At 36.9% G+C, this 72,089-nt stretch overlaps 3 protein-coding genes across 3 annotated transcripts in view; 2 read left to right on the plus strand and 1 right to left on the minus strand.

The window, feature by feature from the left end:
- Window positions 1–31,460: 31,460 nt before the first annotated feature.
- LOC131012184 (2-oxoglutarate-dependent dioxygenase DAO-like) lies at window positions 31,461–32,878 on the plus strand. The gene is made up of 3 exons (XM_057940095.1): window positions 31,461–32,012; window positions 32,080–32,398; window positions 32,468–32,878. The coding sequence occupies exons 1-3, from the start codon at window positions 31,681–31,683 to the stop codon at window positions 32,717–32,719; spliced, it is 903 nt and encodes a 300-aa protein (XP_057796078.1). The 5' UTR covers window positions 31,461–31,680; the 3' UTR covers window positions 32,720–32,878.
- A 24,231-nt stretch (window positions 32,879–57,109) lies between these two features.
- LOC131008375 (uncharacterized) lies at window positions 57,110–59,011 on the plus strand. The gene has a single exon (XM_057935259.1). The coding sequence runs from the start codon at window positions 57,110–57,112 to the stop codon at window positions 59,009–59,011; it is 1,902 nt and encodes a 633-aa protein (XP_057791242.1).
- Window positions 59,012–70,521: 11,510 nt separating this feature from the next.
- LOC131012185 (2-oxoglutarate-dependent dioxygenase DAO-like) overlaps window positions 70,522–72,089 on the minus strand; it is a 1,671-nt gene continuing 103 nt past the window's right edge. The window contains 4 exon segments of the mRNA XM_057940096.1: window positions 70,522–70,893; window positions 70,964–71,113; window positions 71,115–71,283; window positions 71,639–72,089. The exon segment at window positions 71,639–72,089 is cut by the window's right edge and continues 103 nt beyond it. Coding sequence (XP_057796079.1) covers window positions 70,639–70,893; window positions 70,964–71,113; window positions 71,115–71,283; window positions 71,639–71,973 — 909 coding nt within the window. The 5' untranslated portion in view covers window positions 71,974–72,089 and the 3' untranslated portion in view covers window positions 70,522–70,638.

Raw genomic sequence — 72,089 nt, forward strand, 5'->3', positions numbered from 1 at the left:
ATTGTTGACTTAATTAAAGCAAACTTTTGCCATTTTTAGAAAGCAGCCACTTATAGTGGGACAGACGAAAAAGGAAATGTGGCCACTTATTATGGGACGGAGGGAGTATATATTACTCCCTCCGTCCACCAAAAAATCTCCCATTTGGGGTTCGGCACGGAGACTAAGAAAGCTGAAAAAGGTGGTATAAAGGTGGTGTAAAAGACTAAAAGGGTAGTGTTTATGTATTGTGATTACTTTTACTAATCTTTCACTAGCTATTTAATAATAATAATAATAATAATAATAATAATAATAATAATAATAATAATAACGATAATAATAATAATAATAATAATAATAATAATAATAATAATAATAATAATAATAATAATAATAATAATAATAATATAATAAGGATAATGATAATAATAACAATAATAATAATAATAACAATAATAACAATAACAATAACAATAATAATAATAATAATAATAATAATAATAATAATAATAATAACAACAACAATAACAATAATAATAATAATAATAATAATAATAATAATAATAATAATAATAATAATAATAATAATAATAATAATAATAATAATAATAATAATAATAATAATAAGAAGAAGAAGAAGAAGAAGAAGAGTGAATTTTTAAAATGGCCACTTTCATATTGTAAAATTAAAAATTGTCCACTAAGATAAAAATATTAAAAAATGGCCACTGTTACCAAAATACCCTTCCACATTAAAAATTAAAAAAATGACCACTTTACATCACCCCTTTAAAAAATCCCGCAATTCACAACCAGTGTGAATTCACAACCAAAATTTTTTGGTTGTGAATTCACAACTAGTCGAATTCACAGCCAAAATTTAATTCACAACCAGTCGAATTCACAACCAAAAATTAATTCACAACTAGAATTTTTTGGTTGTGAATTCACAACAAATGAATTCACAACCAAAATTTAATTCACAACCAGATTTATGTTGGTTGTGAATTCACAATCAGTCGAATTCACAACCTGAATTTAATTCACAACTAGAATTTATTTTGGTTGTTAATTCAAGTAGTTGTGAATTTGAGTTTTTAAAGTTTGAATTCACAATTAAAATTGTAATTTATTTTGATTGTGAATTTATAGATTTGGTTGTAAATTCAATAATATTAAGTTGTGAATTCATAAATCTACTCGTGAAATCAAGAACATTAGGTTGTGAATTCAAGAACATTCATCATTTTTTTATTTTTTTATTTCTCCATGTTATACTGATTACACAATTTATTATTCTTTCCAGGTAGGTAGTAATCTCGGTTATGGCTGATCAAATAATAAAAATGGACATCTTAACTAAACAAATTGTGAGAGCAGCGTGGGTTCACACACACACACAGAGAAATTGAACACATCAATTCAGATTGCGAATCAACAAAAAAATTCATAGAGCTTGCTCCTGTCCATCACCACGCCAACGATATGCCGTGAACCGCCCGGGGGATCACCGCCGGAGCGGCCGCCATCACCGTCAACTGCGCCTGCATCATCGGTGGCGGAATCATCACCACTGCCATGCTGAATCCTAATTTTATTCGAGAATTACGATGTAGGAATCACATACATTCAAATCCTGTACACATAGTGGTGAAGCACGAAATCACCAACACCTAAACTAGAAACTAGAAAGCAATAAACGACACATGGGTTTACGTGGTTCGGCCATCAAGACCTACATCCACGGGAGTTCTTCGTTGGTTTCACTATATTGAGAGTGTTTACATGTTACAAGTGTGTTGCTTGAATGAGTTGATTCCCCCTATGCTAATGCTAAAGCTCCTATTTATAACTGTGAGAATGAACCCTAAAGGCCTTAGGCCCACGAACTCTAATAATTGGATTTAGGCCCAAAACATAATACAATGATCTTAGTCCCCAAGCTGAACCATCATACGTGGCTGCGTGGAGAGGCACTTTGACTTCTTCGGCTGGTTTGGGTAATGAAAATAGAACTCCCTCGTTGCCCGTGCTGAGTGGTTCCCTTGAACTGCGCTGGCGAGTCTGTGCCGCCAAGTAGTTTGTTGCGCTGCTCTGTTCCGCGCTGTTCTACTCTGGCTGCGCAGCGCTATTGCGCTGCTCTGGTCTCCGTTTCTATGCCTTGGCTGCGCAGCGCTACTGCGCTGCTCTGGTCCGCGCTGCTCTGCACTTTGGTCAAGGCTGATTGGCTCTTCATATTCGTCTGTTAGCAAGTCTTTTAGTTAAACCTGCGCTGGTTAGTTTAAATAATAATAACAATAATCATAACAAGGTAAAATAGGCTTGGATTACTAAGCACGTCGATGGAGATGAAGGCCGGCGGCGTCGATACAGATGAAGGCGATGGAGATAGACGGGGGTGGAGATAGACGGCATCGTCGATGGAGATGAAGGCGGCGACGTCGATGGAGATTAAGGCGGTGGAGATAGACGGCGGCATTTCTCGTCGGCCACCGCAGGAGCGAGAGAGAGAGAGGATGCGTGAGAGAGGATGGAGAGAATGACGCGTGAGAGAGGGAGGGAGGGTTGGTGGCCATTTTTTTATTTTTTATGTTAAGGGTAAAATTGTACTTTTACATAAAATCTGGCCAAATTTTAAAGTTTTTATATATGTGGACAAATTTTAATTCTACAATATGAAAGTGGACACTTTTATATATTAACTCTAATAATAATAATAATAATAATAATAATAATAATAATAACAATAACAATAATAAGGATAATAATAACAATAATAACAATAATAATAATAATAATAATAACAATAATAATAACAATAACAATAATAACAATAATAATAATAATAATAATAAGGATAATAATAATAATAATAATAATAATAATAACAATAACAATAATAATAAGAATAATAATAATAATAATAATAATAATAATAATAATAACAATAACAATAATAATAATAATAATAATAATAATAATAATATAATAATAATAATAATAATAATATATAATAATAAGGATAATAATAATAATAATAATAATAATAATAATAATAATAATAATAACAATAATAATAATAATAATAATAATAAGAATAACAATAATAATAATAATCATAATAATAATAATAACAATAACAATAATAATAACAATAACGATAATAATAACAATAACAATAATAATAATAATAATAATAATAATAATAATAATAATAATATAAGGATAATAATAATAATAATAATAATAATAATAATATAATAAGGACAATAATAATAATAATAATAACAATAATAATAATAATAACAATAATAACATAAGTAATGATAGAGTAAAGTGGGGCCAATAGGTAAAGGTGTACTAATTTTAAAAGCAAGGGAGGGTATAATTGTCCAAAAAGTAGAGTAGGAGTTTTTTTGGTGGACAAATATTTAAGGGCAAGCAAGAATTTTTTTGGTGGACGGAGGGAGTAATTAATTGCAGAGAGGTGCTGGAAAAGTACACGTCGAAAGATGATGGAGGGGTTGGGGATGGAAGGGGATATATCTATGATTGGACTTTTATCTCATTTTTTTATCTATCTTCTACTTTAGTACTTCAATTTTGAATACACATTTAAAGAGCATTTACTTTTCATAATCATAATAGATATAGTATTTTTAATTGAGTATTTTTATTTTTGTTATTCTCAATTCTGTCCTTTTAAATTAATGGCATACGAATCATGAAAAGTTGCTATAATTATAGATATTTTGATATATTCCAAAATTCAATTCATTTTAATAAATAAATTAACCTATAACCTTTTCATTTATATAGGAGGGGTTGGGCTTGATGGATGTGAAGATTGATAAGGTTGATAGATAGGATTGGAAGAATGATTAATTAAATAATCCACTTAACTTTGGGGTGATAAATAATTATTTAGGGTGCGTTTACTTTGATGGATAAATTTATCATAATAAAATGAGGGATAACAAAAAATTATGCTTCTAAATGCCACCTTTCTTTTCCCACATTTTATACAAAGGAGAAATTCATAATTTTTCCTTCCTTATTTCCACTTCAATAAGGGATAATATTATCCTCTCATTTTTGGAGTGATAATATTATCCCTCCTTGAAGTGAAAATAAGGAAGGAAAAATTATGAACTTCTCTTTTGTATAAAATGTGAGAAAACAAAAGGAGGCATTTAAAGGCATAAGTTTTTGTTATCTCTCATTTTCTCATGATAAACTTATCCATCAAAGTAAACGCACCTTTATTTAAATTATTAGATACGGATCGAGTTATCAATTATGGGCCGAATCATACAAACCAAACACTATTAAGGTGGATTATGAAATCAATCATGTCTTTATCACTTAAACCAAACGCCTCCTTAGACTAATCATGGCATTGCCCCCTTACATCGAGTGCAATGCCATGTGTCAATAGTTCGTAGATCCATCGGTTATTTTGCAATGGCTCCGAGAGATGAGAAAGTGGAAACGCCGCCAGAGATGGTGGATTCCGACCACCCTTGCCGCTACACTCCATTCGACTTCGAAGAGTACAGATTGGTCCGAGAATCAACACGTTCAGCTTTTGGAGAAGGCCTTTAGCATTTTCTCACTAAGAGTTCATGAAAGTTTATGTATTTTGTAGTTGTTGCGATCGTTTGCTTGCCTACTTAGTATATGGATCTGCATATATGCCGATGTTGTTTGTCTTTTCAGTTTGATTTTGTGTTGTAATAGACATTTTTAATTGTTTGTTGTGGGAATCCATGTTTGGCACCATAATATTCGACGATTATATATCATGTGCTTCAATTTTGTTTGTACTTTATAAATGAAGTTATCACATAATATTAATTTGCACCTAATCATTAGAGGTATTTTTTTTAGAATGGAGAGAAAACTTGCTATTTAAAGAACTTCTGGATTTCTTAAGATACTTTCGCGTCTGAATAACGGTGGATTACATGAGGTATTTATAGAATTACATTAGGGCGAAGGGTAAATCAGACTTTATAGATCACTCACGTACTCCACATGCGGTGTACGACCGTGAGTCACTATCTACCAGAAGCCTTTTCTAACTAATTTGCAGCTTTATGGTGAACGTGCGGTCATTCCATCAGCGCTGATTTCTTTCACCCTTCGTCTGCGCTGACTTCGTCTAAGTGAGCCTTCGTCTTTTCACCTTGGTCTTCTATTTGACGTAATCGAACTCTTCGTCTGTGCCGCCGTCTGGTCTCGTTTGCGCAGCCGCCTTTCTAGTTCTTGCTTCGACTAGGGATGCTTCCTTTCCTGAGTTTTCTTTGGGCGTTATCTCAAGGCCGAGCCGCCCTTTGGCCTTGCTGTTTCTGATTCTATGTGAATTTTTAGTCTGCGCCGACCTTCGTCTGCGCCGCTGGCTCCTCCACTTCTGATTATTTGGTAGCACATCTACGCTCTTTAAACCAGGTGTGACTTAAGCAGACGTCGGCGCTGCTGACTCTCGCTTCCATGTCCCTGTTATAGCCCTATATTGTCATGGTCAGTAGTTTTTTGATAATTAAGTTAATAAATTCCCACTTTTTTAGAATAGTGACGCTGACGAGATCCTTACTCCTCATCAGTGGGAATATCTGAGCTAGGGCGTGAGTTTTAGGAATGTATCTGGGTGTTCTTATGCATGCTCTTGCTAGATCTGTTTGTTCAAGCATAAATCTGGGTGGGAATAGGAGTTCTACTGTTAAATCTGCGTTCATGTTTATATTTGACCGTTTCTGAATGTTACGTGCAAGAAAGGATGAAATAATTATATGATCTGCGCATAAATGCTTAGCGTAGCTCATATTGTGCTTTTGATCGATGAGATATACATGTTGTTCTGTTTCGTTAATCGACCTATCCGGATTTTTGAGATCTGGTTGGCTTCGGCCACCTTGCATGAACAAGGGATAAATAACAGGGGAGTGAGAAGATTTTTGAAATGTTTTCGGGAATTGTGCCATTTTGAATTTTTGGGAATTCTATGTCCATGTTGTTCATTGATTTTGTCCGCCTGAATTTGACGTGTTTTCGATGTGAGCCAATTGAGGTAAATTTCATTCCCTATTTTCGATAACTCGCTATTTATCATGACTAACTTTTGTGCTTTTCCGAGAATGTACTCTGCCGGAGAATACTTTTTATTATGAGAATATCCTTTATCTAAATATAAGCGGCGGGAACTCCGTTTGCTTTTCTGGGTTTATTTCCCAGAAAAGTAGGATGTTCATCTCAGATGAGCTTCAAAGAGGATTTCTATAAATTTCTTTCTATCTACGGGTTTCCGTACATTTGATCTGGAATCATTCTATGGGCCGGAGTTCGTGGGTCTTTCGGGGTTTATCTCTATTATTGGGATGTTTATGGGTCCGCTTATCATGGAAATGGATCTGCATGCAAAAACAAGAGAAGTCAGCGCAGCTTGTCTGCACCGTTACATTTTCGTTCTTAGCTTATCATTTTTCTTACGACTACACAGTGAACAGGTACTACGCAATGGCAACCAATGAGCACCGCAAAGATCTGAATAAGGATTTCGAAGCAGCTGCGAGGAACATGGGTATTAAACCAACTGGTGACACATCGACCAGAGGAGTTGATTTGGTTGGGCTCACTCCGCCAGGTTTTACTACGGTCAACAACGTGGTCCCGGGCTCCGCGCAGTCTAATATGGGAACAATTACGCCCGCTACTGCTACCACTGCTCCTACGTCAGGATCGATCAATGTCCCTATCACTGAACAACTGCTAGCCATGCTCAATTACGCAACCATGCGCTCACTAATGGGCATCACCCAACCCATCACCACACTAGAGGGAATTCTAACTACTCAAAGGACAACTCCCACGACTGCGCAGGCCAAAGAAGGAGGGGAGGCGGCGGCTGCGCAGACAGGGGAACGCAGAACAGGGGAGAACAAGGTGGAAGATAGGGGGAGAAACAAGCGGAAGTTCATCACGAATAGCGTCCAGATTGAGGATGTAACTGATTCAACTAGTGGGACTACTCCGCAGCGCAGTCTGGGAGTGAACAAAGGCAATGACAAACTTAAGGAGAAGGTATCATTCCTTCGAAGCGAGCTAAAGAGTTTGGAAACAGAGCTTAAAGAATACGATCGTAACACGGAGGTGAATGAGTTTCCTGATCAATACGAGCCGAGGTTTGAAGAGCCCAGGAGGGAGCTCCCCAAAAGAAGTCGGCGCAGACCTACTGAGACCATAATTACGAAAGAGAGGAAAGGGCGCAAAATCGGCACTCCTATCTCAGATAAAATACTGCTGGAGCCTTTACCGGCAAACTACCATCCCATCTCACTAGACTACAATGGTACGACCCAGAGGTACATATGGCCCGATTTGAGGGCCTAGCTGCGCTGCACCAGTATGGGGAGGGAATCAAATGCAGGATCTTCGCCATAACTCTATCTGGAATGGCTTAGCGATGGTTTCATAACTTGAGGAGTAACTCTATTCAATCCTATGATGATCTTTATCTCATGTTCATGAGACAATTTGCCAGTTCAAAGAGGGTCGGGAGAACGGCCATTTCATTAATGGATATCAAGCAGGAACCGCAAGAAACGCTTCGAGAGTACGTGGCTAGATTTAATATAACAGCGCTGGACATACCAGAGGCGGAATCCCAGATCAAGTGGTACGCTTTTGCTAGGGGACTAAGGCAAGGTCCGCTCTTCGAAGCACTTCAAATCAAACCGCTGACCAGCTTCAAAGACATTATGGCAATAATACTGGGGTATCTTCAGTTAGAAGATGCGAAAATGGCAAGAAAGGCGGAGGCAGAAAAACTCAAGCTTAAGAAGCAAGACAGCGCAGACGCTGGGGACAAGTACATCACGAGAAACCCATATAGGGGATTACCCCCTAGAGTACCAACCATGGCAGTAGAGATTGGAGCTGCTCCATTAATGGCGGCGCAGCCAGAAAGGAGAGAGGAACGCGGTAATTATCAAGATGATCTATAGAACCGGACCCAGTGGAATCGTCACGCCGACGAGATCTTTCATCGGATTAAGGGGGAGAATTATTTCAGAGCTCCAAGAGACTACCACCCGGGAATGCTAAGGCCAGGGAAGAATCATCTATTATGTGAGTATCACAATTCTTATGGCCATTCCACCCGAGACTGTGGACACTTGAAACACCAACTGAAAATATTAATGAGGAAGGGATTTCTGGATCAATACATAGAGAGGCCCCGGAGGGCATCTAGGGAGCGCCGTTATGATGAACACAAAGGAGCTAGGGACGACGAGTGGCGCGGATGAGATGACATTCGCCGTGATCATGACGGTAAGGACAGAAGGGACAAACATGAAGAGAGGAGGGAAATGAGGGATCATAGATGAAATAGTCAGGATAGACACAATCCGGCGAATCATGCTCAATATGATAGAGAAGTACATATGATTACGGGGGAAAATAATATACCAACATCTACCAGAGCCAAAAAAATAAATTGCCCGCGCCGTCAAGTCCGGATACTACGATCAGTCAGTCATGGCAGTTAGCACTCCATTAGATGAGCCCATAATATCTTTCGGGCCAAGGGATGCTAGGCCTTTATTTTATCCTCATGACGACGCCTTGGTGTTTTGTGCAAATGTGGCGAACGTGTTGGTGCACCGCATCTTTGTCGACTCAGGCAGCGCCGTCAACATATTATACTTAGAATGCTGGTGAGCGTTGGGATTGGAGGCTAAAATGGAATCCACGGTGGCTCCTCTTTACAGTTTCTCGGGGGAATCCGTAATACCAGTGGAAACAATCGAGTTGCCGGTGACAATAGGGCAAACAGGTGAAAAAAAGGCTCGCATGGTCAGATTCCTAGTTATCGATGCACGAAAACCTTCCTACAACATAATCTTTGGGAGACCAGCATTGAATTCTTTCAAAGCAGTAATTTCCACCCTTTATCTAAAGATGAAATTCCCCTTGGAAGGAGGGAAAATTGGAGAGGTATGGGAAGACCAGGCTGTGTCGAAAAAATGTCATGTGCAAGCGTTAACTCAACACTCGGGGCAGAAAAGGGAGAGATCGGCGCAGCAAGCAGAGATAATCAAAAAAGGAAAAACCGGAATGGTTACGACTTCAGAGCCCGAACGTAAAGAAATGGCAGAGTTATGGGGGGATGATAAGATCCCTCTCATCACCACCAGTGACATGTGCATGGTTGTCGAACTTTTCGCGGATAAGGAGGGATTCACTACCAAAATCGGGGCACACATGGAACCAGAATTACAAAAGAAAGTGATTGCTTGTCTGCGCAGAAATGCGGATGTCTTTGCATTCACCACGGCGGACTTAAAAGGGATCGACAGGGAACTGGCTGAGCATCGATTGAATGTAGACCCCACAGTTAAGCCTGTGAAATAAAAGACGAGGCACTTCGGCGCTGAGAAAGATGCCGCTATTCGGGAGCAGGTGCAAGCATTACTAGAAGCTGGGCACATTGTGGAAGTCCAGTATCCAGAGTGGGTCTCCAACGTAGTCATGGTAGAAAAGAAAGTTAAGGTGTGGAGGATGTGTGTAGACTATCGTGACCTCAATGCAGCTTACCCGAAAGATTGCTACCCGTTACCGCGAATTGACCAATTAGTGGATGCCAGTTCGGGGTGTGAACTTCTATCAATGATGGACGCTTATCAAGGGTACCATCAAGTCAAGATGCATCGGGACGATGTTATTAAGACAGCATTTGCAGTCTGCGCAGGGATCTTCGCATATTCGAGCATGCCATTTGGGCTCAAAAATGCGGGAGCCACGTATCAAAGGATGATGGACAAAAAATTTCGGGACCAGCTAAAGAGGAACGTATAGGTCTATGTAGACGATATGTTGGTGCATAGTGCCGAAGCACATACACATGCTAACGACTTGGAGAAAATCTTCTCGGTAGTGCGGAAGCACAAACTCATGCTTAATCCGGCCAAATGCACTTTCGGAGTTCAGTCGGGAAAATTTCTGGGATACAAAGTCACACCTGAGAGGATAGAGGTGAATGCAGATAAAGTTCAAGCTATTCTGGACATGACGGCGCCGCGGAACATCAAAGAGATACAAACATTGAATGGAAGGACAACTGCGCTGAGCCGGTTCATATCAAGGTCAACAGAGAGAAGCTTGCCTTTCTTCAAAATTCTAAGAAAAGGGAGCCGGTTCGAGTGGACCAACGAATGTCAACGAGCCTTCGAAGACCTCAAGAGCTACCTTACGGAGCTGCCTATTCTAACCAAGCCGGCGCTGGGAGAGCCACTGTATCTATACTCTTCAATGGGGGTAGAATCACTAAGTACTGTGCTAGTAAGGGAGGAAAAGGGGACCCAGAAGCCAATATACTTTGTGAGCAAAATCATTCAGGGGGCCGAGCTTAGATATACCGCAGCAGAAAAGAAAGCCTATGCTATCATGATCACGGTAAGAAGATTGCGTCCCTACTTCTTATCACACAAAGTGATTGTTAGAATAGCGCTGTCTTTCCAAGAGATTCTGGGAAAACCAGACCTCGCAAGGAGAATGGTAAAATGGGCTATTGAACTGGGAGAGTATGATGTGGTATTTGAACCCCGCACAGCCATCAAGGTGCAAGCCTTAGCCAATTTCATTCAGGAAACCACAAGGTGGCCACTGCGAGGGCCGTGGACAGCGCAGGTCGACGGTTCCGTCACCAAGGAAGGGTGTGGAGCCGAAATTTATATTGAATCACCGGAAGATGGGATCTACCAGTTCGCGATCAGATTTGAGGATAAATTATCAAATAATGAGACAGAATATGAAGCAGTGATCAGGGCTGCCCACATCTTGAAAGAGGTCAGAGCAGATAGAGCCATTATCAAGACCAATTCTCAGTTGGTAGCGCAGCAATTAAGGGGTGAGTGTGAAGTCAGAGATGACAGGATGAGAGCTTACTATGATCAGATGCAGGAAATCAAGAAAAAATTTGAGGATTGGAAATAGTACAAGTACCCCGGGAGGAAAAGCAAAAGCCAGATTTATTAGCGAGAGTTGCCAGCGCAGTCGAACAAATATGGAGCGATGAGATCACACTCGTATTTGAGCCAAAAAGGGGTTCAGCAGCGCAGACCTGCGCAGTTGAAATTGGAAATGATTGGAGAACTCCAATTATCCATTTTTTGCGAACAGAAGAAAGAATGGAGGGGGACGCCTCAAAATATGCTAAATATGATTATTATTGCCTGATCAGCGATCAACTCTACAAAAGGTCTTTCACGCATCCGTTCCTTAAATGTTTATCACCAGAAGAGGCACAGTTCGCATTAAAAGAGGTTCATCAGGGCTGCTGTGGAAATCATGCGGGGTACAAAGATCTAACCAGGAAGATCATCAGAGCTGGGTTTTATTGGCCTGGCATTGACAAAGAGGCCAAGGCTTACGTGAAGACATGTGAATCTTGCCAGAGACATGCTCCAAGGATTAATCTCCCAGGGGAGGAAATGGGGATAATGTACTCAGCACACCCTTTCGACAAGTGGGAAATTGATATTGTAGGTAAATTGCCGACAGCACCGGGAGGAAAGTGCGTCCTAATAGTAGCGGTGGATTATTTCTCGAAGTGGGTGGAGGCAGAGGCCGTAACAAAAGTAGATGACGCCACCATCGAAAAATTTATCTGGAAGAATATCTGTTGTAGGTATGGGGTGCCTAGAGTTTTAGTATCAGACAATGGAGCTCAATTCACTAGCCAAATAATCGAGGATTTTTGTTCAAGGATGGATATCAGGCAAAGATTTGTCTCAGTGGCTAATCCCCAAGCCAATGGACAAGTGGAAGTGGCTAATCGTACTATCTGTGAGGGTATCAAGAAAAGGTTGGAAAGGAGCAGGAGACGTTGGGCAGAGGATCTAGATACGATTTTGTAGGCACTACGTACCAGCCCAAAAACAACAACGGAGGAAGCTCCGTTCACTTTTGTTTACGGTTCAAATGCGGTCATACCCGCGGAAGTAAGGTTAGAATCCCATTGGATTTTGTGCCTATGACCCAGCGCAGAACGAAGAGCTGCGCCGGCTCGAGCTAGATTTGATAGACTTAAAAAGGGAAGAGGCCCAAATTAGAGCAGCCAAATACAAGAGTATTATCAAAGCAGTATACGACAAGAGGGTCAAGCAACGCCGACTCCAAAAAGGGGACTTGGTGCTCAAGCGCGCAGATACTTTGAAACCCACCGGGAAATTCCAAGCTAATAGGGAGGGACCTTACATCATTACCGAAGTTTTAGGGGGCGGGGCTTATCACCTGTCCGATCAAGAAGGCAGATCTCTCACAAGGCCGTGGAATATTAATCATCTCAAGAAATTCTACGTGTAAATTATAAATATGTTCTCTCGCTATGTAGACCAGATACTCTTTTTCCCCACAGAGGTTTTAACGAGGTCTGGGACCTGGGACCATGGTCATCATCAATAAAGATCTATGGTTTTAGGGAACATCTGTCTCTTTCATATTATCACTTCGACAAGCATAATCTTTAATATTGGCCTCCATGGCTGCGCAAACATAGAAGCGGTACTGACACTGCAAAAATGAAGGCATTAATTGCACGACGAAGGCATAAATTGCAAAAAATAAGGCATTAATTGCACGACGAAGGCATAAATTACACAACTCATGCATTAATTGCACGACGCATGCATAAATTACAAAAACTAAGGCATTAATTGCATGACGAAGGCATTAATTGCACAACTCAGGCATTAATTGCACGACGAAGACATAAATTGCAAAAACTAAGGCATTAATTGCACGAGGAAGGCATAAATTGCACAACTCAGGCATTAATTGCACGACGAAGGCATAAATTGCACAACTCAGGCATTAATTGCACGACGAAGGCATAAATTGCACAACTCAGGTATTAATTGCACAACTCAGGCATAAATTGCACGACGAAGGCATAAATTGCACAACTCAGGTATTAATTGCACAACTCAGGCATAAATTGCACGACGAAGGCATAAATTGCACAACTCAGGTATTAATTGCACGACGAAGGCATAAATTACAAAAACTAAGGCATTAATTGCACGACGAAGGCATAAATTGCACAACTCAGGCATTAATTGCACAACGAAGGCATAAATTGCACGATGAAGGCATAAATTGCAGAACTCAGGCCTAAATTACAGAACCTAAGGCAATAATTGCACGACGAAGAACTAAATTGCACAACTCATGCATTAATTGCACGACGAAGGCATAAATTGCAAAAACTAAGACATTAATTGCACGACGAAGGCATAAATTGCACAACTCAGGCATTAATTGCACGACGAAGGCATAAATTGCACAACTCAGGCATTAATTGCACAACGAACACATAAAGTGCAAGACGGAGGCATAAATTGCACAACTCAGGCATTAATTGCACAACGAATGCATAAATTGCACAACTCAGGCATTAATTGCACAAGGAAGGCATAAATTGCAAAAACTAAGGCATTAATTGCACGACGAAGGCATAAATTGCACAACTCAGGCATTAATTGCACAACGAAGGCATAAATTGCACGACGAAGGCATAAATTGCACAACGAAGGCCTAAATTGCACGACGAAGGCACAAATTGCACAACTCAGGCATTAATTGCACAACGAAGGCATAAATTGCACAAATCAGGCATAAATTGCACGATGAAGGCATAAATTGCACAACGAAGGCATGAATTGCATAACGAAGGCATGAATTGCATAAACTAAGGCATTAACTGCACAAAACCATACATGAATTGACCAAACTCGGGTATCGATTGTATAAACTCAGGCCTGCATGGCATATTACATAAAGGGAAATTCCTACAGCGCAGACTTCAGTCGGCACAGACCTAAACTAGTAAGATCAAAGTAGCTTCACTACACGAATTTCCACACAAACTGGAATCACCATCGTAAAATTTTGAACCACAAAGATTCAAGCCTCTAGGCAGCGCAGACCGTTATTTCAAGCCTGTGCAGACAAGCGTAGCGTATAAGATCATCAGTCGAAGTTCTGTTACTAAATTATCGGTTTAAAGATTCAAATTTGCACAGATTAGCGGAGCATTAATCAAAGACGTGGACCATTATTATCATCTAAGTATAGTTCAACCTTGCCACTCCTCTTACATCAAAAGTAGAAGGATTTTGAATAATAAACAGCATTTACGGATACGCAGCGCAAAAATAACGAATAACTTGCAAAACAAGAAAAGGTAAAGGGCATCACAAAGGAAAGATATAAGAAGAAGCCATCTATTAAGATAGAAGGTACATCATCCCAGTTCGCCGTCAAAAAAGAGTTTACATCACCATAATATAACATTCAAGTTTTTTCTACAACAAATATTGAAACATGTAAAATCTAGGGGTTGGAAGTCGGGTTTGGAGGGTCCTCCATGTGCAGAGACTCGTCCGCACTGCTGCTGCTGTGGCCGCCAGAGGGATTGGGCTGCGCAGACCTGTGAGCTGGAGATGCCGGCGCCGCTTCGATTGGCTCGACCCTTTGAACTATAGGGGCGGGCTCGTAGAACACCCCGCCACCAGGGAAGTTACCCCGCATCGACCGAATTCGGGAGCGAATGGCGTCGAGGTAGGGTGTCCTCACGAAGGGCTCTTTGGGCAGTGGATCAGCACCGCGTCCCGTCACAAACAGGCGAATAGCCTTGTCTACGACCGGGAACCACCACTTCGGCGATCTCGGCGCATCCGAGTTGATACCCAGAATTCCTCCAAGGTCGCTTGAGTCAACGGCATTCAGCACCGCGTCATTCTCGCACAAGGCCCGCTGTTCAAGAGAGGCCTGCGTCAAGTTCAGGGTGACACAGGCAGATTTCCTGACGAGTCATTGCAGGGCCGGGGCCATGACATTTAGCAACTCGGGGGTGTGGAGGAACTCGTTGATGGTTTCCATCAGGATGATGCGCAGAAATTCATGACCCACCGTGGAGAGGAAGTAGCGCAGTCGATATTAGTCGATTCCCCGCTTGAAAGCTTGGTTCTCCTTGGTCACGATTTGCTTTTCAAGGGCAAACATCTTCTGCGAGCAGTCCTGAGTAATCGCCGCGATTTCCTTCCCCTTTTTGCGGTTCACGCGCGCCAACTTATCCTGAACCCGGTCCAGCTCCGCGTCGACAGATAGCCTCTCGGCCTTCAGTCTCTCATTCTCCTCTCGCAGGTGGCGAGACTCTTCTTCGATGCTGGTACATCTAGCCAGCGCCGCCAAAAATTCTTTGTCATTTTCTTGGATCTCGCCCTCCGCGCGGAGAAGGCTCTAGGAGTAGGCTAGGCACTCGACCCTAGCCTGCAAAGACAACGTGTAAGAGAAATTAAGGGGCCAGTAATAAAATTCGGTATAAGGGGGAATGAATAATGTAACATTACCGCTTCAATCATCAATACGATGTTCTCGGCCATCTGCCGACGCTCCAAAGACTCCCGAGCCTGAAGATCGGAGGGAGCGATTTGGGCAATCATCTGAGACCGGCATTCCTCGCCGGTCAAGTCCTCAAGGGCACGGGGGAAAATGCCCGCCCCAGAGGTCATCCCGCCCTCGAGAGAGCAGGGGGAAGAAGCGAGGATCCTGGCAGAAGAGGTGGCATCCTGAGTCTAGTTGCACCGGCATTGGCTGAGCAGCCGGCACCGTCTTCTTCTTCTTCTTCTTCTTCTGCTGGGGCTGTTTTTTGGGTGGAGGCCCCTTTCGTTTTCTTTGTACGAGGGGAATGTTATCCCCCGTATCTTCATCATCCTGCTCCTCATCACGAAGATGAGGGGGATTGTGGGAGGGTTGAACGGGCCGAGGTTGACGACGCGCCGAAGAACCCGCTGCAATGGCTTGGGCAGCGCTGCCAACTGTCTTCGCAGCCCGAGCAGCATGGCCAACTCCCGTTTGAACGAAGCTTAATCGGGAGATGGCGCCGTGTTCGGCTATCTTCCACGCATCCATACCTAGCACAAATTAACCAATATGAAAAACACATCATAAGTATATCTCAGGAAACGGCACAGACATCAGTAAGATAAACAGTGCAGATATGGGCATAGAACAAAACAGATATCAATATGAAATACAAATAACACATATAATACCCGCAGCGGTCAAAGGATAGCGGGAGAATAAGCCTGCACCGGCTAAAACGGAGGATTTAACTACTAATTCCTTCACTTTCAGAACATTCGCACTGCGGGCCTCAGCTAATGCCTTTAGGAGGCTATCCTCAATGTCGGTAACGCGTTCGGAGTTAGAAGGGGCGAGATGCTTCGTGCGGTGCCACTAGACTTGGGTGTCGGCGCCGAGAATGTCTGGCCAGGAGCCATGACGGGTTTGGATTAAAAAATATTTGTCAGCGAAATTTTTGTCTAAGGAGGTCAGCTTATTCATAAAAGCCATATGCCCCCCGGGTTTGGAAGTAAAATTATAATGGGATCCAGTCCTCTTCAGGACATGGGTCTTATGGAAGAGAGCGGCGCTGTATGGATAATTATTAGCGGCGCAGACTATATGTAATAAATGGGCCTGGCGAATAGAGGAAAGAGAGAGTTGGAAAAAAGGGATTTCGTAGCGGTTACATACATCAAGCAAAAAAGGGGGAAGGGGGGATTCGTAACCCTGCATCAATCTGATGCACCCAAATCGGAATAGTGTCAGGATTAATACCTCGACGGGTGTTTGGCATATCAGAGTCGGGGTCAGCCGAATTTTGGATCCAAACCTTAAAGTCCGGATCAGCAATTTCAATGCAGAGGGTTTCCCTCACTACTTTCATGGCCCGGCTGTCAAGGGTAGACTGAGGAAGTTGGAATCCCGCGGTGGCCATGGATTACACAGAACTTCGAAGAAGGATAAAAATAAAATGGAAAAGGGAGATAACGAAAAGGTCGTCGGAAATAGATCCAAGTACTACGAACCAGGAGAAGGAAGAGAAAATGGGTACCTGGAATAAGCTTAGCGGCGGGGAAAGCAGGAAGAGGAATGGGGGCAGCCGGTGAGAAAGAGAGAGAGGTCAAGGAGGGAGGAATCACTAGAAAGTATAAGGGAAGGAGAAGTGGGAAAGACGAAGAGGACATTAGGTATTTATAGGGACGAAAGAGAGGGAAATCATTAGGGTTGATATTTGTGCAGAAAAAGAAGGGCTCAGATTACGCTGTGAAGTGGCGATTAAAAACGAAGGGCTTAGATTAAGCCGGGAACTGCAAAAAGGTATGCACGGGGAACAGTGAACATGTCAGTCATTAAATGAGGGGACGTCACTAAAAGAAAAGTCCTGCGCCGATGGGATCACGTCGAAAGCCTTGTGGAGCTACGAAAATTCAAAAAAGACTTCTTTTCGTAGACTAGGGGATGGGAACTGCGAAAAGGTATGTACGGAGAACAGTGAACATGTCAGTCATTAAATGAGGGGACGTCACTAAAAAAAAAGTCCTGCGCCGATGGGATCACGTCGAAAGCCTTGTGGAGCTACGAAAATTCAAAAAAAGACTTCTTTTCGTAGAATAGGGGGGAGTAGCTGATGAGGAGTAAGGATCTCGTCTGCGTCACTATTCTAAAAAAGTGGGAATTTATTAACTTAATTATCAAAAAACTAGTGACCATGACAAATATAGGGCTATAACAGGGACATGGAAGCGAGAGTCAGCAGCACCGACTTCTGCTTAAGTTACACCTGGAGGGGCCAGGTGTACTACCAAATAATCAGAAGTGGAGGGGCCAGCGGCGCAGACTAAAATTCACATAGAATCAGCAAGGCCAAAGGGCTGCTCGGCCTTGAGATAACGCCCGAAGAATACTCAGGAAATGAAGCATCCCTAGTTGAAGCAAGAACTAGAAAGACGACTGCGCAAACGAGACTAGACGGCGGCGCAGACGAAGAGTTCGATTACGTCAAATAGAAGACCAAGGTGAAAAGACGAAGGCTCACTTAGACGAAGTCAGCGCAGACGAAGGGTGAAAGAAATCAGCGCTGATGGAATGACCGCACGTTCACCATAAAGCTGCAAATTAGTTAGAAAAGGCTTCTGGTAGATAGTGACTCACGGTCGTACACCGCATGTGGAGTACGTGAGTGATCTATAAAGTCTGATTTACCCATCGCCCTAATGTAATTCTATAAATACCTCATGTAATCCACCATTATTCACACGCGAAAGTATCTTAAGAAATCCAGAAGTTCTTCATCTGCAAGTTTTCTCTCCATTTTCGACTACACAGGTTAATCCAAACGCCTTTTTTACTCGTCTAGATTTAGGTATGAATGTTAGACATCAGCATACGCCAAATCCAAACTCATAAGAATATTCTTGTATATTCCATCTCCAATTATTTTTTATATTTTTTCAGTCATGACCATATATTTTTTTCTAAATTATACATCCATCCTCAAAAATTTCAATAATTAATTTCTTATAAAATTAAATATTATACCAAAATTTGATTATTCATATAAATATAAATGTATTTGGTGAAGGTGTTTTTTACCAACTCTAATTAATCTTTTTAATTTACATATTCTAACCAGATCTCGATGAAATACTTGCTACTCGTAAGTTTCTTTACTCCAAGGCTGCGCTCCTCTTATGTGCGTGATGTTCTCCCTACGTGTGTGATGCTATTCTCGTCTTTCCTTTTTCCTTTTTCTACTCTTAACAGTCATGTTTTTTTGAATGTGGGTGCTATCAAAGGATTGAACCTTGAATGGGGTAAAAATTCAAAAACCAAGTGCCTTGTAAAACTGATAGTCGTGCTATGTGACGCCCCGGGGACGAAGTGCGGAGTGATCGCCGGTGCAAAGAGAGGTACGAACAAGGAGCGGCTCCGATTAAGACTTCCAATCAGAGGGGCACATGGATGAATCGAAACACACCCAAACGAGAGGGATTATGAAAATATGCAGGTATGTGACTGCATATTCGAGGAGAGCTTAAATGATTTGATAGGTGCTACTCATATCAACAAGATGCATCTTCTTTTTCTGGTGCCCATGTGGAAGAAACTCCAAGGTTAAGCGGGCTTAGCTTGTAGCAATTCCAGGATGGGTAATCCCCCTGTGAAGTTTTTCGGGGAGCGTGCAAGTGAGGACAAAACATGCTAGAAAAGACTTGTGTTGGTCTGCGGGGACAGCCGTCAAGTTTGAAACCGGGCTGTTACATGATATTTATAGACTGCATGACCTAATGGGTATTTTAGTAATTTTTATCTCGAGTACGGGAGGGTGTTTCAGTCACTCCCCTTCTTTTTCTTCCTTTCCGCCTAGTGATTTCTGGGGTATTCACAAGCTCTAACGTGAAAGTTTTCAATTTCCTAATTGACGTGTTTAATTGTGATTTAGGAATGGAGAAAAAAAGATACACACTTAAATATAATCCCCATTATTAAAGAAAAGATATTTATTAAAAGTATAAAATTACTTGTTTACCCAAATATCAAATGTACCGAAAATTGACTGTATAAATTATAAACAAGATCCAGTCGTTAATTGATTAAGATCTAATGGCCTATAATAATTCCTATTTTATAGTCTAATCTTGGTCTTTATTTTAGCCTCCCTATATATAAATACATACATATATATATAAATACATGCATATATATATATATATATATATATATATATATATATATATATATATAGGGGAGGGCTACAGTGAAAACATTTCTTAAAATATAAATATAACCATTTTTTAATGTACGAATTTTATCCAACAGGGTTACGAATTCATCCAACACGGTTACGAATTGTGAAAAATAAATTTTTGCTACCTTTGGGATTCGAACCCAGGACCACGAATTCATCCAAAAGGGTTACGAATCAACTATAGATCTTGATTATCTAACGGCTGAAAATTGTTTATATTTTATATTTTAAGAAGTGTTTTATATATATATATATATATTGGGGTGAGCTACCGTGAGAACACATCTTAAAATAAGAAATAAGAGCAATTTTCAATGTATGAATTTTATGTAGAACACGTAGGAATTCGTTGTATAAAGGTATGAATTGTGAAAAATAAATTTTTGTTACCTTTAGGATTTGAAATCAGGACCATAAATCCATCCAACAGGGTTACGAATCAACCGTAGATCTTGATCAAGATGATCTAAGGGCTGAAAATGATTCTTATTTTATATCTTAAGAAGTGTACTTATTTTAGCCCTCATATATATATATATATAGAGGAGGGCTAGAATAAAAACACTCTTAAGTGTATAAAATATAAATGATTTTCAGCCCTTAGATCATCAAGATCTACGGTTGATTCGTAACCCTGTTGGATAAATTTGTGGTCCTGGGTTCGAATCCCAAAGGTAACAAAAATTTATTTTTCGCAATTCGTAACTCTGTTGGATGAATTCGTAACCTTGTTGGATAAAATTCCTACATTAAAAAACGTTTATATTTATATTTTAAGAAGTGTTTTTACTGTAGCCCTCCCCTATATATATATATATATATATATATATATATATATATATATATATATATATATATATAGGGTGCGGTTATAGTGAGAACCACAATTATCGTGAGAACATAAGAACCAATAAAATTACTGCATCTGCTATACAAATTAATGCATCCGCTATTAAATTTAATGCATCCGAAAAAAATAATTTTTTTGCTCCCTTCAGGATTCGAACCCAGCACCTGCATCCATCCACCAAGATGATGCATCCATCGTAGATCTTGATGATCGAATGGCTTAAAATGGTTCTCCGTTCTTATTTTATTAGTGGTTCTTATTTGAACCTCTCCCTATATATATATATATATATATATATATATATAGGGGGCCACTCCAATGAGACCCCCTAATTTTAGTGAGATCTAGGGCACGATCTGGTGCGTTTATTTTATTAATCCTAAGGCTGATATTGTATCTGGAGGGAGATTTTTTTTTCGCATGGTTCGAATCCTGCAGGGAGCATAATATTTTAAATTTTGTTATTCATCAGTATATACTGCATTGTTCATCAGTATATACTATCTTGTTCATCAATATATATGTATTATTCATTACCAATTTTTTAAATTTTGTTTTTCAACAGTATATACATCTTATTCATTAGATATTCGGCTCGTTCATTAGTATTATATGTATTATTCATTGTCCTCATGTTACACGAAAAATAGGGGGTCTCACTAGAGCGCGCCCCTATATATATATATATAGAGAGAGAGATTCAAATAAGAACCACTAAATAAAATATGAATAGAGAATCATTGTAAGCCATTGGATCATCAAGATCTACAGTGGATGCATGATTTTGATGGATGAATGCAGAACTTGGGTTCGAATCCTGAAGGGAGCAAAAATTTTATTTTTTTCGAATGCAGTAAATTTAATATCGGATGCATTAATTTGTATAGCAGATGCAGTAATTTTAATGGTTATCATGTTCTCACGAAAATTGTGGTTCTCACTAGAACCGCACCCTATATATATATATATATATATATATATATATATATATATATATATATATGGAAGGGCTAAAATAAGAGCATTTCTTAAGATATAAAATAAGAATCATTTTTAGCCCTTAGATCATTAAGATCTACGGTTGATTCGTAATCCTGTTGGATGGATTTATGGTCATGAGTTCGAATCCCAAAGGTAGCAAAAATTTATTTTTCACAATTCATACCTTTACATAAAATTCATACATTAAAAATTGTTCTTATTTCTTATTTTAAGATGTGCTCTCACGGTAGCCCACCCCTATATATAGGGATATATGGGTGGGCTATAATAAAAACACATCTTTTTGTAAAAACTAAAAACGGCTAAAATGTATGAATTCTATGTAGAACACGTATGAATTAGCTGTGTAACTGTATGAATTGCGAAATTCATACGTGTTCTACATAGAATTCATACAGTTACACAACCAATTCATATGTGTTCTACATAGAATTCAGCCGTTTTTAGTTTTTACAAAAAGATGTGTTTTTATTATAGCCCAACTCTCTCTCTCTCTCTCTCTCTATATATATATATATATATATATATATATATATATAGGGAAGGGCTAAAATAAAAGCATTTCTTAAGATATAAAATAAGAATAATTTTCAGCCTTTGGTTGATTCGTAATCCTGTTGGATGGATTTATGGTCCTGAGTTCGAATCCCAAAAGTAACAAAAATTTATTTTTTACAATTCATACCTTTATACAGCGAATTCATACGTGTTCTACATAAAATTCATACATTAAAATTTGCTCTTATTTCTTATTTTAAGATGTGCTCTCACGGTAGCTCACCCCTATATATATATATATATATATATATATATATATATATATATTGGGGAGGGCTACGGTATAAACACATTTTAACATAGAAAATACGAGCTATCTAAAATGTATGAATTATATGTAGAATATGTATGAATTCGGTGTGTAAATGTATGAATTCCGAAAAATAATTTGTTTGCTATCTTTGGAATTCGAACTTGGGATCCTGAACTCATCCAACAAGGTGACAAATCAACCGTAGTTTTTTATGATGATCTAAGGCGCTGAAAGTGATTCCTATGAGGTCTGTAACTTTCAAAAATACCCTGAAACTTTCAAAATGTTCTTTTCATGTCATTTAAATAAAATATAATATAAATTACATTGTGGCATCCGTCGAGCCACATCACGTTTTTTGTGATCGGAAAATAAATGCGGGATATATTTGATAAAAACCTGATAGTATGAGGGTTTAGAGAACATTTCGAAAGTTTCGGGGTATTTTTGATAAAATGGGTATAGTTCAGGGGTTTTCATGATATTTACCCATATATATATATATAGGGTGTGGTTCTAGAGAGAACTACATTATTTGTGAGAACGTGAGAACCATCAAATCTAATGCATCCACTGTAAAAATTAATGCATTCGCTGTTAAAATTAATGCACTCAAAAAAAAAAAATTACTCCCTTCAGGATTCGAACCCAGGATCTGCATTAATCCAACAAGATGATGCATCCACCGTAGATCTTGATGATCAAATGGCTGTTTAGCGGTTCTTTCTTGAATCTATCTTTATATATATATATATATATATATATATATATATATATATATATAGAGAGAGAGAGAGAGAGAGAGGTTCTGTACGTCTATAATTTTAAATGTTGTAAGAATTGAGAATGCATGCGAATAAATCAATAATTGTATGAATAAATCAATATAATGCATGACTCATATGCGTTCAAATCATGATGAGAGCGATATTTTTATTATATTAATATGATATGGCTATTTGTGAGTTATATTGATTTATTCATTATTTTTATTTCTTATAGAAAAAATAGAAATCTCCCTCAAATCGCACCATCTATATATATATATATGAAATCTCCCTCAAATCGCACCATCTATATATATATATATATATATGAAATCTCCCTCAAATCGCTCTGGGGTGTGTTGGTGTGACTTTTAAGTCTTATTATGAACTATTGTATGCGCAACAATTTAACAAACATATTGTTAATAAAAAAAATTGTATAAAAGCCACGTTACTAGATACAATTAATAATCCTTTCCTTCCATCTTTCCGCACGTACTTCGGCTTTTTGTGATTTAGCCTTATTTCTTTTATTTTTATGGTTCATCCAAATTCCAATCATGCACAAATATTGTATGGGATAATGATAATAAAATGAATTATATATTGATACACAATATAATTTGTAACTTTTAATAATATATTTCCCCCGTCCTATAAAAATATGCATAATATGAGATAATATGAATTTTAAAAAAATCTATAAACTATAGTATGAGTGAGAAAGGGTCTCACATTGATTGTGATGTTTAATGGGAGAATTATTATTATAAATATGCTATGTATATTTTATGGGACGGACGAAAAATAAAAACTATGTATATTTTTATGGGACGAAGAAGTAGTATCAAAACATAAAAAAGGGAGGAAAAAAGAAAGACTTTTCACATCGCCAACAGAATTCGCATGCATGTAGATGGTTTTGGTTCAAAACTACTCGGGTCCAAGTGTCTTAAATTGACTATTTTTGGAAATACATTCTACTCACTCCATCCAATTAATAAAATATTATCTATTGAGAATAACACAAATTTTAATAAAATAATTAGTAGTGTTATAAATAAATCAAGTAAGGATTCCACTTTAAATGAAGAAGAGAATAGTAATAAGATAAGATGGTGAGTTATGTGAATGTTACTATTATTAATAAATGTGATAAAAAAAAAACTTATAGGTAAATTGATAAGGAAATTGTAGTAAATTTTTTATGAACTGAATAAGTATTTAATTTGATATGTACACCTAATTTGAATTCAACCATGTTTCACGATTCTACTGTTCCTTCTCAAATCTTATGTTCATAAAAAGAAAAAAACTTAAGGAAAATAAAATAAAATAAAACAAAAACCTAGTTGTGCTTCTGGAAACCTTAGGTTTTTTCAAAAGTTGTAGGCCGCTTCCAATAATTGTCCTCGACTACATGAATTTTGACATCATAGGTAAGACAAACCCCGTCGTTAATTATGCTAATAAAATAAAAATTTATAATTAAATAGTATTAAAATTTGTGTGATGCAAACTCTTTGAGAAATAGATCAGGAAGAAGTATTAATTTACACGATATGAGTAAGCAGTAAAAAGGAAAAGCAACAGAAATACTTTCCAGGAAATGGAGCAAACGACTAAAGCAAGTCATCAAGACTTTTTACATGTTGACCATCAATGTTGAATGACATAGGCACACACACATTCATCAATTATTTAACATTCAATAATTTTCTAGAATGGTAAGAACTAATTATTAGAGTGGTTTTTTAGGACGGTAACTTAGATTGATTTGAAAATTAGGACAATAATTTTTGGACTTGTAAAAATAGAACATTAATTTTTTTAGAGTAAATCGGACACTAATTAATAAGTGTTGCATCTGCAGGATATTTTTCGGCCAATTATCGACTGAGAAATATCCTATTTTTACGACGCTTATTAATTAGTGTCCTATTTTACTCTAAAAAAAAATTAGTATCCCATTTTTACAAGTCCAAAAGTTTTTGTCCTAATTTCCAAATCAACATAAGCTATTGTCCTAAAAAATTTCCTAACTCCCGTTAATTACATTGAAACTACATTTTTATTTTTTTATTTGTACTTTTACTTTCAAAAACTGAGAGCATATCATATCTTTATTCTCTTATTTACCAAACTCTAATGGGACTAACACCATGCGCTATAAATATATTTAAACTATACTTCGAAACTTAGCACTCTTGTTAAATATCTTGCGCAAAAACGTTCGTTATATCGTCCTACAAAATTTCGGATGAGATTAAGTGTCCTGCATTTTATTATATTTAATATTTATTACTCTCTTCGTCCACGATAAATGTGGCATTTTTGTTATTTTTGTTCGTCCATAATAAGTGTGGTCTTTCCATTTTAAGACATATATTTTTATACTTTTACCCTCATTCACACATAATATTTACAAAAAAGACAATCTTAAAACTATTTTACTAATTATCTAACCATTTAATTTTGATGAGACCATTTATCCACTTTATACACATATCCAAATATTTTCTTAAAATTAGTACCTTTTCATCTACGCCACACTTATTGTGGACGAAGAGACTAATAATTTATAAAAAGGGTAAATATTAGTTTATGGCTCATCGTTTAGGCGTTTTGTCAAATATATCCCACCCTAAGCATATTTACAAAACAATACCCATTGTTTCATTTTTTTCTTATTTGTGGCCCGCAAAAATAATCCGACGACCGGTATTTGACGTGTCCGGCCAAGCGCCATGTTGGAAGTACACGTGGAATAAAAAAAGAAGAAGAAAAAAACTAGAAATGGAATTGGGAGCCACCCCATCTCTCTCCCTTGCTCTGCCCCGTCACCCCCTCTCTATCTCTCTCATTCTCTCTTCTCTCTTGCTCTCCCCCGCCTCCATCTCCGGAGAGGGCCGCTATCGGGAGCCACGCCGTGGCGCCTCCTGCTCCTCCTTCTACCCTGACTCAAAACACTCAAATGGCATCTCCTGCTCCTGCCTCTTCTCTCAAAACCCCAGATCTCCTCCTACACCTGCTTCCCCCCGTTGAATCCGACGACATCAACCAATAGGCTATCACCGTCGTTTACAAAGACGCCTCCCTCTGTTTTTCGACAACCGCAACGTAGATACAATCGCTACCCTCGAATGGAACTCATCCCTCTCACCTCTTCTAACCTGCTTCGGACGGAACGACGGCAGAGCCGCCACCGCCGAGCCCTAGGTCAGGAGAGGTGTGGATGTGAAAGGCGTAGCTTGAGTGAAAGGGTGGATCATGGTTTTGGGGAGAATGAGTGGTGATTGATGGAAAATTTTGAGTCAGGGTAGGAGGAGCAAGAGGCGCCACGGCGTGGCTCCCGATGGCGGCCCTCGCCGGAGATGGAGGCGGGGCAGAGCAAGGGAGAAGATGGAAGGAGAGAGATCGAGAGGGGGGTGATCACGGAGCAGAGCAAGGGGAAGAGATGGTGGCTCCCGATTCTATTTCTAGTTTTTTTCTTTTTTTTATTCGACGTGTACTTCCAATATGGCGCTTGGCCGGACACGTCAAATGCCGGTCGTCGCATTATTTTTGCGGGCCACAAATAAGTAAAAAATGAAACGATGGGTATTGTTTTGTAAATATACTTAGGGTGAGATATATTTGAGAAAACACTCAAACGATGGACCATAAAGTGATATTTACCATTATAAAAATAAAATTTATTATTTACTCCGTCCCATTGATAATAGTTTACTTTCCATTTTCGTTTGTGCTATCAAAAATAGAAATAATTATGGCTTCAACTCACTTTATATCATAAATTCTCGTACACAACTTACGCACAACTTACTTTACATCATAAATTTACTTTAGAGATCCTTTCTACATGTGGTACGCATTACTTATTTACACCCTAAACATATCTACCTTGATTCTCATACTCAAAAAAATTGAGTTATTATCAATGAGATACAGAATTAGTATAATATTATGAATCGTAATTAATTTTTATTTAAAAATAAAATTGTAAAAATTATATGACCTAAATTTGAATTTATCAACACTAATTATGAATTACTAATTAATAAAAGTACTATTAAATGATAAAAATAATTATATTTCTTAATTGGATTAAATAAACTTTAATTAATCATTACAAAATTAAACTAAAACATAGAAAATTTAAATTGAAAAAAAAAAGATTTTTTAATATGGAACATAAAATGAAACATCAAGTGTGGTAAATTGAATCTGAAATGCTGAAATGCTAAAATTTAGTGTAAAAAAAAATTACATATCACTACAAAGAAAAATCAAAATTACCGGCGACTTTTTCCCGCCGCTAAATATAGGGCGGCCGCCGGAAACTCATTTACCGGCGGCCTCTCGCCGCCGATAATTTTCTCGTCGGTGATCTCCATTCCGGCGGCATATGGCCGCCGCCGGTAAACGTCGGTGTTGATCGCCGGACTAGGGAAAAATAGTGGCAGCAGTTGCCGCCGGTAAAGTCCACCTGACGGCGGTCGCACGCTCGCCGGACTGCCTGAGGGTTACCGACGGCTTTTTGCCGTCGGTAGTATTTTTTATTTATTTATTTTATTTATTTATTTATTTTATTGTATATCCACAATTTATTTTCGTATTTATGCAGTATTGCATAAGTTAGACGAACTTTCCAGTCGGTCACCCATCTTACTTGTGCTCTGAGCCAAGCACGCTTAATCTCGAAGTTCTTTTCGAGTGGTCACCAGTACAGAACACTCCTATTATTGATATATCTAGTACTCCCTCCGTCCCACGAATCTTGACACGTTTGAATTCGGCGCGGGAATTAAGGAGTTGTAGATTAGTGTTTTAAGTGTGTAGTTAATAAAATATAAAAGTGATAAAGTAGGAGGGAGAATGTAATAAAAGTGATAAAATATGAGAGATAGAGAGTAATAAAAGTGATAAAGTAGGAGAGAGAATGTAATAATTATTACCCAAAATGGAAACATGTCAAGATTCGTGGGACGGCCCAAAAAGGAAAACGTATCAAGATTCGTGGGACGGAGGGAGTACCTATTAATTCATTTAAACTCTATTTCAATATACAATATACATTCATAACCTTGAAACACCAAGTTACCTTCAAACTTAAAGTTGCTAACATAAATATAAAATATAAACGTATGAACCTGAGGCAAAAGGTTTCAATTTTGAGTCAAACATCACCTAATCTTTAAATTTATTTGTTTAACAATAAAAAAAAAATGCATGAGAAGAGATGATGAAATGAACATTGTAATAGGATACAGAACCAAGTGATAAGAGTTAAATTATCATACCCTTAATTTATTATGTACATGATCAACATTTCATCTTTTTCAATTTCAGCAAGCGCATATAAGTCGTGGCGTCAAAGATGTTGTCTCAAGAGAAATATAATTGGCGACGGGAAAGACATTTATCAGCTGGGGAAATTTGCAGAGAGGATTAAGAATTTTGCAGAGATTTTGAGAGACATACAAAATAGAGTGATAATATTGTTGATTTTAAGATATTTATATTGTGATTTAAGACGACGAATCAATAATTGCTTGATTGACAAATCTAATTCTATAATTAATAATTGATTTGGGGTACATATATTACTTTGATATTTTTAGCGTCAACCTTTTTATAATCAACAGCTTCAAAACATAAATGAAGTCAATTTATTTCTATATCTAATCTTATAATTGATAATTGATTTGTCGTATATATATATAATTTTGAATATCTTTAGCCTCATTTTTTTTTTTTCTAATCAACACCTTCAAAACATAAATTAAGTCAATTCATTTTTTTTTTTTTTGGAAAAAGTCAATTCATTTCTATATAAGTTTAAGTAACTCATTTTGATTATATTTAAAAAGTTAATTACTTTTAATTGAGTTAATTAACGCAGTAAATGCATTTATATTTGTACAATTAAAATTAATACATTTATATCAACGTAATTAATGAGTGTGTTAACAATTTTTAAAATAAAAAGATAAAAAAGTAGAAAAACAGAAGTTACTATTTACGGTAAGCCGGCTTTGTTATTATATATTATATAGATAGATTTCTATATAAGTTTAAGTAACTCATTTAATTATATTTAAAAAGGTAATTACTTTTAATTGACTTAATTAACGCACTAAATGCATTTATATTTGTACAATTGAAATTAATGCATTTATATCAACGTAATTAATGAATGTGTTAACAAATTTTAAAAATAAAAAGATAAAAAAGTAGAAAGACAGAAGTTACTATTTACTGTAAGTCGGCTTTGTTATTATATATTATATAGATATAGATTTCTATATAAGTTTAAGTAACTCATTTAATTATATTTAAAAAGGTAATTAATTTTAATTGACTTAATTAACGGACTAAATGCATTTATATTTGTACAATTGAAATTAATGCATTTATATCAACGTAATTAATGAATGTGTTAACAAATTTTAAAAATAAAAAGATAAAAAAGTAGAAAAATAGAAGTTACTATTTACGGTAAGCCGGCTTTGTTATTATATATTATATACATTGATTTCTATATAAGTTTAAGTAACTCATTTAATTATATTTAAAAAGGTAATTACTTTTAATTGACTTAATTAACGCACTAAATGCATTTATATTTGTACAATTGAAATTAATGCATTTATATCAACGTAATTAATGAATGTGTTAACAAATTTTAAAAATAAAAAGATAAAAAAGTATAAAAACAGAAGTTACTATTTACGGTAAGCCGACTTTGTTATTATATATTATATAGATTATTGTTGTTGTTGTTGTTGTTGTTGTTGTTGTTGTTGTTGTTATTATTATTGTAATTGTTGGAGGCGTTTTCAGAGATAACTGGGGTTGGGTAAGAGGTTGTTTCCATTACAAGCATGGCACTGGTTACGCGTTTAAGGCTGAGTTAATGGCGGTGATCACTGCCATTAGGATTGCTCATGCAAGAGGTTGGTTTCGTCTCTGGATGGAAGCTGACTCGACTTACGTTGTGAGTCTTCTTCAAGAAAGATCCAAAAAGGTGCCTTGGCGCTTCGTTGCTCTTTGGGAGAATACTTTGCATTTGCTGGATAATTTTCAGCTCCATGTCACGCATATTTATCGTGAAGGAAATAAAGTGGCGGACATCATGGCGAATCCTGTCCGCACTGAAGGGTGGTGGCCTCACGAAATTGAAGAGATAAAAAATTCAGCACGCTTGGACATGTGCTCTCATTCGCATGTTCGCGTTGCATGATTTGTGCCGGCGTTTTTCTTCGCACGGGCCTTGGTTCCACAGGTGGTGGAGTGCTGCCGCGGTGACCTTCATGGATGCGCAGCCTTCTGGGGCTGTACTTGTTCAGGGAAGGGTGACTTGGTTGGATGTGGTGGTTGCTCGGGTTTGGCTTCATGAGCGTACTACGCAGCCTGCTGGGACTGCGCTTCGTAAGGTGGTTGCGGTCGGGTGTGGCTGGAGCTTCGCGGCGGCGTTGGTGGTTTTGGATGTTGATCTCTTGGGTGGTGTTTGTTGGGGCGACACACAGCCTTTTTTCAAGCTCTGGGTGCGCTCGGGCTTGGGGCTGTGGGGTGCGTTCTCGCTTGGTTGCAAGGCGCTTGGTTATGATGGTTTTAGCCCTTCGGCCTTGAGTATTTTTGTCACCAACTGGACCGTCATCATGGAGTTGGTGATGGGTTTTTTAGCCCGTCGTAGTTTGACGTCGTTTCTCGGCTGGTTCGATAGTGTTTGGGTTGTGTTTGTTTGCTTGTGGGGTGGCGGAAGGGTCCGAAACTTCTTAGGGGCAATGGTTAGGCCGGAGCTCCTGAAGTCGTTTCACCTTTCGTTGCCTGTTTTGGTTGTCTCTTGTTTTTTCTTGCTTCTTCGTAGATGGGTACTCTTTTTCCTTGTTAAGGTTTTTCCCATTGGATTTTCCTTAGCAAGGTTTTAATGAGGCCCGACCCTTAGTCTGCTTTCTGTGCTTTCAAGGGTTTCTTTTTAGGTTTTCTTTTTAATAAAATCGCTAATTTAATAATAATTATTATTATTATTGTTATTATTGTTATTGTTATTATTATATTTGTTATTATTATTATTGTTAGTATTATTATTATTGTTATTGTTATTGTTATTGTTGTTGTTGTTGTTGTTGTTGTTATTATTATTGTTGTTATTATTATTATTATTATTATTAGTATTATTGTTATTATTATTATTATTATTATTATTATTATTATTGTTAAATGTATTTATGTTAATGAAAAAATTAGTAAAAGTAATCAAAACACATTAACACTAGTACTACCTTTTAGTCTTTTACACCACTTTTTTCGGCTGTCTTAATTTCCGTGCCGAGCACCAAGTGTGAACTTGTTTTTATGGACGGAGGGAGTATTAATTAAGCTGTTCACAACCAAAGATCTCCCCGAATTTCCGCTATAAAAACCATCGTGCACACACGAATTCCATCGTCAATTCAAAGAAATCACAACAGAAAAAATATCCCAGATTTCCACTATAAAAACCATTGTGCACACACGAATTGCATCACCAAATCAAAGAAATCACAACAGAAAAAAAGAAAAACTTTCATACAGTGAGAAAAAAAGAAGCAGCAGCAAACCCATGGCGAAGGATTCTGCTCCAGTAATTGACATGGAGGATTCATCGAATTTAGCAGAGAAGATAGTGAAAGCATGCGAAGAGTGGGGTTGCTTCAGACTGGTTAACCATGGCGTCTCCGGTGAGCTGATGGCCGAAATGAAGGGCGTGACCCGCTCCCTCATGGACCTTCCCATGGAGGTGAAGCACAAGAATTCTCACCCTGAGCCAGGCAAAGGCTACACCCCACCAAACATGGCTAGCCCTTACTTCGAAGGCCTCAGTTTGTACGACATGGCTTCACCAGAAGCAATCGACCACTTCTGCTCCCAGCTCCACGTGTCGCCACATCAGAGGTCAGCACCTGCAGCTGCAACTAAACTATCTCCAAAAATTCTAACTTTGAATACATCATCTTTTCAGGGAGGTGTTGAGCAAGTACGCGTTCGCCCTGTTTGATCTAGCGCAATTTCTGGGGAGAAAGGTGATGGAGGGGCTGGGGATGGATGGACACCTCTTCAGCGACTGGCCATGCCAGCTGAAGATGAACAGATACAACTATGGCCCTCAAACCGTCGGATTAACCGGCGCCGTTTTGCATACAGATCCCGGATTTCTCACAATACTGCAAGATGATGAAATCGTCAATGGCCTCGAGGCAGTGCACAAGATCACCGGCGAATTCGTTCCGCTCGATCCCTTCCCAGGAACTCTCGTTGTTAATGTCGGAGATCTCGCTAAGGTGTATATATATATGCTTTGATTTTCTACTTCTTAATTTATTGTACTTACATGTCATCATATAATTAAGGCTTGGAGCAATGGAAGGTTTTGCAATGTGAAGCATCGAGTGCAGTGCTACGAGGCGACTATACGTACTTCGATTGCTCTTTTCGTGTTGGGTCCAAGAGATGAGAAAGTGGAAGCGCCGCCGCAGCTGGTGGATTCCGACCACCCCCGCCGGTACCTTCCGTTCGACTTCGAAGAGTATAGAAAGCTTAGAGCTTCAACAAACTCACCTACCGGAGAAGCCCTTAAGTATTTTGTGGCCAAAAGTTCGTGATATTTGACGAGATCGTTGACTATTATGTATTATGTATTGTGTATTAAAATATAATCGGTCGCGGACGATCGAGAATTGATTTTTTACATGATTATTGTATTAATTTATGCAGTTGAAGCATGATATTGAGCGATTCGTGCATTTATTTGGGAAGTTCAATTGCCGTGTTTTCATTTTATTTTGGAATAAACAATTAAACATTAATTTGTTGGGTGTTTAATTTCTCCATTAATTGGTGCTGAAATAGAATTTTATTAAAGAAAAAAAAGATGAAAAACCTAAGATCCTTTAAAGCACACAACGAAGCAGACTAAGGGTCAAGCCCCGTTAAAACCTCATTAAGAAAACCCGCGAGGGAAAACCTTAATGAGGATCGGAAAAAAAGTACTCGTCTACAAATAAAAAAGCAAAACGCCGACAGAGCGGAGATGGGAAAACCTCAGAGATTTCGGCCGAACCATCACCCCTAGACAACCCGGCTCTAACCAGCGAAAGGAACAAACCACACCAAAGCAACAAGAAATCAAACCATGCAAGTAAAAAAAGGTATGCTAACATCATCCGTAACAAACTCTTGAAGACCTTCGATGGCGTGGGGCCAAAACCCTTCGGCGACCACGTGAGAAGCAAGGAAGTCCGCAGACCTGTATCCTTCGCAAAAGATGTGCGAGACGCGCCAAGAGAAGGTGCTGAGTTTTGAAACCGCCAATCTATATTACAAATATAATTTTATTTTATTTATATTTAAGAAATCGTATATACATTAATTAATTTAAGTATACTGGCAACTTTAATATATTATCTAAGAGTTTAACTACTCAATAATTACTATCCCACTTGAAAATGAATTCAACCCGTCGAGTTTTAGCGCAATAAACCTCATGTGCATCTTAAGGGGACATCATCAACTCAAGTTCACTTGAGACACGATTTTAAATAACAATATTTTTTTCTTTTGCAAAAAAAATCGTTACATTCAAAGAAAGGAAAAACTCACAGTCTAGCCTTCTAGGTGACTCGAACTCCCCGGCCTATTGATTGAAAGAGAAACGTCTTACCAACAGACTGCACTTCATTGTCAAAAAAAAAAAAAAAATCCTTCTCGAGACTAAATTACCACTGTCTAAAATATCGAGATTATTTGATTATAAAAATCCTCGCACATTGATAAATCAAAACAATGAATAATAAAGTCGCATGTGCACAACATTATTAATTATTAATATAACTTTCAAAATAACAATATCATGATCAGACCATGCATGTTCTTAATGTTGTCAGCCATAAGCAACTTATCTAATTGTGAATCAATTTCAATGCATTAAATGTATCAGTATCATTAATTAGTCAAGACAAACTAATTTCACAAATAGATAGTTTAGATTGTGAAATTAGTTTTTCTACAAGAACTGACAATATAATCTTCTGTGATCTTTGATCCACCTCATGTCTACTATGTACAATATCAGACATAATCTGCTATATAATTTAATAAATAAATTAAATAGTAAATTAATGTGTAATAAAAGTATTACTCCATTCGTTCCACTAAAAGTAGCTTGTATTCCATTTGGGCCGTTCCACTATAAATGAAAAAATTTAATCCTAAAAAAATGTGGATCCTACCATTTTTAATAAATTTACGCATTTTTCTTAATTTATGTGTAGAAAAATTTTGAGCCACTTATAATGTGATAGAGGAAATAATTTTTTTTATAGATTTAAAAATTTACTATACTAAGCATCTCTGAAACCACTGGCGGATTCCGGGGGGAGGGGGGGGGGGGTGAAGCCCCCTCCCAATTTTTGAGTGTTTTTTTAAAATATAGATATATATATATATATATATATATATATTTTATATATCTATATATATGTATATGTGTATATAAATAAGAAAAGAAAAAACAAATATAGTACATTATTTATAGTATATCCAACTATCAATTAATTATTTGAAATTGTACATTGATTTGTTACATTTATGTTATTTTTATCCTATTTTTTTTCTTATTTAATTTTTAATGTTGAATTTGAGTCCATTCTAAATTTAAAAGTAAAATTACTAATTATTAACAATGAAATTTAGTTTATTTATTTAGAAAATGAAATAGATTTTTTTAAAGAATGCATAAAAGTATATTTTTTGTATACTTTCAATCTACTTGATGTTGAATTAATTGAATTGTAAACAATTATCTATTATATTAAGTGATTGTTAAAAAATGCATGAAAATGAAGTGCACGGAATGCTAAAAAAAATTTGCTTCGAGGGCCCAGTGTAAATGTCTTCATACGTCGTAGATCAATAAATCCAGCTCCCTAACCTCAAATCTTGGATCCCGCCTCTGTCCGAAACAGTATACAAACTTAACAAATTTTTCACGTATTTATCCCGTATCGCTAGAGGTGTCAAACGGTACGGGTCGGGCCAGCCCGGCCCAAATCCATCGGGCTTTGTCTTTTATCGGGTCGGGCCGAGCCGACCCGAAATCAAATCGGGCTGCAAAATTCTAGGCCCAGCCCAACCCCTCTCGGGTCATCGGGCGGTCGGGCTAAACCGGCCCATAATTTATATATTTAAAAAAAAAATTGTGACAAAAATAGTTAAAATATATGCTTAGCAGTTAGCATTAAGGTTTTATTCTGTGAATGGTGAGTTTCAAGGATTTTATTCACTGACTAATAATGCACTAGGATTAAGAGAATGTTTGCTACTTTCATTACTTAACTTAATGGACAAATTAGACTACTTATAAATTAAAGTTTGGTTCGAATTAGAGAATTGTGTAAATGGAAATAAGGAATACAGAATGCACTATTCCTAATTCCTATTATGTAGCTTTGTTTTGACTACCAAATGATAAAGGTCGAGATAAGTTAAAAGTTAATAAAATCAGGATTCAAATTACTTTTTAGGTTTTAATGTTATAATTTATGAATTTTTAAATATATAATTTAAATAATAATTTATTTATTTTGGGCGGGCCAAAAAGCCCGAAAGCCCGATCAGCCCGGCGGGCTCATTGGGCGGGCTTTTTAGGCCCGGTTTTTTATGGGCCTATTTTTTTAGAGCCCAACCCGGCCCTAAACCCGGGCGGACCGGGCCGGGTCTATTTTGACAGCTCTACGTATCGCGTCCTTTCTTATAGAAGAGACAAATCACATTTTTAGCAAAGCTCAACTGGATCGACATAAAATAAAAGAAGCTAGTAGGAGATGCAACCTTGTAGTCATCGTTACTCATTAATGTGGTCGGCAATCGGCATATCATGTAGCTCGAAAACGTCATTTGCCGGTACAACAACACTCCGTCTATATGTCGCATTTGCAATCTAGCTAGCTACTCCGAATTTCAAAATCAATGTGTACACTAGGGCTGGAAAAATATACCGAAAACTCGGTATACCGGCCATACCGTACCGTAAAATACCGCAAAATACCGAATTTAAGGTATACCAGTTTTTTTGGTAAGGTATGATACCGTATCGAAGATTTACGGTAAGGTAAAGGTATGGATTTTCCAAATATCGGGGTATACCGGTGTATACCGATACCGCGGTATATACCGAAAAAACCAATAAATACCGTATTAAAGGTATATACCGGTATACGGTATGATACCGTATTACTGGTATACCGAATATTACTGCATATAACGGTGATGTGGTATCATACCTTATTCTGGTATACCTTAATATTCGGTATATACCGGTAATAAGGTACAATACCTTATTCTGATATACCGCAGTTGTCCGTATATATTGGTATACCAAAAATCGCGGTATATATCGTATCAAAATCTATAGTTTTAAAATATATAATATTTATTTTTATGTTTGTATTTTAAAAAATATTTATAAATTTTATAAAATGATGTATATAATCTATATTATGTGAATATATACAATTGTGCATGAATTTATAAATATCATCAAATGATACAAAAATAAATAAAATATAGTATATAGTATAAGTCATACAATAAAATAAAATTGTTTATTTTGATATTATAGTATAGTTATAATATATAACTAAAATTATTGTTTTACAATAGATTATACATCTAACTTATAATAGTTACATATATAATAGCATAGTTATAATATTAGTATTATATTATAAATAATATTACGTCTAACATATAAATTATAAGTAACTTATAACATCTATATAATTTACTATATATTACATGAATGCATACAAGTATGCGAATATAAATATCATCAAATGATATAAAAGTGAATAAAATATAATATAGTATGTAAGTTATATAATTTAATATAACTGAATTATTTATATTGATATCATAACACAGTTATAATATAATATTCTATATTATATAACTAAGATTATTGTTCTACAATAAATTATACATCTGACGTGTAACATCTATGTATATAATAGCATAGCTATAATTAATATTGATATTATATTATAACTTAGATTACATCTAACTTATAACATCTATATAGTATATAGTATATAGTATATACTATATAACTTATAAATTTATAAATATCATCAAATGATACAAAAACAAATAAAATATAGTATATAGTATAAGTTATACAATAAAATAAAATTATTTATTTTGATATTATAGTATAGTTATAATATATAACTAAAATTATTGTTTTACAATAAATTATCATCTAACTTATAATAGTTACATATATAATAGCATAGTTATAATATTACTTCTAACATATAAATTATATGTAACTTATAACATTTATATAATTTATTATATATTACATGAATGCATACAAGTATGCGAATATAAAGTACGGTACACCAATTGAATTTTTTCGATTTTGATAATACCGATTATTTTGGTATACCGTTAAAGTGCGGTATACCGTGAAATTACGGTATGCCGAAATTCGGTAAGGTATACCGAAATAAAGGTACGGTAAAGGTTTTGTATATTCTCCATACCGTACTTAAGGTATACCGAACTAAGGTATACCGTAGGTAAAGGTAAGGTAAATGTATGAATATTCTTCATACCGAAGGTAAAGGTAAGGTATAAGGTATGGTCGATTTAATAAGGTATACCGTATCGTGCCACCCCTAGTGTACACATACTCATCATTTAGGAATTAGGAATTTATTTGCCGCCTACAATAACATGAGTCCATATGTCTATACTGTAAGCGCGCAACACATGTGGACCAATAATTTCTTACCAAAACTATGCAAAACCTCTTGACCAAAAGATATTAATATACGGCAAGTGTTTATTTTGATGGAAAATGAAGGAAGAAAATATATTTTCATCTATTTTTTTTTTACTATTTTTTATATATTTATTATGATGAAATTTTTTTTTTCGGGCATGGTGAAATATTTTCTCGTGCAACCTTTTTTCACTCCTTTCCTTTCTCTCCAATGTTGGATAATATTATCCTAAGGTAGGAGTGTAAAAATATTTTTCAATATTTTTTCATCTTTTCATCTCTAGTAAACATATAATAATAAATGAAAAAAGAATAATATTTTCTTATCTTTTTTAATCCATCACTTTTCAATGAAAATTTTATAATCGAAGTAAACGCACCCTAATTTGTTGCGCGTTTAATTTCTCTACGTGCTAATGAAACTTTTTATGTTTGTTGGGTTTTAGTATTGTAAATAACAGTAAAGGAGCAAAATAAAGCTAAATTCAAAATTATTTTTAAACAAGAATTAAGGAACTCGATTACTTTCGATCTGAAATTGTTTAAATTTTTAATCCATTTTATGATTGCGAATGTGAAAGTCAAACTCATAAATGTTTTTGTTTGAACTTGGTTAAAAGTACTATTTTGTTGCAACATGAGGTGATGATTATGGACTCAATACGTCAAATAGATTGAAGGTTATTGGTCACCTAATAAAAATGCTTGAAAGAATTCGTATTTTTTTTACATGTTCAACTTTACTCGAATATTTATATGTTTACACCATGTAATAATATACAGTATAATAAATTTCATCATTCAATAAATCACATTTCTTTGTTTCAATGTCCCAATTTAGTAAGTAATTTTTTAAATGAAAATCAATACATAACAAAATTATTTACATAACAAAATTATTTACATCAAATATTATTGTTGCCCACAAATAATGATTTCTCTTTTTCTATTTAAAAATAATATTTTTATTTCTCTCTCCTACTCTTTTTATAATTATAATATTAAAAAAAGTTAATTTCCTACTCCACAAAATACACAAATTAATTACAAGTTTATTTTTAACTTTGAATTGCAGTGGGAGAATTGTTGTTATATTCTCTTGCCTCTCAAAAAAATTAAGGAAATTATATTATATGATTATAAAAAAAATGAACAATTAGCTCATATTTCTTTCATCTACATTCTTCAATAAAACACATAAATAATTAAATAATAGAAGAACCCCAACTTTCGATAGTTCAAATCACTTATATATTTTTCACTAAATTTATAGTAAATTTTTATTTTATTTCTTTGTCTTTCTCTTTATCATAATAATGAGAAATTCCTCATTTCAAAAAATTAAGTCCGTTGGGTCTTGGAGGGTTAATTGAACAGGTGTATGGGGGGGGAGGGGGAGAATACATCTGTAGGCTATTTTTGCTGAAAACAAACAAACCAAACTTCAGTTGGAAAATAGTTTTAGACTAATAATGAGGTGACTTCAGTATTTTTATTTCAATCAAGCATAGTGCTATAACTGATATCAACGTAAGGCTTCAGTTTGGAGTTTGTAAAATAGAGTAGAGTTACAAATCTTACTGACTATCAGTTGATTGGTCAGTTAGACTAATAACTCAGCAGCGAAAATTTAAACTTAGTCCAAATAGCCTTTAGAAAGTTTGTCACTTAATAAAATCCTTAGTTACACTTTTCAGTTGAGCAAGTTCAGTTGTAAACAAGTTTAACGCAGATAAGGAATAACTGAAAGCAGATAAAGAACATAAGGATTTTTACGTGGTTCGGAACAAGTTCCTACGTCCACGGCCAGATGATCAATCTGACAAACACTCTGGGCTAGTGCTTACGGGTGCACATCAAACTTTGACTGAAAATCAAATTTTTAGTACCAACACACTGGGTTGGATTTCCCGCTTACACTTAGCACGCTAAGACACACAAATGCCTTTTCCAGTGCTTGGCTAAGATCTCTGGAGTCAAAGCACTGGTCTGAACTCCTCTCTACTCAAACACTCTTTTCGCTCGGTTGAAAAGGGGTTTGAAATCTTCCAACTAAGATTATTGAGAACAGGCTCCCAAGTAATCGAAAACTTAGGTTTGAATAATACAAGGATTTGCCTAAGGTAATAAGACAATGTAGATAATTAGTAAACTAATTTAGACTTTGGGGATTCTCTTATTCGATTCAAACTTTGAAGAGAGTTGAAGGCTGAGTTGTAAATTTGGCAGAGGTTCAGCTTGTGCGTTTGAATCGGTGAAGATTGCAATGTTCCTTGAGCTCTATTTATAGACGAAGCCTTGAATAGATCCGTTGGTTGAGATGGTTTTCAAGAGTCTGTCTGTTGTAAGAGTAATTTTGAATTTGGCTGAGGCTACAATCTTCGAGGTTCTTGTTTTGGTGAAGGACGCCGTCTCAAGGTACAACAGGTAGGGCGCCTCTGAAAATTTTGCACCAATTAGGAACTCTCTACAGAGAAAGGACGATCTCCAAATGGGAACTTGGCTGGGTTACGCCCTCAGTTCAAGTAAGCAGGAGTAATGGATCCGTCGGTGGCTAAAAGGTCCGGGATCACAGAGAGTAACGGAAAGGGAGTGTGACAATTGCGCGCAAATATATGAAATATTTTAACATGCTTAGAAGTTATTTCACTTTAAAACCTTCTAAGTCATGTCAAGTATAATTGGATAAACTGTACTTATGAATTATGAAATGTTTTAAAAGTTGTAGCCCACTAAGTACATTAGTACTTAGCCCAAAAATACTTTCAAATATTTTTCAGGTTGATTAGTCGGTGCTGGCGGGGCAGAGTTGATGCTAGGGTTCAACTCCGTATTTTGTCTTCCGCTGTCGCACTAGCTCTTATTTGTCTTTTATTTCTCTAACTTAAGACTTTGATGTTAAATTCTGAACTATGTTTCTTATCGAGCTTAGACTTTCAACTTCTAACGCTATGTTATTTAACGTCGGTTATCAGATGCATGAAACCAAACTTGTGATCCTAATGTTTAGAATGTTGTTGATTGATCAGTATCACTTGATTTCTATCTTTCTTCACTCAAAGGGCGTTTCCCGACTATTTATCCAATTATTTGAATTTCACAAGGTTCTTCCCTTGTTTATTTCTATGATTTTAGTCGCACCTCGATTATAGTTTATTCCTTCAATAATTTGGGTGTGATAACACCATAGTCTTTCGTTTCTCCTAAAGAGTTGTCTCCGAATGCAACTTTTGATCCAGTTTTCTCAATATATTGAGTTAGGTACTCCTTGTAGCCCGTCATGTGCTTCGAACAGCCACTGTCCAGCTACCATGTCCTAATTGGAGCTTTGGGTTCTTCCTTCTTATTGTGTTTCCTGGTTTTGCCCTGCAATGAAGAAGTATTTTAGGTACCCAATCAATATTTGGGTCCTTGAGCGTTAGTTATTGTTCCCTTGGGAACCCAGATCTGCTTCAGCACTGGTCGTGCTACTGCTCATTTGCGGTTGACTGGTCGTCTGACTAAAGTCGAAGGTACTTGTGTAGGCACATGAGCTTTTCTTGGTTGAGTCTTCTTCATCTTTGGAACCTCCTTCTTATGATAGTTAGGTCTTGTGTAGACTGGAGGTCTCCTTTGATCAGTTATGTATCTCCCTTGAGATACTGGGGTTGATCTTGACTGATGGTGTCTTGACTGATAGTGTGGAGCATTGAACTGATTTTGTTTGAATCGAGACTGATGTGGTCCAGTCATGTGATGTCTTGGTTGATGTTGATCTCGACTGGACTTGTCATTGTCCTGTCTCCACGGTTGTTGCTCTTTCGTGAACAGAACTGGTTTCAGTTTCTGGTAGCTCTTGTTCTTCCCCCTAGGCTGATGAGGAAGGTTCTGATTCTTGGCTCCATTGCGTTGATGTTTTTTCAGTTCGGAAGTTCCATCTTCATACTTTGACTGAAAACGACTTTCCAGTCTTTTTAGGATGATGAACTGATTAGGTGCCTCATTTGCTCGTTTGTAGTTTTTTGGAGGAGGGACATTCTTGTTCACCATCATGTTCCTCTTCTGAGCTTCTTCTTTATCAAAATCCCTGGGTTTTTCTGGTGTGTCGTCATCGGATGCTTCAGTTACATCCTGGATCATGATTGTTTTTCCTTTATCAGCAGTGGTTATCTTTCATCCAATACTTTTCACTAAAGCTTTTGATGGAAAGTTGTCCATTAGTGGAGATTCCTTCATGCAATTCTTGACTATTAGCTCAAATTTTTATTTGAGACTCTTGATTTCATGTGAGGTCTTCTCGCATTCCACTATTGTTTTTTTAAGCTCAGTCTTCAGTTGGTTGTTCTCTTTGATCAGTTCATCAAGACAATTCTGTATGGATAGTAGAATGTGATTGTCTCTTTCCTTGACTGATCTTCATTGACCCCCTTTTTCAGTTTATGATTTTGTAGCATGAGTTTCTAGAATAAAGACCTCAGCAGTTGATGATCAGTCATGAGATGATCATACTCATCAACTTCATTGGATGAGGTGCCTCTAGATTCTGAGTTATCTCCTGTAAACAAAAATAAGTTATCAGTATTAAGAGTTCTAGATTGAGAGTTTACCTCAGGCCTATTCATTCCGTTGCCATAACTGTTGCAGGAATTGTCAGTCACGCTTTCGGCATCTTTGGCCATGAGGGCTTTGTTTTCATCTTCTGAGCTGGTGGAGTTGCTGGTAGATGAAATAGTTGCTGAATCAGAGTCTTCAGCATCTCCAGCCACCATCGCTTTCCTTTTCGCGTACTTGCGATCTCTTTTGGCTCGCAGCTCTTTGCGTTCCTTGTGTGACAATTCAGGGTAGTCTGTTCGGTAGTACCATTCCTTCTAGCATCCAAAACATTCCACATCCCTTACATCAGTGGTGGATGATTTCTTCTCTCCACTTTTGTTGGTGGAGTGTCTGAACTTGTGCTCTCTCTCCTTTCCTTTGTAGTTCCCCTTGTGGAACTTCTTCTTGTATCTGCAAAACTTGGATTTCATTCTGTTGAATCTTTTAGTCAATAATGCGTATTGACTGAGGTAATCCCTCTGGCTTCAGTTTAGTCGATTCCTTCGACTGTTTCTTGCTTTCCTTTGTTGAAGCCTTCAGTGCGACACCCTTTGATGTTGCAGGGATGTCCTCGTCTGATCCGTCTGGTTTGTTCTTATTGAGGTCAAACTCATTCACCTTGAGAATGAAGAAGAGTTTTTCAGTTGGCAGCTGGTTGAATCCAGGTTTGTGCTGGTGTGTAACAACATACATCTGCCAATCTCCTGATGGAAGAACACGAATGACTTTGAGGTTGATGTCTCGTTGATTGTACTTGTCCTTCGACATTGACTGAATCTCGTTCAACAGTTGAGTAAATCTGTACACCATTTCGTCGACTAATTCATTCTGCAACATTTTGAATGAATCGAATTTCTGACAAGCAATTGACAGCTTGTTTTCCAGTATATTTTCTGATCCGACGCACATTCTCTCGAGCATTTCTCACATCTTCTTTGTAGTATCGCACCTCATCAGTTCAGCGATATGTTTGTCTGGTATAGTACCGGAGATGATGTTTTTGGCGTTATCATCCACTTCATCAAGCTTTCTTTCTTTAGTGGTGAAATCTGATTTTGGTTTGACCGTTGTTTCATCGTAAGGATCATTTGTGGTGTCCAGAGATACCTTCTTCTCAGTTGTCCAGATGATGATTGGACCGTTGGTGGTAACTTCCCGCACTCTGCAATGTTGGGCTTTAAGGTAGCTCTTGACTCGGAATTTCCAAATGTTGTAATTCTCAACAAAGAATATCGGAAGAGATGATGCACTGCCAGGGTTAGTAGCCATGATAGGAGAAGCAAAAGAGATAAAAAGCACTTAGCACGTTGAGGAAATAAAATTCTGAAAATTTTAAAAACCCTCTTTAAAAAGGATCTAGTTTAGTAGAACCGGGTCAAAGTAGTTTGTTCTTGCGAACAACCTGCTTTGATACCAATTGTTGGATCCCGGAGGTTTAACTGAACTCATGTATGGGGAGGGGGGAATACACCTGTAGGCTATTTTTGCGGAAAACAAACAAACCAAACTTCAGTTGAAAATGGTTGTAGACTGATACCGAGGTGACTTCAGTATTTTAATTTCAGTCAAGCACAGAGCTATAACTGATATCCATGTAAGGCTTCAGTCTGGAGTTTGTAAAACAGAGTAGAGTTACAAATCTTACTGACTATCAGTTGATTGGTCAATTAGACTAATAACTCAGCAGCGGAAATTTAAACTTAGTCCAAATACCCTTTAGAAAGTTTGTCACTTAATAAAATCCTCAGTTACACTTTTCAGTTAAGCAATTTCAGTTGTAAACAAGTTTAATGCAGATAGGGAATAACTGAAAGCAGATAAAGAACACAAGAATTTTTACGTGGTTCGGAACAAGTTCCTATGTCCACGGCCAGATAATAAATCTGACAAACACTCTGGGCTAATGCTTACGGGTACACAACAAACCTTGAACTGAAAATCAAATTTTCAATGCCAACACACTGGGTTGAATTTCTCGCTCACTCTTAGCACGCTAAGACACACAAATGCCTTTTCCAGCACTTGGCTAAGATCTCTGGAGTCAAAGCACTGGTCTGAACTCCTCTCTACTCAAACACTCTTTTCGCTCGGTTGAAATGAGGTTTGAAATCTTCCAACTAAGATTATTGAGAACAGGCTCTCAAGTAATCGAAAACTTAGGCTTTGAATAATACAAGGATTTGCCTAAGGTAATAAGAGAATGTAGATAATCAGTAAACTAATTTAGACTTTGGGGATTCTCTTATTCGATTCAAACTTTGAAGACAGTTGAAGGCTGAGTTGCAAATTTGGCAGAGGTTCAACTTGTGCGTTTGAATCGGTGAAGATTGCAATGTTCATCGAGCTCTATTTATAGATGAAGCCTTGAATAGATCCGTTGGCTGAGATGGTATTCAAGAGTCTATCCGTTGTGAGAGTAATTTTGAATTTGTTTGAGGCTACAATCTTCGAGATTCTTGTTTTGGTGAAGGACGCCGTCTCAAGGTACAACAAGTAGGGCGCCTCTGAAAAGTTTGCACTAATTATGAACTCTCTGCAGAAAAAGGACGATCTCCAAAATCTCTGCATTTACTGCGGCTGTCGAAACATTTAATGCAGGCTTCAACGTTTCAGTCCGATGAAGAATGTCAACTGATACTTGTCAAGAGTATCAGTCTGCTAATTCCACGTGGTCTGCATTAACACTTCAGTCATCACTGATAGTTCAGTGAGACTCTCGTCCAGTCAATACATCAGTATCTGACTTTGTCTTTTTCGCAGCTATCTTCAGTTGAGGTCTTCATTCTTCAGTCTTCAGAACTATAGGCAAACTAGAAAGCGTGAACTCTAAAACTTGAATTCAAAAGTTCTAGTCTATTACAATAAAAACTAGAAGTTTTAGCATCATCAAAACTAAGGATAAGAATTTCATTAAGTTCCCAACAAAATCTAGGTAGTTGTTAATCTTATTTGAGATGATATATTAATTTCTCACCCTAGATCTCAACGCAGATTTGTAATGAAAATCATATTTGACTTTTATGTGCTAATATTCTATATATTGACATAATTTACTTTTATGGGTTGTTATTTGTTATTAGTATTAACTTATTAGATTTTTTTTTATTATAAGTTTTAACTCTATAATAATTATATTATATTATCAAAGATCATTTACTTGTTTGGAATATGAATATTAATTTAGTTTATTTTTCGGTTTATTTGGTTTTAAGATTTTATTCCTTTTCGAAATAGTGTTTGTTTTTAGTATTTGATTTTATGTTTTCTGAGTGAAACTTTAATAACGTATTTATCCCGTATCACGTCTGGTGAAACCCTTTCTTATGCTAGTCTATAGATGTTATAGAAGAGACAAATTACATTAGCAAAATTCGATCAGGCACAAAAGAAGCTAGTAGGAGATGCGATTAGTTGTAAACTTGTAATATTATATTATACTAGTAGGCCGTCCGTGCGATGCACGACGAGCAATTAAAATTGAATGATATTTTAATTGAGTATAAATATGAATATCAAAGTATATGTAAATATAAGAAAAAAGTAATAATAATTGGAAAAATTAAAATATAAGAAAATGCAAAAAAAAAAGTAATAATAATAGTATTACTCTTTTTGAAAAAAAAATTCTATGTTCAACATTTGTGGTAGTTCCTTTAAAAAACATCTCTAGTATTGGTTTTTTTTTTTTTTTTTTTTTTGAGGGAAAAAACATTTGTAGTATTAGTAACATTATTTTTATCATCTTCATAAATTAAATTTTTAGTGCACATGAACTTCGGACTTTATATGTGTATTAATAGTTTTACACACAATAATTAAATAGAACTGTATAATTAGATAAAGAAATAAAATTATGTCTTCTAGTTTTAATTTTGCGACGAATCATTCTATTTAAATATTGGGAGTTGTGTGCGTGTGTTGCCAAGCGGTAAGGGATTAATGTCTAAGGCCAAATGTCTTGAGTTCGAGTCCCCTGTAATGTGGTCTTTAAATTTATTTATTATTATTAATTTATTTATAAAAATATAATTAGGAACTGATCAAGAAATAAAGTTATGTATATGTAGTGACTATTAAAATTAAAAGGATATATTTGTTAATTAGACAAATGAAGTAAAGAATACCGTCCCAAATATTAATTTAGTACCATTTTTTTACACGATTAATTTACTACAAATTGAAATAACAATTTTATGATCTAAACCAATCAATTATTTACCATAAGTTACAAGAAAGAAAAAAAACGATGCTTCATTTCATGAATGAAAAGATGATACAAAGTATACAATATGAGATGGAATTACATCATAATAATAGATACCATTTGGAGGCTTCGCCAGCTGATACGCAACTTCATTAAGATCTCTTCCATTATAGCAGTGTTGACATCTATACTATATTAAAAAGGGATTTTTAAATTTGAAATCAATTTTAAATTAATTTCAAAATTGATGGCAATTTTGTAGTTATGATAAAATTGAAGGTTTATGTTTAAACTTTAATTTTCTTTTTATTTTCTATTTCTTTAACTTCTTATTTATTGTTTTATTTATTTTCAAAATTATGAAATTTAATTAATTATAAAATATTTAATATGCATATCAAATTAAAGATCACGATAAGAGCTTTAATTTGATATATTTTATATAAATATTTGATTTAAACTGTACAAATTAAATTAGGTTAAATATTAAAATTTTATAAATTTCTTTCTCATCTCTCATCTTGTTGAAAAAAATATATTTTAATTCTTTTTATTAGTATTTTTTATTTGTTTAACTTATTTTTTCTTTTCATAATATCAAATTTTATAATTGTAAATTCTTTTTTATTTTTATTTTTATTTTTTTAATATTTAATTCAAATATATTTAAGTAAAATTAATTTTTATTATATTTATGAGTATAATAATTGAATTAGTATTAATTTTTTTTATATAAAAAATAAAAAATATTTTTTCGTGCATAGCACGGGATGCAAATGCTAGTTTCCTATTAAAACAGTGTTGAAATTATACTCACAAAGCGCCAAGTTCACCCCCCCAAACCTTCCAAGTTAAAATTGTTCCCCACCTCCCTCCTCACTTTGTCCCACCCCATCAACAAAAGTAACCATGCCTTCACATTTCGTTGTTTCAATAAAATTGAATCCACTAATGTAACAAAATATAGAAGAAATGAAAATCATCTAGAATCACATTATTGTATCCATTTAAAACAACATATTAAAAATAGGGTAAATATCATGACAACCCCTGAACTATATCCACTTTATCAAAAATATCCTGAAACATTCGAAATGTTCTCTAAACCCTCAAATTATCAGGTTTTTATCAAATATATCCCGCATCTATTTTTCGGTTACCAGAAACGTGATGTGGCTCGCTGGATGCCACAATGTAATTTATATTCTATTTTTTGTTGAAACATTTTCATATATTGGGATTTTTTTAATTTTAATGAATCATGGGAGAGAGAATCGTGGAAGAGATAAAATATACGTGGAGAGATAAAGTATTTTTGGGATAGAGAAAATATGGCGGTAAAATATTACCGTTAAACTGCTCTTTTATATAATATATAGATTATATTATATTTTTGAGGTCTCTTTTGAATGCAGTAACCTTGTAGTCGTATTGGAATTGAGTACATATACTAGACAAAGTAGTGCTCAATAATGTGCTCCAAATCGTACCAAAACGCTATTGCAAGACGTCACTGCATTTGCAATCTTGCTGCTCCAAATTTCTAAATCAATGTTTACACATAGTCATCATTTATTAATTTATTTGCCGGCTACAACAACTAGTGCTGTGCATATGTCAATAGTGTAAACAACACATGTGGACCTTTATTTCTTTACCAAAACTTTGCAAAACCTCTTAATTAACCAGAAGATTCCACTGCAACAAGCCAAATCGGGAAACGATTTCCCCGCCCCCGATTTTGTTACTTCGTCCGTCCAACTTCACTTGGTCTAGTTTTATTTGTAAATTATTTCATCTAATTTGGCTTATTTTTCTCTTGAGTAATAAATTTGCATTACAATAAATATAGATCCACAAATTTTACTTTCACTATCAGAAAACGTGCTTCTAACGACCGAATTAACGACCTTTTTTTCGAGTCGCCGTTTTCTTTGTCGTCCGTCTATCAACGATCGAAAATTTTCGGTCGTTAAATTTCAACGACCATTTTTTAATATTAGCGACCGTTGTATTCGGTCGTTGATTTGGTTGAGGTCCGGCCGGTGGACGACGGCTGAGAAAGTCCAACGACCGAAATTTCGGTCGTTAATTAACGACCGAATTAAACGGTCGTTAACTTTCTGGCGAGTTTAACGACCGTTTTTTGTTCGGTCGTTAATTAATGACCGAAATTTCGGTCGTTAATCCTCGTTATAACTGGTTTTCCTTGCGATCATTTAACGACCATTTTCTTAATTAACGACCGTTTTTACGGTCGTTAATTAATTAATTAATTAATTATTTTCCAGATTATATATTCATTCCTGTTTTCCATAACATTGCAATATATAAATGATTGAAACTAGAAAATCACGTATTATAACAAAATACCAAATCAAACTATAACATCCCCAACGAGTTTCAAAACAAAGTGTAACAAAGTAGCAATGTAAAAGTAGCAAATAAAATAAAAGTAAGAAGTCTAGATATAGTGTTTTCATCAAAAGAGGCTAAGATGCTCAAAGGTCCGGGTGTGTCTCATCGGAGGCGGTCGATGGTGCTCGATATCCTCGCATAAGCATCGCGATCTGGGCCTGCATCTCCTGTATAGTCCTCCTCTGCTCCTCCTGGTACGCTGCCCTGGCATCTAGCTCCCTCTGTATGGAGCTCAGCTGCTCCCTCAATGCCGAGACCTCAGCTCTCGAGACAACATCGAAAGGTAACTGAGAGGTGCTGGTGGAGTGGGTGCTCGAGGACTCGCCCTGGTGAGTAATCGCCCTCGACATCCTCATACCTAATCCCATGATGTGTCCCCTTGGATCAGGAGCGACAACCTCTCGAAAGATGCGATCCACAACTGTGGGCGTGACCTCCTCCTTCGTCTCACGTAGCTCCGCCAATCGCCTCTCAACCTCCAACTATAATACAAAAATACAAAAAAGTTAAAATAGTTGTGAAATAAATTGAAGTTACAACATAAATTAAATATAGCAAATTAAAGTCATACCCCGTGCTACGCAGGTCCTCCAGTGGTGTACTGTCCATCTTTATAATGGATCCGACGAAAAGTAGCTCAAGAAGCCTCATCAAAAGGGATATTGCTCTCCCGAGCCTTCAAAAATACATTAAGAAAATATTAACAATTTAATAGACATACAAACATAAAATAAAACAATGTAAAATTACCAGATGCTCAACATGATCAATAGCACTGAGCGACCCTCCATGATGGACAACCATCCTTGTACCCGGACTGCACGGCTCTGAACGGCGATTCCTAGACGCCTGAGCAGACCTTGCCTGAGTTTCAGGCAATGCCCAATAAGCCCTCCAAGCAGCCTCAACGTCAGAGTGAAGATAATCAATCTTCCTCTTCTCTACCGTAAGGATCTTCTTGCACTTGCAGATGTAATCCTCATATGCCAATCGAGCAATAGAAACCCACTCTTTCTTAATTTGCTGCCTGGTATATTCATTTGTATCCCAACAAAAGGCTTTCTGTTTAAAGATACTGCAAATAAGAGTAAAATTAGTTTTGTGAGTGTTAATTTAGAATAACACATTATTATATATAAGATTAAAGATACCTCAAACTCATTGAAGTAGAAATCCTTCATCTACTGCGTCAAATTCTTCCAATTCGTGCCACTGGCATGTGGCATTCCTTGGAAGCTATCAGTCGCCCTCGCCCGAATAGCTCCACTCGGCCTCATCACACTTAAATATTTGAAGATGAATTTAGAATTAATGTATATTAAAATTTGAAGTGTACTGATATATTAAGAAATGTACCGACGAGTGAAATACACCCATGTCCGCCCATCACTAGAAACCGTATGGACGTCATCAGAGTCCTCATTCGGGGTATCACTAGTGGGCGTCGTGTTAGAGACATCCCGATCATCGGCCGAAGGTCCAGAAGATGATGGAGTAGAATCAGCCATCTATATCAAAATTCGAAGTAATTAATATATTAGTTCCTTTGTTTATTGTTGACGACATTAACTATATAAAATTGACAAATATGTTTACTCAATCAGAATCAGTGTTAGAAGACTCGGGGGATTGTAAGATAATGTCTTCATTGTCATCTGCATCATCTTCATCATCTTCATCATCTATGTCCACCTCGCCTACATGTGGATGAATAATTATTGGCATATCATCTATATTCGTAAGAGATATTCTGCCTACGACTTCCTCTTGAAAAGGAAACGACGTTGGAAGTTTAGCTGTTGAAACTTCAACAACTGGCCTTGCTTTCATTTTACAAGCAGCCAACCAATTTCTTCTGTTGTTATTTTTACTTGGATACAAGCAAAAATAAACTTGTGTGGCTTGATTGGCGAGGATAAATGGATCATATTTGGAATAACGACGATTTGTGTGCACCGAAACCAAATTGAAGTCCTGATCAACTTCAGTTCCAGTTGGAATTTGAGGGTCAAACCACTCACATTTGAACAATGTGGTTGTTTTCATTGGTAGCCCAGAATACTCTAAGATAACAACCTTTAACAAACAACCATAGTAATCTAACTGGACACCGTTCAACACTGACCCCTTAACGCACAGTCCACTATTATCAATTTATTTTGTCGAGCCATAAGAAACCGTATGGAATTTGAAACCACTGACAAAGAATCCTTAGTATGTAGTAACTCTGAGCAAAGGTTCCAATAACAAATGATGCAAAAAAAATTTGACTATCCCATTTGTTGGATTTGAAGCCTATTATTGAGAGAAAATTATTAGTAAAAAATAATTGTAGTATGCTTTGAGATAATTAACAAAGAAAGAACTTACATATGCCTTGAACCATGTGGAAAATTCTTTCTCAAGTTTCAGTTGAAGTTCATTGGATGAAAGGTGAGGAAATTTGGCTTTCATTTCTTCCTCAAATATATTCACAATCATACTTAATCGCCTCTCCCCCACCGGCGACACTATCATGCTTAATTATAATTAAAACGTGCTCAACGCAATTAATCATGCTAAATCATATATTTAGCCTCTCCCCCACAGGCGACAAAGCGAATAAAATAAATTTAAACATTCTAAGGCCTAATATAGATGAACCTAACTAAGTTCTTTAAATAAGTCTAATAGAAATAAACTTAACTAAGTTCTTTACATAAATCTAATAGAGTCATACCTAACTAAATTAATTCTATAAATAAATCTAATAAAAATGACCTAACTAAGTTTTTTAAATAAATCTAATATAAATGAACCTAACAACGTTCTTTAAATTCATCCTAATTACAATTAGCATATAATTAAGGGAAAATTGCACCTAAATACACAAACTTTGCCAAAAATCCATATTTGACGCGAAGTTAGGATTTTACATTTTAATACACCAACTTTCGTTGTTGTCCAAATTTGACACGACTTAATTCTTAAAAATTCAAAAAACAACTCCTTTTTGTAAATAATTATACAAATACCCACTTATGTTATAATTTGGGACATTTAAACCATAACAAGATATTTCCTTATGATGTTTTCTTTTAAACCATTTTAGGTGCGGATCAAAGATTAAAAGAAAACATCATAAGGAAATATCTTGTTTTGGTTTAAATGTCCCAAATAATAACATAAGTGGGTCTTTGTATAATTATTTACAAAAAGGGGTTGTTTTTTGAATTTTTAATAATTAAGTCGTGTCAAATTTGGACAACAACAACAGTTGGTGTATTAAAATGTAAAATCCTAACTTCGCGTCAAATATGGATTTTTGGCAAAGTTTGTGTATTTTCACGCAATTATCCCTATAATTAACATATAATTTCACATATAAATTTCAAATTGATATAGTAACAAACTAACATTAACCTAAATTCAAATTAATAGCATAAATTATACTCGCTCCGTCCCCAAAATAAGTTCCTCTTTGTGGACAGCACGGGTTTTAAGGAAAAATGGTAAAGTGTATTGATAGTGGATAAAAATATGTTATAATTAGTATTGAGAGTTGTGAAAAAGTGTTATAATTAGTATTGTGAGTGGTGAAAAAGTGAAAAGTAAGAATAAATAAAGTATTATTAGTGGTGGGGTAGTTGTCCAAAAATGGAAAGAAAGAAAGATGAACTTATTTGGGGGACGTCCCAAAAAGGAAAAATAGGAACTTATTTCAGGGACGGAGGGAGTATAAGTTAGACGTACTAACCGGAAATAGCTAATTCCGGCGACCGCAGCGGCGGTCCGACGACGACAGGGGCTGTGAATTAGGGTTGGGAATTAAATAAAATAACTTAAATGTATAAAAAAAACACACACACACACCATTATCACTTACCAGGCGAGGTCTCCGGTGGCGGCGAGGCAGGATGAACCAGGCAGAGCTTTGGCGGGCGCGGGGTCGGACGGCAACGCGGGGTTGGAAGGCAGCGACGTTCGTCGGAAGGCGGACGGCAGCGGGCGTCGGTGTCTTCCACGGTGGGGCAGCGAAAATCGATAGGAAGCGGCGAAAATTGACGGTAAGGCGGAAGAAAGGGGCTAAAATCAAAATGGGGAAAAAAAACCCAAAGTATAATCCGTGGATTTAACGACCATATTTCGAATTAGCGACCGATTTTTCGATCGCTGGAAAAAAATTATTTTTTTAAAAAAAATTCGATTATTAACGACCGAATATTCGGTCGCGACAATTAATTATTAATTTTTTAATTTTATTAATATCATTTAACGACCGAATTCCGGTCGCTAATATTAGTTAATATTAAATTAATTTAAAATAACAACGACCGTTTTAGAAACGGTCGTTAAAAATACACGAAAATTAAAAATTCCTTTCCGAAAAATTTATTAACGACCATTTAATGACCATTATGGCCGGTCGTTAACATAAAATTATTTTGAAATTATAAAAAAGAGTTAACGATCGAATTTCGATCGTTGATATGGTCGTTAAAAATTAGCGACCGTTTCTTTCGGTCATTATATTTAAAAAAAATAAAAATAAAAAAATAAAATACAATTCGGTTGTTAAATTGAAAAAAACGGTCGTTACGCCCGCCTTTTTAAAGACCGAAATTTTCGATCGTTAATTTCGATCGTTAGAAGCGCAGTTTCTTATAGTGTTTACTTTACACTATATTGGAATTAATTTTTAACTCCATAACATTTTTCTTATAATTATGAATTGTATTGTTTTGTTTTGCCTCTCTTCACGTTTTTTAAGGAGTCAAAGTCAAGAAGCGAATCCCTACAAAATAGGAAGCATGGAGATAAGGGAAGAAAAGTTAGGGTTGAGGGAGTTAGTTGCTACAAACGTGGAGAAACCCTAAACTACCTCAATGTCCACTACTCCAACTCTTGCAGCCACGATTCTAGGCTTGGGGAACAAGATTGGAGTCGCCTATAAAAGATGAGGATAAGTCCTCATTCTGTATGGAACTTGAGATAGAAATAGGTTGTCTTTGTACGAGTGTGTTTCTGCGTGTTAGGATAACATCTGTTATAGCACTCATTGTTTTGTAAGGTTTTGGAGTATAGCTCTTGAGTCGAGTTTCTTTCTTTAGTGTGAGAGTGTCTTTTGTTCAATACCTAAATCTTTGTAAAGGTGTTGAACGTGAGTGTAAGTCATTCTCATGTTAAGTTTTGCTATAGGGCTTCTACAAGTTATATTTACGTTGCTTTAATTTATGTGTGTACTTGTCTGTTTCTCTAACACAGTGCACAACATCCTATCCATAAAAAGCAATACTTCACACTATAATTTTATTTTTTTAATGGCCGTGTCGAAAAGAAGTAAGTCAAGTGAAGTGCGACGAAGAAAGTATTTTTATAAGTAACATGTTAAAGTGCTCAAATTGATATATAATAATAAAAATAAATTATGTTGAATCAACCTACTTTTTGTTTGTCATCATTGTTGGATATAGAAAAGTGAATTATCCGAACAATGCATTATATCTAATTGAATAATTCATTATCCCTTCAAATTATTAATATATAATATATTATTTTGTTTGGCTTGTTTGGTACATCGAATAATAACAATATTAGATCTCTCTAGATTGACGTCTTATTTTTCTCTTGATTCACTCTCAGCTTTGTACCTTATGTTTTCATGACAGATCTGAGGAACCTCTACTATGTTGGGTCCTCAAAGAGCTTTGTTTTGAATGGGCCTTTGGTGTGCTCAATCTCACTTAATAAAATTAAATAAGATGAGCTTAAATACCATTCTCATCATTCCTAAAATTAATTCATCAAAAACTAATTCATAAATCTCTAGATGGACAGGATGAAGAAGATAACAAATCTCAAGTACTTTAAAAATTGTTTCCCATGCCCTCAAAAAAAAAAAAAAAAAATTGTTTCCCATAAGGATACGTTTATTTTGATGAGAAATGAGAAAAAAAAAAAAACTTATATTTTCACTTATTTTTCACCATTTTCACATGTTTACTATGATGGAAAATTTTCTTCAGGCGGGGTGGAATACTTTCTTGAATAGCTCATTTCTCTCCAATGTTGAATAATATTATCTTATGATAGGGGTGTGAAAATATTTTTCAACATTTTCTCATCTTTTCATATCTAGTAAACATATGATAAGAAACACTCTGAGGGAGCAATGAACGAAACCCTAACCCTAGCCTAGCCCCGCCGTCTTCTTGATGCAGTCTCCGTCGGATTCCGGTGGCCGCGTCGGCAACAACTTTGTGAACATCGGACGTCCCTTGCCTGTTTCCAACAATTTTTCTATTAATTCCGCTGGAGTTAACGTACATGGGAGAAACTCTGGCTCGGCGCAGCCAACAGTTCCACAAGGAAAAGATCATGGTTCTTCGATGGATCCTTCGCTGGGTTCTACTGAGTCGGCGGATAAACCTGTTGTTCAAACTCCGGCGTTGAAATCTTACGCTGATATTGCCACTAATAGGGTTCCTCGTAGGCCTGATATGGCTGCCCATCACTTTCATGCGCTTCGGCCCACCAGAGAAGGAGATCACGTTTGTTTCAAGATGCCGAAGGATCTTCTATCTAAACAACTGTCGCTGTTCGAACATGCCTTGACGGGAAGACTGTTCCTGCGTAAAGGAGAAAAACCCAAACCTGCTATGATTGTCAAGAGGGAACTTTCGAAGCTTTGGAATATCAAAGAGACATGGCAAATTATACCTTTGGGAAAAGGGTATTATACGATGGTTTTTCAAAATGCGGAGGATAAATTAAGTGCTAAAGCTAAGCCGGTTTGGGAAATTTTTGATGGCCATATTAGAATGAGGGAATGGGTGAAAAATTTTGATCCTTTTAAGGAACATTCCTCATTAGCCAATGTTTGGGTGCGTATTCATTACCTTCCCATTGAATATTGGCACGCTGAGGTGATTTCGGGCATAGCAAGGTACATAGGGCACCCGATCAAGATTGATGGAGCTTCTATTACTCGAGACTTTGGACAGTTCGCGCGTATTCTGGTGGAGCTTGATATGTCAAAGCCTCTTCCTAATACCTTACTCTTTGATGCGGATGATTTTTCTTTTCACGTGGAATTTACCTATGAATATTTGCCTTTTTACTGTTCTAGGTGTAAAATCACGGGACATTCACAGGATAAATGTCGCAAAGTTAACTCTAATGCTGGGGGGAGCGTTAAGAATGTTGATTTAAAACAACCATCAAAAAGTTCAGCTTCGGGGAAGCAATGGCAAGAAATCTTGGATTCACAGGGTGAATCGGAGCAGGCTGATGGTGGTCAAAAGGCTGGGAGACTGGATTCTCCAGATAGTGGAATGGTTACTCAGAAGCATTCTAAAGAAGATGACAAGGAAACACGGTTTTCTGAGCAGCAGGAAACAGTCACTGGTGTAGGGACAAATGAATGGACACAGGTTGGCAGCCCGCACCAGGTTAAGGAGCAGCAGCGTATGGTTTGCTCCCACGAACCAACGCAAGAGATCCCTATGAAAAATACCTTTCAAGTTTTAGAGGCAGATGAAGGTGTGGAGATGGCCTCAGGACCGGAAAAGCTTCAGGCTTGTTTAAAGCCTGTCCAGCATTCTGTTTATGATAATGTCGTACTACAAGAGATTTCGGAAAGCGATGACTCGGATCAAGACTCTGTACCTGACAAGGAGGATAAGTTGGAGGAGGAGGAGGTGCCGCAACAAAGCTCTATTACTGCCCTAGAGAAGAAAGCGCAGAGACTTGATCAAATTCTCGCTCTTGCTAAAGAGCCGATGGAACAGCCACCGGTGACTACTAAGAGAGGCAGGGGGAGACCGCCTAAACACGAGCAAGCTTCGAGGGTCAATAAATCTGACAGTATAAAGGGACGGCTAAGAAAGCAAGTGGACACCGGACAAAATCTCCGAGATTTTGTTATTGATTCAAGTCAAAAACCAAGTATTAGCGCCATGGAGAATATTGCGAATAAGAGTTGGGCAGATGAAGTTGAGCAGGAAGACGCTCAATGATCTCATACTTTTTGATATGAATATTATTGTCTGGAACGTCCGGGGGCTTACGGACGAATCTAGATGTCTTTTAAAGGAGCATTCTCGCTCTTTTAATCCCGTTATTATTGGTATTGTGGAACCTAAAGTGGATTTCAGCAAAGTTCCTGCTAATTATTGGCATTCCATCAACATGGTTGCTCGGCATCAAAATTCCCGCCATCGGATGTGCTCGAACATTTGGCTCCTGGCACATCCCTCAGTTGCCACGACTGTCGTTTGGTCCTCGGATCAGACGATCATTACAGATTGCGTCTGGAATTCTTTCTCCTTTCGCATTGCTGTTGTTCATGGATCTAACTGCCCTATGGATCGTCGAAAGCTGTGGATTGATCTTCTTAATCACACAAATGGCTCCACCATTTTTATGGGTGATTTTAATGCTGTGAAAGGAGCGCACGAACGTATTAGTACGGTTAGCCCCAATCGCCAGTCGTGTAGGGATTTCTGCGAGTTCATTGAAGCTACGCAATTTATCGAACCGCCCACTTCGGGGCTTAAGTTTACCTGGTCTGGGCGTCGGTTTCTTCCTCGACATGTTGAGTCTTTGATTGACCGTGTGCTGGTCTCGGACTCGTTTGCTCAGAATTGGAGGGCGATTAACACTCATGTCTTGCCAAGGGTCACCTCAGATCATTCGCCGCTGGTCTTTCAATGCTCTGGGTCGGAAGTCCGAAGAAGGAACTCTTTTAGGTTCCTGACTATGTGGACTTCTCATGATAATTTTTTGGAAGTGGTGGAACAGTCTTGGAACCAACAGATACAGACGCGGTGTCCTATTTTTCGGGTGATGGCGAAGCTCCGGAGGTTGCGTGGGGTCCTTAAGTCTTGGAATAAGGAGGTCTTCGGCAATGTGGATGTTTCTATAGGTGAGATGGGCGACAAGCTTGCTGAGATACAGGAGAGGATTTCTGCCTCAGGTTACACGGATGAGTTATTCAATGAGGAGATCGCGGCTCAGGCTGGTTTGAATGTCATTCTTTCTCGCAAGAATGAATTTTTGAGACAAAAAAGCAGAATCAATTGGCTTCAAGACGGTGATCGCAACTCGTCTTTCTTTCATAACATGATCAAGTTCAGAAAACAACACCTCAATATTGGTCACCTGCAAATCGATGGAGTTGTTACTACTGACTCTGGGCGGATTGAGCGACATATTATCGATTACTTTTCTCAGCTTTTTAAGGAGACGGATAATCGTTGGGTTGAGACGGTGGAACTTGAGGCAATTATTGAGCATTCTATTTCTGATAATCACAATGATATGCTTATTAGCCTTCCAGAGGAGGTGGAGATCTCGGCGGCGGTGCACAGTATGGAGTCGTCTAGCGCCCCTAGACCTGATGGATTCTCAGGGGCTTTTTTCCATTCTTGTTGGAAGATCGTGAAGGATGATGTTGTTAGCGCGGTTCGTGCTTTCTTTAGAAAATCATACTTGCCGAATGGGTGCAATGCCAGTACTCTAATTCTTATCCCGAAGAAGGAAGAGGTGGTAACGGTAGCTGATCTTCGTCCGATCATTCTTTCGAATTTCTTTTTCAAGATTATCTCTAAAATTCTTGCTTCTCGGCGAAGTGTGATTGCTGCTCGCTGTGTCTCGAATAACCAGTTTGGTTTTATTGCGGGTCGTTCGATTCATGATTGTATCATGTTGGGATCAGAGGGATTCAACTGTATGAAACGGGTGAATCGTGGATCTAATATGGCTTGCAAAATTGATATTCGGAAAGCTTTTGATACTATGAGCTGGAGTTTTATCCTTCAAGTGCTTAGGGTTTTCGGTTTTCATGAGAAATTCGTGAACTGGATTTCTATTATTTTTCACTCCGCCAGGATTTCGATTCTTTATAATGGGCAGTTAAGTGGTTATTTCAGTTGATCGAGAGGCGTTCGGCAAGGCGACCCTCTCTCTCCAATTTTGTTTGGGATTGCTGAGGATGTCTTAAGCCATCTCATAACGAACTGCGTAAATTCTGGTCATCTGGTGCCCATGGGCTTCAGTCGTGTGGCTAATTTTCCTACTCATCTGTTTTATGCAGATGACATTATTATTTTTTGCAAAGCCTCAGTTCGTAATGCAAGGAAAGTCAAGGAGATTTTGCATTATTATGGCGAGCTTTCTGGACAAATTTGTAGTCACGAGAAATCTAGCTTATTTTTGGCGAAGGAGTTTCTAGACGCATGGGCACTCAAATTCAGCAGGAGTTACAGTTCGCACGCGGCTCGCTCCCTGTTACTTATCTTGGTGCTCCTTTATTTGTGGGAAGAATTAAAGCGACGTACTTCATGAGCATAAAAGACAGGATTATACATAAGTTTGATAGCTGGCAAGGCCGCCAACTGTCAATGGCGGGGCGCTTGTGTCTTGTGAAATCTGTCATCCAGAGCTCGATTATACATTCTATGATGGTTTACAGGTGGCCAAAATCTCTTCTTTTAGAGTTGGATAAAAAATGCAGGAACTTCATATGGACGGGTGGTGTTGACAAGAGCGGCACCTGTCCGGTCAAGTGGAGTCGGTGTTGCGCTATGAAAGAAGAAGGTGGCTTGGGCATTCGTTCTTTCAAGACCATGAATAAGTCGTTTCTCATGAAGGCGGCCTGGAGAATTATTAAAGGACAGGATTGGGCGCAAAAGATTTTGCGTAGTCGTTACTTGGACGGATTTAGTAATGCCAAGCCCAACGTTGCTCCATCCTCGGTCTGGATTGGGTTGAAGCAGGAAGTTCCTGATCTTGTACGTGATTCGTATTCCTACATTGGAGATGGCGAGTCCACGTATTTTTGGACTGATAATTGGCTAGGCTATAAACTGGTTGACAGGCTGGGAGTTCCTCATTACATGCATGAGTTTCTCAAGTTTTCGGTGGCGGATTATTTTTACGAGGGGATTTGGCACTTTGCTGCTAGCTTTGTTGAGCGTTACCCGGAGATTGTTCATGATATACTGCTGCTCCCTATTGGCTCGACTGGTGATGTGCGTTTTTGGAGGCACTCGCTCAAAGGGGAGGTGTCGGCGGCGCTTGCTTTCCGAGAACATTGTCATAGTTTCCCGAAAGTTTCTTGGGGAAGCTGGCTGTGGGAAAGATATATCCCAGTGAGGAGATCCATCCTCTGTTGGAGAATTATTCATAGACGTTTGCCGACTCTAGATATTCTCATCCGTCAAGGTTTAATCATGCCGAATATCTGTTACATTTGTCGGATGGACGCGGAGTCTATAGACCACATTTTCTGGTCGTGCAATCGGGTGAAGGAGGTTTGGAGCTCTTTCCTTGCTTGGTTTGGGAGGGATTATCTCATCCATTGCGTTGATCTTTACTCTTTTCTGGTGGATGCGTGGAATGTGAATTTTAGCTCGCAGATTGCGAACTATTGGAAGGCGGGAATCATAACCCTTGTGTGGAAAATTTGGTTTGATCGGAACAAGATTGTGTTCGATAATGCGAGTTTTCATGGGCCTAATATCTTGAAGTTTGTCAAAGTTTACTTCCAGGAGATGGACGCCAATTTCACTAGGCTTGGATCTGTTTCGGGTGCCTGGAACGATTATGTTATTACACGTGCCATTGGTGTTCGGTCGCGAGCTGCTCCTCCTCCGGATTTGGTGAATGTTTATTGGTGGCCGCCAATCATGGACTGGATCAAGGTCAATACGGATGGGTCTGCTCTTGGGGCTCCGGGTCTTATTGCCGCGGGAGGTGTTTATCGGGATAATTGGAGTCATGTCCGGGGCTGTTTTCATGTGAAAGGTGGACATGGGTTTGCGTTTGAAGCTGAGCTTCTTGCAGTGATTACGGCGATCTCCATCGCACATGAGCGCGGATGGATGAAGCTGTGGATTGAAGCGGACTCTTTTTATGTTGTAAATCTCCTTAATTCTAAATCTGAGGATGTCCCTTGGCGTTTTGTGGCCCTTTGGAAACGTACGCTTCAGTTGCTTGCTTCGTTCCAGCTGCAAGTTACTCATATTTTCCGTGAAGGTAACACGGTGGCGGATATCATGGCGAATAATAATCGGGATGAAGGGTGGTGGCCATATGGTATTGAGGAAATAAAAGCTGCTGTTGCTAGAGACATGTCCTCACATAGTTATGTTCGTATCAGGTAGCGAGCTTCCTCCGTTTTTTATGTTGTCTGTTACTCTTGAGTTTGGGTTTGCTTGGACGTCGGGTGGGAGCGCCGGGAGTATGGCGAGGTTCTTGGGCGTGCTGGAGGGGATGTGTTGGGTCGGGCTGTGGTGCAGCCGACTCGTGGGAGAGAGAGGTGGTGGTTGCGGTTTTTGTGTGGGGGTTCCTTTGGTCGGTTGCTTCTTGGTTTGGGGTGTCGTCCCTCGTTTGTTTTTGTTTGGGCTCGTGAGAAACCGGGGTGCTTAGAGACAATGGTTAGGCCGGCGTTTCTGAAGTGCCCTTCCCGTTCTCCGGCCCTTCTTTTCTTGGTTGTTTTTACGGGCACTCTTTTCCCTTATCAAAGGTTTCTCCCCTACGGGTTTACTTTGATAAGGTTTTAATGAGGCCTGGCCCTTAGTTTGCTCCTCTGTGCTCTCAAGGGTTTGCTATTCTTTTTTCTTTCCTTTATATAATAATCGCAATTTCATCAGTAAACATATGATAAAAAAAAAATGAAAAAAAAATACTCCCTCCGTCCCACCTCCATAGTCTACTTCTCTTTTTCACATATATTAAGAAAATGCAATAAATAATGCTTGAAAAATTCAAATTGTACTTGAAAAATATAAAATATATTTAATTATTCAATTTTGCCCTTATTTATTCTATGTTTGACTATATTAAAATAAGGTTACTTTGGTAAAAAAAGAAATTTAATGCTAATTTAATTTAGAAAGTGGACTATATTGTGGGACATCTAAAAAAAGGAATAAGGGACTATGGAGGTGGGATGGTGGGAGTAATATTTTCTCATTTTTTCTTATGCATTATTTTTCAATGAAAATTTACAACCAAAATAAGTGCACCCTAATCTAATGAAAATCACGTACCTCCAAAAACCGATGCCTTCAAAAATTGATTTTCGACGAATGTAGACACGATGATTGATTGGTATTTGATAGTAGAGAAACTAAGGCATAAGGTTTAGAAGATAATTACGAATTCCTTTAAAATTGATTCCAGAAGAAGAGTTGGTCTCTTATACACTTAAATGCATGGAAAAGATAAGTCGAGTAAGGGCTGGGGGCGTGGGTCGGGCGTGGGCAAGCAGGCTGAGTGGGCTCAGCGCGGGCTGAAAACTAATTATTGTTATGGTGAAAAGTAGTAATCAACCTAAAGAAATGTAATGTTTCGAAATATTACATTTCTTAATATCAATGATTTTTTTTTACGATAATAATATTTGACCAAATAGTTAATGATTAGTTTTTCTTTTTTGGGTTAAGTATCAAATACGCTTTTAACATAAAGGCCTTTATCACGTCTAGCACCCTATGGTCAAGGTCAATTCAACTAAACCCCTGAAGTTCTTAATTTCGTGCAATTAGCCCCTCCGACTTAACGGCCATTTAACACAGTTAACTATTTAAATTTTTTTTATTTCTTTGGTGGTGGGACCCACGCATTTTTTTCTTTGTCAAGCTCATCGGAAACACGTCTCCACCGTCGCAGTAGCATCGAGCTCTGACTCGTGCACCTCCCGACACTTCTCAGCTGATGAAATCCTGCTTCCCCAACTCCAGCAGCCCCTCCGCCCTCTCCACCACCATTATCGGCGGCACCGACACCACCATTTCGAGCCTCCCCGATGACCTTGTCCTAGAATGCCTCTCTAGAGTCTCTCACTCCACCTTCCCTTCTCTCCCTTACGTCTGTTACCGCTGGGCCTACCTCCTCAACTCCCCCACCTTCCACCTCCGCCACCATACCCTCTTCCATAGCGTCCCTGCTTTCTCTCTATTTTCGCATTTTCGATTGGTCTCAATTGGCCAAAAAATATACATCATTGACCGGATGGCAATGCTGCAGTGCGACACGTGGACAGGGATGCTGGTGCCCAAGGCCGGGATGATCTTTCCAAGGAAGAAGTTAGCCATCGCCGCGATAGACGAAAAGATACTCGTATCACATGTAACACCTTATACTCGACTTGTGTTCAACTAAACCCCCGAAGTTCTTAACTTGGTGCAATTAAACCCTCTACCCTAACGGTGTTAAACGACCGCTAAGTCGGATGGGCTAATTGCACGAAATTAAGGATTTCAGGGGTTTAGTTGAACCGACATCGACCATAGGGTCCTAGACGCATATTTGATACTTAACCCTTTTTTTTTCTCTCTTTATCATTTTTCTGCATTTTATTTATTTATGTGATGTGTTTGAATTTTTTTTCTTTTTTTTTTCTTCATCATCTTTTCTTTTGTTCTTTTTTTTTAATTCTACTATTTTTTTCCCACAATATATTTATTGTGTGATAATATTTTTGAATCATTACATTTTTTCATATGAATTGTTACTTTTTCTTACGATAATAATTATTTAACCAAATAACTAAAAGTACAAGTTTTCGTGAGCAAAAATAACAATTGTCGTAAAAAAAAGTAATAATTTTGAAATATTATATTTATTAATATCAATAATTACTTTTTATTAAGACAATAATTACTTTTTTTCTATTTTCCGTTTATTTCTGCTTTTTTAAAAAGATTACCTTTATTTATATCAATGATTACTTTATCTTACGACAATAATTACTTGACCAAGTACAAGTTCTCTTGAGTAAAAATAATAATTATCGCATAAAAAAATTGAAATATTACATTTCTTCCTATTAATAATTACTTGATCAAATAGCTAAAAATACAATTTTTTGTGAGTAAAAATTACATTACTTTTCATTATATCAATGGATACTTTTTCTTACTACAATAATTACTTAACCAGATAACTAAAAGTACAAGTTCTCATAAGTAAAAGTAATAATTATCGCAATTTTTTTTTGAAATATTACATTTCTTCCGCCTGGTGTTTCATTATATCATGAGCCAGTTGCAAAATCTGTTGCAGTTGCATTTGTATCTCTTTCTTCTCCTGCAAGTTTACTTCAACTCCTACCATAATAGGCTGCATATATAACTGTAGGGCTAAGGAATCTAGTTTGTAACCATACAATGCCTCAAAAGGTGTACAATGAAGTGTGGTGTGAAATGTAGTATTGTACCAAAACTTAGCAAGGGCCAACCATTGGCACCAGTTTTTAGGTGAATGACTATACGTACAACGTAGATAAGACTCTAAATATTGATTGACTCGTTCTGTTTGAACATCAGTTTGTGGGTGGTAAGTTGTACTTGAATACTGTTTAATTCCTAAAAGTGACAAAAGTTCTCTCCAAAAAAGGCTTGTGAAGATCTTATCCCTATCAGACACAATACTAAGAGGTAGACTATGCCATTTGTTGACAGTGTATAAGAATATGCGAGCAATGTGTAAGTCTATGTAAGGATGTTGAAGTGTAACGAAATGTGCATATTTAGTAAAGCGATCTACTACTACCCAAATGGAATATTTTGCAAGAGAATTAAGAAAACCTTCGATGAAGTTCATAGTGATGTGTTGCCAAGCTTGAGTGAGCACCGGTAAAGGTTGCAATAGTCCAGGGGTGCGAGTGCTCTCATGCTTACTGAGCTGATAGATTTGACATTGAGTTATCCCGGGCCAACTGAAAGTGGAGCAAATTCGTTGGTATGTTGCATTAATCCACCTTATTTATTATCTCTACGTGTTCCCAAATATAGCTTTCCCTTGTACTTTAACAACCCTTTTCCTTATAAGAAAACAATGATACATTATAAGGTATAGTAGCACACTCAGCTATTGTCTCTTGAGCCGTATGGTCCATTTCACAACTATTTTGAATTTTAGCCACTCAAGCAGGTTTGAACACAGTGAGAGCTTTACACTTAGCCTCCCCTTGATCTCTTCTGGATGATGCATCTTCAATCGTGTTATCTGCCCTCCCTCCCCCCCCCCCTTTATACTCTATTTTATAATCAAACCCCAACAATTTGGTTGGGTATTTGTGTTGCACTAGAGTTGAGATTTTCTGCTCCAAAAAATATTTGGGGCTTTGATGATCAGTATAATAAACTAATTATGAAGCAAATATGCTCTCCACTTCTCAATGGCATGGACAAAAACTCTTTTTCATATATTGGCAGCCCTAGGTTTTTTGGAGCCAAAACCTTACTCCTTTCGTAGTAATTTCAGTTAAGGGTTTGGCAATTATCTCATAATGTTGTATGGCCTTTCTGTTGGGAAATATGAAGAAATATCATAACCTTAGTTTTGATGATCCCAAAACCTTTAGACTTTATTTTACTAGACTAGAATTTTGTTTGAACTCAATTGTTGGAGTTCACTTTTTTTAGCATAGACTGAAGACCAAAGCACTGAAGTCCCCAGGACTAAAGACCAAAGCACTGAAGTATTAACGACTGATGATCTGAAGAACCTAAGACCTAATAACTGAAGTCTTGAAGACTGAAGTATGAAGGACTGAAACTACAATGCTCATCATAATGAAGACTGAAGTCCACCTGAATTAAATGCCGAATTTAATGAAGGATCTACACTGAAATATAAGTGTTAGGGAAACACTTCACTACACCTGATCAGTCGAAGAGCATTCAATGCAACTGAAAGGAATGTTTCAAACAGAAACCTCGGACTGATAATGCAAGATGCGGACTGAAGCTGGAGTAATGTATAACACACTCAGTGTTAACAAATGACAACTTGAATGCTTCCAGTACATGTTGCATTTAATGCTAAGAACAATGCATTTAATGTAAGGATATGGTGAATCGTCCTTCACCCTGCAGAATTTCCCTTTTCGTGTTACCTTACACTGTAACACCATCTCCGAGCTCAGAAAGACCATGCCTCTTTCGGCGTAAAGAAGATAGAGGACGAAGACATGAGCCACTTTTGAATTGACAAGTCAAACGGCAGATAGGATTGAAGGATCCCCTCCAATGGATCTATTCTCTCTTATTTGCCTATAAATAGAGCTCAAGACAACCTTCGATCTCACCGATTCAAAAACTTACGCTGAAGCTCTGCTGAACTCAAGACTCAGCTTCTACTTAGCCAAAATCCTTGAATCGAAGAAGAGAATCTCCATTGTCAAATATTAGTTCACCTGATTTACAAACATTCTCTTAGAAGTTATTAGGCAAATACTCCCTCCGTCCGCCAAAATTATGTAAAATTGCTTGGGCACGGGATTTAATAAAATTGGTGATGATTTTGATGTAGTGGAGAAAGGGTCCCACCACTTTATGATATGTGTGGTTGAGATTGAATTTTGAGTGGGTTTTTTGTAAATAAAGAGTGTTAGTAAGGATCAAATATTAAAGAGGATGGTGGGACCATTGCCATAAAAGGAAAGTGACATAATCTTGGCGGACGCCAAATATAGTCATTTTTACATAATCTTGGCGGACGGAGGGAGTATTTCTTATCCTTAGCCTAGTTTTCGATTATTCGAGAGCCTGTTCTCAGTAATCTATAGTTGGAGATCTGAACCCTTTTCTACCAGAGTGAGAAGAGCGTTTGAGATAGAGAGAGAGTTCGAGACGTCTGTCTGAACTCAGAGAATCTTAACCACCTCAAGTTAGACGTGTGTTGTCTTAGCAACTGCGAGTTAAGAAAGAGAAAAGTCCAACCCAGTGTGTTGGCTCTGAAACTTGCGTTTCAGAAGAAAGGTTTGTTGTGCACCCGCAAACACAAGCCCTGTGATTTGTCAGTGTGATCGACTGACCCTGGACGTAGGAAATTATTTTTCGAACCACGTAAAAATTCTTTGTGTTCTTATTTGCTTTCAGTATTTACATTTTCTTTATTTGTGCACAAATTCTATTCATGCTGAAATTGTTAAAGTGAAAAGAGAACCCCTAAGAACTTACAAAGTGATTCACTTAAAGGTTATTTCGTAAAATCATTTCCACTCCAAGTGTTATCAGTCTAAATAACAAATCTTCGGATAGTTAGTAAGGTTTCTAACACTTTTCTGATTGTTTAAAACTGATTAGACTGAAACCTTACTTGAACTATTAGTGTGTCGACAATTTCCTCGCACTGAAGTTAATCTACTGAACCAATATCAGTATCAGTTTACACCCGTTCTTAACTGACCCTACTTTACACTGTTCACTTCAGACAACTCACTTCAGTATCAGTTTCGATACTCACATCAGTTTACAAAAAAAGTTTTAAGTTTTAAAAATAGCCTACTGATGTATTCCCCCCTCCCCAATACACCAGTTCAGTGACCCTACGAGACCCAACACTTTCTGTAATACCCAATCAAATCCAAGAATCCTCGTAACGCTTTAATAGATTTGGGTAGTGGCCATTCGGTCATGGCTTGTATTTTCTTTGGGTCAGCAGCCACACCATTCTCACTGATTACGTTCCCTACATACTTCAATTGTCTAACTCCGAAAGAGCACTTAGAAGCCTTAGCCAATAACTGATCTTTAGTGAGTAGGGGTGAGCAAACTCGGACCGACGGGTTCGATTCGGATCGGACTGACCCATTGTATAGGTATGGTTCGGCTCGGGTCTAATTCTTAGGACCGACCCATATCATTAAAAATTAATTATTCATTTTATGTATTTAATATTTATAATAATATTAATAATATTAAATTTCAAAAATTTCTAAAACCTAACGGAGGGAGCGGCTCCTGCCTCCTAGCCTTAGTATAGATAGTGTCTAACAACGTAGATGACATAAACACGCATTGAATTGTTTTATGTCAATTTTGCAGATAAAACAACACGAAAGGTTAATTGTCTATTTTGGTGATAGTCCCAAAGATTAAATTTATACTAGTTCGACTATGGTGTATTGATTCCTATACAATTTTATAGAAATACTATTTTATTAAGTTTTTTTTTAACTATATATTCTTGTATATAACATAGAAGTAGGGACTGAAAAAGAAATATCACGACAAATCAATCAATAAGTCCAAGAATTTCGAAATATCAACCATTGATTATATTCTCTGAGTTTTAGGAATGTTTTTTTTAAACGAAATATTGGCCGTAAACAATCTATTGAGATATAATGGCTGTAAATTAATTCCGGCCTTGGCGGGTTGGACCCGGACCGAACCGGACCCATTGCTCGGGTACGGTTAGGGTCCGGGTCGGCCCGCACATATTTTTCGGTCTGAATCGGTCCGTCCTTTCAAAATTTCAGGTCCAACAGACACAACTGGTCAATCCGACCTCAAAATTTCTGATCTTCTGCACACTCCTATCAGCGAGTATGCGAAAATCAGTTAAAATACCATAATTATTATGAGCATCATCTTGTTTGGAACTTGAAAGAGCATAAAATCACAAAGTTGAAATTGGTTTAGCTAAAGATAGCAAAACAATGACTAATAATCTATAATCTATAATCCAAAAAAAAAAAAAACGTAAAAATAAAGTAAATCAATTATTGCCGTCGGTTAGTGGCATTTAAATTGAGTTGAATTAATTATATATTTTAATCAAGGAAATTAACAGAAAATTATTGAATATTTAAGGTAATTGTAGCATGATTATGCTTGGTTTTCTTGTTAAGGAGAATAGAAATACCATTTTTCTATATGTTTTCATTTGATGAAATTCCATATAAAAAAATTATTAAAGATTGGAGATATTACATATTTTCCGTGTACTTTTCTTGTCCCACTTATTGAAAAGAAGTCATGTAATTTTTTTTATCTCAAAAATTACATTCTTTTTATCTTTTATTGAAAATAAATAGTAAATTAATAATAATCAAATTCAAATTATCAATAAAAATAAAAATATTTTTTGGCCATCAAATTTTGGTACAAGCAATACTAATTAAAATTAAAATTGGTTAAATTAAATTTACCGATAAAAAGGAAAACTATTTAATTATTTAGGTAACTAATTAATTAACCAAATTATATTTAAAGTAATTATAGCAAGATTGTGCTTGGTTTCTTTAAAGTAGTTATATTTCATAAAAAAAAATATATTAGAAATTGAAGATATTACATATTTTATATGCACTTTGTTTGTCCCACTTTTATGTAATTTTTTCTAACCAAATTACATTCTTTATCTCTTACCGAAAAGAAGTCATGTATTTTTTTCAATCTCAAAATTGCATTATGTTATGTTTTATTGAAAAAAATATATATATTAAATTGTTATTAAAATTTTTAATGAAAATAAAATATTTTTTGTCTATCAATCGGTGAAAACTTGAAAATTAAAATTGGTTAAATTAAATTTTCCAATAAAAAAATATAACTATTTATTTGGCCGACTAAAGTTAAATTATATTTAAAGTAATTATAGCATGATAATGCTCGATTTTCTTGTTTAATGGCATAATAGAAATACTCCTTTTATAGTAGTTTTTATTTGATGAAGTTGTTTAAAACATCAACGTGAAATTTGAGATTTTTAGAAAATTAAGTATAATTGTTAAATAAATTAATAAATATGAAATTCCTTAAAGAATTAAGATAAATAAATAAAATAAAAATATGGTGGTGCCACATTGGACTAATCCATTATTATATATAGAGTAACATTAAAAATAAATTCTATAATTGCTAAAGATAATAAGTTAAGTTCAAAATATAAATTTAAAACTATAGTATAATTTACAAAATTAATTTAGAATTTATATACATATACATGTCTCAAACTCGAATTTTAAGTGAAAATAAATTGAAAAGTGACCAAAATAAATTAATGTTAGATAATTTTTTAAAAAATCATTTATAGTGGAATAATTGCAAATGAAGAAGGATTAAGAAATTTTGAAATAGTGAGATTGAGAATGCCACGTAGAATGAAATCATTTTTCTATAGTAAACAAATATATATTGTTGTCTATTGAGTAAACACTAATAAATTCTATAGTAACAAAAGATTATAATTAAATTCGTAGTATAAATTTAAAATTATACAATTTACAAAATTAACGTGAAATTTAAGAGTGAATATAAATTGAAAAGCGACGAAAAATAATTAGAGTTAGACAATTTTTTTGATTATTTTTTTTATCAACGAGTTTAGCCATGGAGAATAATTAGTGAATTCAGTATAAATCTTTGAAAAAAAATAGGAAATGAAAAAATTATTAAGCAAATTATTCTTTCATTAAATAAATAAAAAATTAAATATCTATATTAAGAATATTATGAGAACTTAAGATAAATAAAAATAAAGAATGGGGATAATATCATATAAGCACATGAATTAAGGTGGTGCTTTGAATTTATTATTGAATAAAAATATATAAAAGATAAAATATATTAATTTAAGAATTATATAATAATAATAATTGCAAATAAAAGAGAACAGAGAGATTTTGAAATGATGAGATTTGGTGGTGCCACAAAGAATGAATCCATTTTCCTATTATATAAGATAGATAGATAGATAAACAATATCAAATATCAAAGTGTACAAAGCACATAAGAAGGATGCTTTTAGCTCTCACTACACTAGCTTGAGGCGTCTCGCAGCAGATCCGCCAGAGCTTCGCCGGCACGCAGTCCGGTGGAGAGCCGGAACTTCCTGTAGTCCTCAAATGTGAAAGGCACGAAGAGGCGCGGGTGCTCGGCATCCACCAGCTCCAATGGCGCTTCTATCGCTGCCTCCTTGGGCCCCAACACGAACAAAGCAATCGAAATCCTCACTGCTTCTTCTTTGCATTGCACCCGATGCCTTACGTTGCAAAACCTCCCATTGCTCCACACCTGCATCACTTTTCCGAGCATCAACAACCTCACACCACATTCCAAGGGAATACGAAAGGATGCGACTCACCTTGGCAACATCTCCGAAGTTGACTAGAAGTGATCCTGCCAACGGATCGACAGCAACGAACTCCCCAGATCTCTCATCGAACACCTCTAGGCCACCGACGTGTTCATCATCTTGCAGAATGGTCAAGAATCCTGAATCTGTGTTGAGTTTGAACCCCGGCTGATCCCACACTCTCAACACTGAAGTTGTACTTGTTTATCCTAAACTGGAAAGGCCATCCATGGAACACATCCATGTCTAATCCTAAGCTTCGGCACAGCATCCGACCTAACTCCATCGCCAGTTCATGGACAGCTGCAGAGTACTTAACAATGGTCTCTCTGCAACAAACACCTCTTTTCATTACTGTAGGTTTGAATTGCATCGAAATAGTTACGAAATCTCTAAAACAGATTCTCAACTCTGCCCTAGTCAAGCAAACTGAGCTATACGAATTGGGGATAATCAAACCTAAATTGAAGAATTCAAGCCTGAAATGGACAGACAACTTGCAGTATATGTATCCAGATAAGAGTGCTTGACGAAACCCTCGGAATTGGTCCTTTTGTTCATTAATCATCTTACGATTCAAATTTCTAAATCCGAAAATGAGACAACAAGATTCACGAGAAATCCAAGCGATTCCCCCAAAGAAACAGTCACATTATAAAACCTTGAGAAAGAAAGAGAGAGCACCTTTGCGAGGGAGAAGCTTCGAGTTCAGAGCAAAAGTGATGGACGGATTCCGGCGAGGCGATATCATAAAGACCCAATCCTTCGTAGAGCGGATTGGTTTTGGACGGCGCGACGTATCCGCTGCCGGCGATGACGTCTTTGTTCCTCCGTTTGATTTCGGCGGGAAGATCGAGAAGAGCTCTCACTGCAGCCTTCATCTCCGCCATTAAATTTATGGAAATGGTGTGATTGATGAGCCTGAAGCATCCCCAATCCTGGGATGCTTGCAGCAGTTTGTGCGATTGCGATGGGAAATCCTCGAAATCAATCACTGGGATGCTAGAACTACTACTCATTCTTACTCTCTCTTTACCAAAATCAAACAATTTTTTGCTAATCACTGAAACTGAATCCTCGTCTTAATCCTCGGATATTTTACACCCACAGAATTTGTTCATATAATATTAAAGCC

The sequence above is a fragment of the Salvia miltiorrhiza genome, chromosome 2, assembly GCF_028751815.1.
Source record: "Salvia miltiorrhiza cultivar Shanhuang (shh) chromosome 2, IMPLAD_Smil_shh, whole genome shotgun sequence".
In the NCBI taxonomy this organism is placed as follows: Eukaryota; Viridiplantae; Streptophyta; class Magnoliopsida; order Lamiales; family Lamiaceae; genus Salvia; species Salvia miltiorrhiza.

What these genes read in the sequence shown, in the direction of transcription:
- LOC131012184 (XM_057940095.1), top strand. Translation starts at nt 31,681, where the DNA reads ATGGCGAAGGATTCTGCTCCAGTAATTGACATGGAGGATTCATCGAAT. An exon ending in CACGTGTCGCCACATCAGAG is followed by an intron (nt 32,013 to 32,079) that starts GTCAGCACCTGC and finishes TCATCTTTTCAG; the next exon opens with GGAGGTGTTGAGCAAGTACG. An exon ending in ATGTCGGAGATCTCGCTAAG is followed by an intron (nt 32,399 to 32,467) that starts GTGTATATATAT and finishes CATATAATTAAG; the next exon opens with GCTTGGAGCAATGGAAGGTT.
- LOC131008375 (XM_057935259.1), top strand. Translation starts at nt 57,110, where the DNA reads ATGAATATTATTGTCTGGAACGTCCGGGGGCTTACGGACGAATCTAGA.